At 46.1% G+C, this 72,089-nt stretch overlaps 1 protein-coding gene across 1 annotated transcript; it reads left to right on the top strand.

Moving 5' to 3' along the window:
* Nucleotides 1-23,293: 23,293 nt before the first annotated feature.
* Nucleotides 23,294-45,035, top strand: LOC140217184 (uncharacterized). The gene is made up of 4 exons (XM_072287582.1): nucleotides 23,294-23,435; nucleotides 24,414-24,617; nucleotides 39,853-39,978; nucleotides 44,748-45,035. The coding sequence occupies exons 2-4, from the start codon at nucleotides 24,489-24,491 to the stop codon at nucleotides 44,940-44,942; spliced, it is 450 nt and encodes a 149-aa protein (XP_072143683.1). The 5' UTR covers nucleotides 23,294-23,435; nucleotides 24,414-24,488; the 3' UTR covers nucleotides 44,943-45,035.
* The last annotated feature ends 27,054 nt before the right edge of the window (nucleotides 45,036-72,089 follow it).

Consider the following 72,089-nt stretch of genomic DNA (forward strand, 5'->3'; position numbering starts at 1 on the left):
TTAAGCACCGGGACGGTGCTTCTACTGCCGGGGGTGATGCTACGAAACAGCCACCACAGTGTGGCTGCACTGAAGAGGAGGAAGACGACGTGGACCCGCTTGATATAGCGTCGCCATTGTGGCCTTCCGTTAGCTTCCTCTGAGTAAATGTATATAGCATTGGGCTACAGCTACACGTAACAATATTATACATACTATCTGCATTGTTTCATTGTATTTGCTACGTTGTTTATTGATGTGATCTCTGATGTGATTATTTTGATGCAATTTCTAATAAGGCTGTGTTGCCGTAAACCCTTGTGACGGGGGCAGCGGGCTCGTCAAGCTGCCAAATGGCAGCTTTTATTCTCCGCTCCCATGTCTGTCAAATAGTTGAAATAAATGCATTGATTGATGAATGGAAGGGACTAGGGCTGTGATTATTTAAATGCGTAAAATTGTAAATGCTGCAAGCGCAGCAGCCTGTCATGCTTCGCTAGCGAATGAAAGCATTCAATCAAATCTGACAAAAGGCGTCAAATGATCACGCAACAAGTTGGCCAGCAATGACCTAAACCAGTGTAAGGTTTTCAAATGTTGCCTTTCTTCTCAGTTGTATTGCACCATTGAGAAATGCAAAAACAAAACTAAGGTGAGTCTGCAGGTTGCAATTATAGGAAAGGCACTTTCCAGTCTCACCAAACTGAAAGATGTGATAGCACCTGGGATGGTCAACATTTGAAATGCTTAAAAGGCGCTCTGCGTAGATATCAGCCATGTGCGGCTTTCTGTCGCAGTCCATTTTTTTAGTGTCCTTTATCTGACGATTTAGTTCGCAAAGCTGCTTTCCTGAACTATCCCACACTTCTACTTTGGAAAATCATTCATAGGAAAGTTGCTCATGCTTTCCTGTGTGAAAATGCAAGTCGCCCATTCTACATGTTGATTAAAGCGCCACAACCGTATGTGGAAGTTGTAAATTGTCACCGCTTCCGTGCGGCTGCAGTAATCATTGACGGTAATCGTGAGATGAATTTCGCCATAAGTTTTCTTTATTTCGCATAAAAATGCAGATTGTTTCACTATACAGGAAGCCTTTATCTACAACACGTAGCAAATAAAGAACAGGCATCATTAACAAACAAAAATAAATGAATGCAACATTTGCATGTTCTGTGAGGGGCCTACATAGCCTCTTCTCCTCGAGGTGGCTTGAATGGTACTAAGCTTGTGGGCACGTGGATTTGCACAATCCCAAAAGATTTTCAGGGACCTTGCTTAACTGACTGTTCAGAGATAATAAAAAGGGTTCGTTATTTGATATATTTACGTGTAGTTCTTTGTTAATGTCATCGGGAAGTCTGTCCGTGTCATCTTTCTTGCGTTTATTCTTTGCTGTCTTTTCGAGGGAAGAGGTTGGCAAGTTGTGCGAAAAGGTAGTAGAAACATCCTGGGGAAAAGGGAAAGATGGAAAAGACTGTAAAGAGGAAGAGTGAGATATGAAGCCTGAAAGACGAGTACAGGTAGAAAGTGGATAATTAGTAGTGTTTGTTTGTGTTGTGTTTTTGTCGGTTTGATGTCCTTGTACCATGGGCAGAAGTATTTGCGATGGGCTCTCTGAATATTCACTGAGGATTTCTCGACCAGAATCGTCGTCAAAAAGTTCCAGGTTGGTTGTGGTTCTGCAAAAGAGCACACTTTAAATTTCACTTTGTTTGCAATTTGTGTGTATGGTGAACTGTTTGATACATAAGGCCTTTTCGACATGTGGACTTGTCTTCGCCAAGGCAACAGCTGAACAGATGCCTGCCAATTCTGCTGAACTTGTAAAAATGCAACTAAAGAAATTGTGATGGTACCGGTACTGCCCTTTTATGGCCATGCAAGGCACTGCACAATCAAGGAGTACAGGAGGCGTTCGTGAAATTCCTTGGAAATATCTAAAAATATTATACAGCTACCTTGTTCCTGCGCAAGAAGAGTACAAAATTGCCAATCAAGAAGGTCAGGCAAAGAAATACAATACAATGCCGTTCACTGCATGCTTAGAGTGAGTATTCTCACTCACTCCTTTAAGCTGGGATGGCTGGGATGGCTTATGAGCGAGGATCAACGGCAAATATCTCAACAGCTTTCGGTTTGTAGATGACATTATCCAACAACACTGGGGATGAATGGCAACAAATGATTTGGGACTTTAAACCGAGAAAGTCTGGGTCAACTCACAGGGATCCCTGATCATGAGAAGGAAACTTACAGCATGTAAAGATGGGTTAGAATGCATACGACAGGCATTATGAAATCCTGACTGGAATTGTTCAAAAGTGTACAGTCATTGCATTCTACTGGTGTAAACATATAGGGCAAGAACGTTGAGGTTAACAATGAAGCTCAAGTTAAGAGCTCTGCCAAGAGCGATGGAATGGAAAATGTTAGTAGGCGAAACATAAAAAGATAGGAAGAGAGTAGTGTTAATCAGAAAGCGAACTAGGAAAGCCGATATTCTAGTTTACATTAAGATAAAGAATGCAGCTGGGCAGGCCACGTAATGCGTAGGGCACAGATTTAAGAATGGGTGGCGAGGGAAAGGCGCAGTCAAGGACGGGAGAAAATGAGGTGACGTGATGAAATTACGCAGTTTGCGGCTGGCCTTTGTCCTTTGAGCTGCCGCACCCCTCTTCCTTTTTGCTTCTCTCAGCTTTTTCGTGAAAATGTCTCTCAGATTCCGCCATACCCTGCTCATTTTTAAGATTTTGTCTGCAGAGAGAAGGCACAGTTGATACATTTTCCTTAAATGAAATCACTTAGTAGTGTCATAGTATTATCAGCACATAAATGTTCACATGCTATTCAATAAGTTATCTTTTTAACCCGCTACTGAAGTTTTCCTGAGCACAGAATGAACACAAAATTACAACCGATCCATCTGCCCTGTACTAAACCACCGATGAACATAATTATAGGGTTCGTTGCAAAACTGATAGAGAATGTAACTTGTTTGCGAGTTGCATGCTCTGAATAAGCTTGTGGCCAGCTGTGCACTTGATGTTACTTTGCTATGTGAAGATTCTTTCAGTGGGAGTATGCGACCCTACTTTTGTCGATATTGGGCCGGAATAATTTATCAATTTTAATCCCATGCCGTTCCTTCTAGCGCTTCGCGAGTAGTTGGAGCGTAGCTCCGCCGGAATCATAGGCCGTGAAAAGAGTAGGATACATTCGCGCGGAATAATAATAATAATAATAATAATAATAAACCGGCTCATTAGTAGGCTTATTTGGAACATCAACTAAATGAATGGCGTAAGCGACAAAATGGTCCTTCAAAACGGAAAGACGTGTCACATCGATGCCGCGCTGTCATTGGCTGCGGCGGTCCGACCAATGCGGCAGTCGCACGACAATATTCAGCAAGTTGGTCGCATGTGCGGCGTCCGATTCGGCGCCATGCGTGGGGCGGATTCTTTTGAGAACCTGTTGAGTGCGGTGGCCGATGCGAACGGTCGCGCGACGGATCGCACCCAAAATCGCGCCATGTGTCTCGGGCTTGAGCTGTGAACAATGCCTATCAGGCCACTGAAACGTCTCGTTTTCCCTGACATCAGGCTACACCGAGTACCTGAGTGGTGTTCCATGTAGACAAATTGTTTCCGTCAAATCAGACGCAGTGTAACAGCTTTAGTCAGCGAATATATTTTCCCTTCACCTAGCGATTGGCTAACTTTGGTTTTACGACCTGGAGGGAGATATTACGGCATTGTTTGGCTAGGATTTCTAATCACAGCTCCAATAATTTCTTACACTATCTGCTTACGTTAGGCATCACTAATGATACGTTCCATTATGATTACCTTGACAGCAGTGTCAGTAATCTGATCTATGCGTTACCAGAGACTCGCACGCATATATGTCATGCTCAACACCTATGAAAAAAGACACATGGAATTACTCGGTGCAATCTTCCCGAGGCACGATGAGACGGAAACAGAGACTTCAAGTGGGCAACATAGGCCTAACAAAGGAGGTGGCTTGAGCCAGTGTTTTAATAATTCGGGGCCTTTCATTCGTCATGCGTTGCTAAAAACATGTCCCCTTGTCGAAACGCCGGTCCAAGTGAAATTCCTTGTTATTCGAGCATTGGCGTTCCCATCGTGTAGTCATACGCCACGCATCGGCCAGCCGAAACTAAATGCTTTTTGTGCTGCGTTTATCACGTAAAGGTATCAATTTGTGTGCGGATGCCCCATTTCACACTGACGATGCCGGTGCGGGTGGGGTGCAACTGTGCTGATGATGATTTCTTCCTCGCCGCCTAGCCCCTTTTTTAATGCTCTCGCACCTCGTTTACATACCACATATCCACATTGACTAATGTTTGTTGTGCCCGTCTAGCAATTCATCATATGTTCACGCGTTGCTTCCCATGCACTCACCATGTTGAACCTAGCTAAATGGGCCCGAAGTAGGAGAAATGACGTGCTATCCGGGGTCTGAGCACCGATAGACATGACTGATGCTCCGTCAAAATTTCCGCGATAAGAAAGGGAAACAATGCACAAAGTACCGCATACTTTAATTCAGATAGCAGCTCGTACTGTCACCACTATTGTGGACCCCTCCTTGGTAGGACCCCTATAGCCTAAGATACAGCTTTTTTGCGTAAAAACTTTTCACTACAGTGCAAAGATGGGAGGCACTCTCTTCGGGGACTGAACTCGCGTATTCTTGCTTGCGTCGCCAGGTTTTGCAGAAACCAAACGAAGATGGACACACTGGTGGCGAACCCCACCACCAAGGCGAACTTGGACGCCATGTGGGACCAGAGGATCTATCATTACGCTCAAGTCAACACGCCCGTGAAAGGCCTGCCCGGACGTATCGTTTCCCTCGGGAGGGATTCAGCGAGAGGCCTGCAGGTTCGAGTCGCGACTAGCAACTGCTGCTCCAGCGGGCGCTCCCTGGGCTTTATTGCTCATTTTGTAATCCTCAACATTAGGTTATATTGCATGGAGTGTCGGCAAGCCACGGAAACGAGCGGCGCCCACTAACGTTTTCTGGGGTAGGTTCCTCACGCATGCGCGGTCACAGAGAGAGAGCTGGGCAGTGTTGTAAAACAGATGACGAAGACGGTCGAATCCTGCGCACAGATCATGCTTGCGGAGACTCACATTTTATTAAAGGAGGAAGATCGGGGCAGCCATAGAATCGGACTGTGAGTATACGCCAAGCTCATGCACCATAAACGAAAGAATCGTCTGGCTTCGTTACGTTTGGGGCCACGAAAACCAGGGCTGCGACTGTGGTGGAGAATGTGACCGAGAATAAAAACAGTAAATTCTGGATTTTTACGTTCTAAAAACACGATATGATTACGAGGCATGCCGTAGTGGGAGAACCTGGATTAATTGTGACCATCCGGGTTCCTTAACGTGCACACAATGCACGGACTTTCAAGCATTTCGACCCCGTCGAAATGCGGCCGTCGCGCCCTCCTGCTTTGCAGCGCAGTGTTAAAGCCACTACGGCAGAATGGCAGGTTACCGCAACTACTAGCCCATGTATTCACGCAGCTGAGGTTACCGTCTTAAGGTTGGCGATGCGGGAGCAACTTGCCCTTTTTGATGCTCCGTGCTGACCTTGCCTTTACACCCGGTGACGCGAGCTTCGCAATTAAGACTGGCATGTCCAACGCACATACGCAAAACACATCTTGCCAGCATAGCCCAAAAAGCAACCAACGGTATGTCCACCCATCCAGCAGATTTTAATTCAGGTGGCAGCCTCCATGCTTTTCTGCGGCGACGCTCCCAGAACATTGAATGCGGACGGACGTCGCTACCGGAATGATGATGGTTTCGAAACTCGTAAGGCGGGGATAGCGAGTCTGGGCTCGTATTCACCAAAATGTTTATACGCAAAAGATTTTCATAAACGCAGATGCTAGCGACCCCTAATGCTGGACATATTATTAACGAACGCGGCCGGCCTATGGCGAATAGCACTTACGAACAAAAACCTTTTTTAATTCGACGCCTGACCCGGAAGCCCGATGCTGCAGTCATAGCCCTCGTAGCGACCGGCTATGCGCCAACTGATCTGCTGCACCTTGATCACTACGGCCAATATAAGGTTAGCGAGGCAAGAAAAGTGGAAGCCAGTCTGGGCGATCGTGGACGACTTGTCCGTGGTGTACCCAGCACCGCGTCAGCAGAATCACCGAAGGCCCGACCCACGAGCGATATCGAATATTAAATGTAACGTTTACGCTAGACCCCTGACGCCACCGAAAAGAAAGCGTAGCAAGTGGAAATATGGAAGACAACGGTTGCCTTGCACGAACATTTATTAACGAAAATAATAAGAATTTTAATACCGCGTCAATAAACAATTCCTGTATATAACACCGCCACGTTGCACCAAGCCAAGAGTTTCTCAAAAGATACTATTTGTGAAATATCACTCGAAAAGGTCGCCTCCCAACGCAGATTATGCGGAACTCGCGAGAGAACCTTTTTAGAGCGAATGAGTGATACCAGCATGTTTTACTGTGAAAAAAAAATATTTTCGCGTGGTGTGGCGGCACAAGGCGACTTCTAACTGCCTCATTAACGAAATGTTGTTCATGAGGACGTCATCCGTCTGTGCGACGTTTTTCGACTAGTCAAGCAGTAGGGCTCTTTCTGAGGCTTGGGACGATGAGCAACAGCCTAGCCCTGATATTGTGGCCGGTAATCGCCGGGAACTGCTCTGTGCCTCGACGTCGGTTCGCCACGCTCACGCCAACTGAAAGGCTTACTTTCGCCCATCAAACACGCACGTATGAATCCGTACGCCATTTTCTTTCCCGCAAGAGATTAAGAGGAACGCAAAAACTTTACATGCAGCACAGTCGTCGGGTCCCCGACCATAAAGAGGCACACGAGCTACGCACGGCATCTCGGCGTGCGGCCTGTTAGCTTAGAACCCCTCAATCTCCAAAAGTAGCGCCAACTACTTCCCTCCTCCTCCACTCGGCGCGGCCTTGACGGTGGCGCCGCCCATGGTGGCCCTGCCGTAGCAGACGACGGCTAACACGCTAACGGAGGAAATCCGCGGAATAGTTCGTTCGAGCCCTGCGGAGCAGCTTTTTCATTCGAGATCTTGCTGCTCCAGTCGGTAACTGGTCTTAAGAATGTTGTGTTGGAATTGCGGAAAACATAGAGAAAAGGACCATTACTTAAGGCGTAAAGCACGCGCACGTTGAGAGTTCGTGTTGTTGAAATACGACGCATGTACGCGGTGTGCTCAAACACGCGCGTAATTACCAGAGTTTCAGGTTTTGACTGCGTGAAAGTATATGTACGCGGTTTCGTAGGTTCACATATAGAGTGCATATGACGCATGCGATACCAATTTACTTAATCAGACGCATAAAAATGGTAACGTTAAGTGGTAAAATTGTTAATCCTTATCAGCGGGCCTCCGGTCTTTTGCGGGCTTTCTCGGCCATATTAATCCTGCACACAAAACGTGCGAGTAGCCGCTGCTCATGCCTGCAATATTGAGGACGCGTCCGGCAGCAGCCGGGATAGAGGCGTAATGCAAGAGGCCCGTGGAGAGATTCCTCGTCGGTGTTCCGTAATTCTCCCACGGGCGCGGTATGTTGCAGCAGTCACGGGGCGCTTTTTTGGTTGCGGTGTGCTTTGGTAATCGCGACAATAGATCGTTTTCTTTTTACAAGTAGTGCTCCAGGAGGGCACATGTAACGGCTAACAGAGGCCTCCGGAGAGCACGTGACATTACAAGTGTTCCCGTTGCCCCTTTGGTGTCCTGGAGGCGCCGTCAGTAATACGAAATAATGACACGTTGCTGCAACTAGTAAATAAAATCTAATAAATAAATACAATCACGACGAGGCGCCAACTTCTGGCGCAGCGCTACCCCGCCCGCGCGAGAATTACGAAACTCCAACGAGGAATTTACAGGCTCACGTACAACTACTATCAGAGTGCACGTTAAACATCACCAGGCGACCTAAATAAAGTTATCCAGAGCCATCCACTATGACCTCCTTCATAGCTTTAGTCGCTTCGGGACGTTAAAAACGTTATTCACCACAAACCAAATCGATACATGCGGGCGTACATTCGAAGCTAAGCGACTGCATCCGTAAGTCATAGTGAGCCTTGCAAAAGCGTCGAGAATGTGCGAACTTCTGGTGGAGCTCAACACACCGCATGAATAAAATCGCTTTTATGTCACAGGCCAGCGGCAGATGTGTACACTTTCACCGCAAGACGAAACTGCATGAAACAAAGAGTGCACATTCGAAAAAAAGACTACTTAATTACGCTGAAAGCGTGCGCAGCATGAACACATACACTTTTTCGAAGCAGTAGGCGTGAACTAGGCTCAAGAGAAGAGGTTGGGAGGAACCGTGACACTTCACAAAGCAGTGAGTTTTTTGCCACTTCCTCGAAGTCAGCCAGCCCGATTCTATGTATCCACACTTTTCTTTGTGCGTTGCGCTCGCCGGATGGCCTTTTGCCGTCGCTGTGTCGGTCGCGGCAACCGAAGGCGCAGCAGCACGGCTTCACAATGAAGTTCTCGTCCCTAACACACTCGATTTGTTCCGCTAACACACTCGATCAGTCTGTTTGCGCGTACTTTCGTTGCGCAGGGCCAACAATGGCGGTCGGAGCGCACTGGAAAGAAAAAGAAATAGAAAAGTGTGGTGCCTGCTTACGCGCTGGAAAGAAAGAAATATACGAAAGCGAGGCCCCTGCTTCCACCTGACACAGATTGGCCAATGGGTGAGCGGAGGAGGCTGGGGCGACAGGAGGCGTGGAGGAGGAAATATCGGGGAGAGCGGGGTGGCGGAAAGATCTAAGAAAGGCGCCACTTTTTGAAAATATAGGGGTCTTATGTTAACTGAGGAACTAGCGGCACCTCTCGGCAAGCGGGAGAAGTACGGCAAGTGACTGGCGAGCGAGGCGGGAAAAGGAACATCACGTGACGACAAGCGTTTGGAGCGGGAGGACGTGCTCTGGGATAGCTGATCGCGCAATCTGTAACCAACATTAATAAAGCCAGTTGTTTTTGATCATCGGTCGTGCCATCATGTGCCGGCTGGAACCGCGGTGTGAGGACTAAGCCAAACGAGGTCAACGACGCGGCGCGAAAGCGAATCAGAACGCCCCTCGACTCCACGGTGTCAGTGAACAGTGTCAGCACGGGGTCCGCAATTCGACGGGCGCGAAATGCGAGAAGACCAGTGCACTTCGATTTACGCGCACGTTAAAAATCCGCAGGTGGTCCGAATTTCCGTAGTCCCCCACTACGGCGTGCCTCATAATCAAAGTGGTTTTGGTAGGTAAAACCCAATAATTTAATTTTTTTAGAGAAGTGTCCAAGCTATTAGAGTGGGTATGCTTAGAAGCGAGGATCAACGGCGAATATCTCAGCCACCTTCGCTTTGTAGATGGCGCTGTCTTGTGCAGCAACACTGGGGATGAATTTTAACAAATCATTGAGGACCTTAACCGAGAAAGTGTAACAGTGGGGCTCAAGGTTAACGTGCAGAAGACAAAGCAAACGTTCAATAGCCTGGCAAGGGAACAAGAATTAATGATCGCCAGTGAGCCTGTACAGTACATGCAGGAGCATGTTTATGTAGGTCAATTACTTACACGAGGCCCTGATCATGCGAAGGAAGCTTACAGAAGAATAAAATTGGGTTAAAATGCATGCCGCAAGCAATACTAAATCCTGACTCGGAGCTTACCACTGTCGTCGAAAAGAAAAGTGCACAATCACTGTATTCTTCCGGTGGGGCGGAGAGACATGGAGGTTAACAAAGAAGCTCGGTAACAAGTTAAGGACTGCGCAAAGAGCGATGTAACGGAAAATTTTATGCCTAACATTAAGAGACAGGGAGAGAGCGGTGTGGATCAGATAGCAAACGAGGATAGCCGATATTCTAGTTGACATTAAGAGAAAAAAATGGAGCTGGGCAAGCTAAGTAATGCGTAGGGTTAATATCAATGGACCATTAGAGTTATGAAATGGGTACCAAGGAAAGTAAAGTGCAGTGTAGAAGGGCAGAAAATTAGGTAAGATGACGAAAAAGTTGGAATCAGTAAGCACAAGACAGGGGTAATTGGAGATCGCAGTGAGAGGCGTTCGTCCTGCAGTTGACATAAAGATAGACCGATGATGACGATGAAGATGATCGATATCTTCGAGTACATTCGGCAATTGTGAGTATGTTTCTCGACCCATTGCACCCCTCTGGGACTGTTTTACAGCGCCCTTGGCACTCCGGAAGCGTTAACACACAGTAACATCGGAAGGCAAGGCCCAAGTCCGTTCGTCATCTTAAAGGTCGCCTGCTCTGCATTCGCCTCCCACTTGCGATCACATGTCTTTAACACAACTGTTGGCGCGCTCTCTGACTAGGTTAGCTCATCAGCTGTTACCGATATTTTGGTCGATTGCCATACTACGTGAAAATAGCTACTCAGAGGCGGTCTACGTACCACCAACCATAAAGTTTTATACAATTACTGAATGCCAACAGCACGCTGAACTTTTGGTTCGTCATATTAACGCTGGAAATGATTCGCAAAGCGGGCGTCTTACTGTGCAGCACAGCGCAAGTGAAACATTTGCACGTCTTTCGCAAGCCTGATTTATTTTGAGATTAATATGCGCCGACATGTGATGTACCAGTCTGAACAGTTTCAGCAATCTTTTTCCCAACGGAACTCTGATGACGCTGGTTTACGAGGAAGGTCTAGCTCTCGGCCTGCTCCGACGCCGCCTATTCATCATCATCATCATCAGCCTGGTTACGCCCACTGCAGGGCAAAGGCCTCTCCCATACTTCTCCAATTGCCCCGGTCATGTGCTAATTGTGGCCATGTTGACCCTCCAAACTTCCTAATCTCATCTGCCCACCTAACTTTCTGTCGCCCCCTGCTACGCTTCCCTTCCCGCGGAATCCAGTCCGTAACCCTTAATGACCATCGGTTATCTTCCCTCCTCATTACATGTCCTGCCCATGCCCATTTCTTTTTCTTGATTTCAACTAAGATGTCATTAACGCGCGTTTGTTCCCTCACCCAATCTGCTCTTTTCTTATCCCTTAATGTTACACCTATCATTCTTCTTTCCATAGCCCGTTGCGTCGTCCTCAATTTAAGTAGAACCCTTTTCGTAAGCCTCCAGGTTTCTGCCCCGTACGTGAGTACTGGTAAGACACAGCTGTTATAAACTTTTCTCTTGAGGGATAATGGCAACCTGCTGTTCATGATCTCAGAATGCCTGCCAAACGCACCCCAGCCCATTCTTATTCTTCTGATTATTTCACTCTCATGATCCGGATCAGCAGTCACTACCTGTCCTAAGTACATGTATTCCCTTACCACTTCCAGTGCCTCGTTACCTATCGTAAACTGCTGTTCCCTTCCGAGACTGTTAAACATTACTTTAGTTTTCTGCAGATTAATTTTTAGTCCCACCCTTCTGCTCTGCCTCTCCAGGTCAGTGAGCATGCATTGCAGTTGGTCCCCTGAGTTACTAAGCAAGGCAATATCATCAGCGAAGCGCAAGTTACTAAGGTATTCTCCATTTACTCTTATCCCCAATTCTTCCCAATCCAGGTCTCTGAATACCTCCTGTAAACATGCTGTGAATAGCATTGGAGAGATCGTATCTCCCTGCCTGACGCCTTTCTTTATAGGGATTTTGTTGCTTTCTTTATGGAGGACTACAGTGGCTGTGGAGCCGCTATAGATATCTTTCAGTATTTTTACGTACGGCTCGTCTACACCCTGATTCCGCAATGCCTCCATGACTGCCGAGGTTTCGACTGAATCAAACGCTTTCTCATAATCAATGAAAGCTACATATAGTGGTTGGTTATATTCCGCACATTTCTCTATCACCTGATTGATAGTGTGAATATGATCTATTGTTGAGTAGCCTTTACGGAATCCTGCCTGGTCCTTTGGTTGACGGAAGTCTAAGGTGTTCCTGATTCTATTTGCAATTACCTTAGTAAATACTTTGTAGGCAACGGACAGTAAGCTGATCGGTCTATAATTTTTCAAGTCTTTGGCGTCCCCTTTCTTACGGATTAGGATTATGTTAGCGTTCTTCCAAGATTCCGGTACGCTCGAGGTCATGAGGCATTGTGTATACAGGGTGGCCAGTTTTTCTAGAACAATCTGCCCACCGTCCTTCAACAAATCTGCTGTTACCTGATCCTCCCCAGCTGCCTTCCCCCTTTGCATAGCTCCCAAGGCTTTCCTTACTTCTTCCGGCGTTACTTGTGGGATTTCGAATTCCTCTAGACTATTCTCTCTGCTATTATCATCGTGGGTTCCACTCGTACTGTATAAATCTCTATAGAACTCCTCAGCCACCTGAACTATCTCATCCGCCTATTCGAATCCATATAAAACGCAGAAATGCTTTTCTGAAGTTATCCTTGGACGGGTTTTAATGAAATTTGTTGCACTTAAGAGAGGTGTTTAAGGTATAGTTATTATTTTAAGTTAGGATCCTAGTTTTTTCACAAGAATCGTCGAAAAGTGTTCACTGTGAAAAAAAAAATAGAAGCACTAAGTTTATCAATCCGTAGCATTGCGCCACAAAAAAAATGATATCGCACTTCTACAAGCTGCCTCTACTAAAGCATCCAAAGGGAATAAATTTTATAGTAATATTATTTTATGAGAATGTAGATATATAGTATTTTTTATCGTACGTAGATTTGTTGGAATGTTTACAACAGTTTTGCCCGAGTCCTATTGACAAATCAGCAATGTATTTCACGAGGGTTTAAAAAATTTTCCTTGCTTTATATGTATCATTCAGTGCTGTTTTGAGAACTGTTTTATTTTTTGTTGCTGGGCTAGCCTTGAACATGATTGCTCTTTCTTTAGATTTTGCCATTTTTAGGAATATTATTAGGAGATTGACGGTGCGCATAAAATATTTACTTGCAACAGTCACTACATTTAACATTTTTCTTTTACAAGTACCAAACCTCATCAAATACGGTGCAATGGTTGTCGAGAAAAACGATTTGTCCTTTCCGCTGTATTTAGATAGGAGATCCGAGCTAAAACCCCCTGTTAAGAAGATTCGTTGTCCGCATTATTGTATATGTTTTTATGCGTTCTTAAGCGCGTTTCTTTAATGCGCAAGCATTCTTTGGCGAGCGCCCCAGCAAAATCTGCCCGTGATGCACAGAATGTAATGCCTTGTATCTCCACAAAAATGTGTAATTTGCAAAGGGAGGACACTTAATCATTATAGTAGTGTAAATGTAGATAATTGGTAGCTTTATGAGTGATAAAGAAAAACTGGAACTAAAAATGAAAAGTCGTAGTTTCCCCCGAAAGGCGAAGCATCGATTGCGATAGCAAATTATTAAACAACTATTCGAAGTAAGGATAGTAGCTTTATCGGCTGTGTAAACTTGGAAACACTGGCGTACTCAGTAAATTAACAATCATGATGTGAGTGCGCACAGGCAAACATGAACACATCACACTCGATGACTGCGGACAACGGCTGTCAAAGCGCTGACGTGAGGAAGAAAGGAAGTGCGGCAGCAGCAGTGGGCGAAGTGGCCTTCGTGCTGTCTATCGCTTCAACACATACTGAGCGGCGAGAACACAACACGCACAGAGGTATGAGCCGTCCGCACACATAAACTGTGCGGATTGCTTTCAAGATAGGGCGCGGGCGACCGCGCGCGGTCGTGGAATACGCAGTTGTTGTCAAATCAGCAACTGCTCCCTGCTTTCCCGTGGAGACCATGCGCGCGACGGAAGACAGCACACTGCCTCCCCTCTTTCCTCTATAGCGCAAGCGAGATTGAGCGGTGATCAGCGACGCCCCTCAGGCGCGGCCGTAAAGTACGCAGTTGCTGCCGGAGTTCAACGGTGCCCCCTGCCTCGCATCGCTCCCTCCCAGGCCTTTCGGCCGACGTAAGATGGCGCGTTTCCTCCCCGCTTTCCACCTTTGCGCGTACCAGATTGAGCCGCGATCACCGGCCCCCTCGCACGTTTTCACTCGCGCATACTGCATACAGCGCGTGGCGTTCGTGTTATCGCCCTTGGACTTTATGCGGAACATCACGGCGACGACGACGTCAAATATGCGCCTGGATTGTCCATATAATTGCTATCTTGTGTAGCTATCTACAGTGTAGTCCGATACGGGATTACTGCCTACGATCATTGCGCTCTTCACTGGCAAAATATAATTAACGCATTAATACGCTCCCTTTTTAAAAGTTATAGGTTTTGACCCTTGTCTTGAAGGCAACACCGACATTTTTAAGGTATTATCATAGCCAAATCTTCCTTCAGTTTTACTGCATACAATAGCCGTGATACATCTATGGGACAATCGTTTTAAAATACCTCATGTAACTCCCCATAGCCTTAGACCAAAATGGCGTTATCCAATACCTCGTTGTGCAACGAAAATGCCGCAACAGAATGCGCGAATACTATGTGTCGGCGTTGTTTAATTATTTACCTTGTAACATGCTGCAGTCCACATCAAAATATCAGATCAAGAAAGCACTAAAAGGTGCGGATTTGAGCGGCTATAACACACAAAGAAATAGAGCTCACCTCCTTCTGTATTACGGAGGTAGAGTGGCTTTGGTTAAGAATGTGATGAGAAAGTTTGTTTCCGCAAAGGTTTCATTGAAGTATTTCTAGTTCTTTACCACATTTTGTTATTTATAATCATGTACTCATTTTTATTGTGCCATGCAAACTAATCGTGTGGCACGGTGGTAACTGCACGCTCCAGATGTGCTTTTGAAACATGTATGTGTGCATATATGTACATGTATAATACATGCGTATAATGTGCGTATGGGTGTATACATACAGATTTATTCGCTATTGGTATTTCTTTTATTCTGAGCTTTTTCTTATTTTCCGCTATTGCTATTGTAACAGTTTTTATACTGCCTGTCACGTTAGGCCAGTCAAACCTAATGTCTCTTTGGCAGGCCTGATAAATGTAGTATGTTTTCCAGAAATAATAATATCGTTTATTATTATTATTATTAGTAGTAGTAGTAATAATAATAATCACCGAGAATACCCATATGAACGAATTTATGTATACCCATAGGGGACACAGGGCGCCATAGAAAATCCACGAAAGAGACTGGTACGGGTGCGACAACTGAAATTTGGGGCTGGGCAAACTTGAATTTTTATAGGTATGCCAACGGAAATTTTGGGGCGTACCAAGTTGAAATTCGGGGGTGGGCCAACTGAAATTTTTTGGTGAGTCTACTTAAAATTTAGAGGTCGGCCAACTGAAATTTACGTGTGTTCTAACTTTCAATTGGGGTGTGGGCCTACTGAAATTCGGAGTTGGGCCAACTTCGAATTGGGGGTGCGCCAGCTGGAATTCTTGGGCGTACCAAGTTGAAATTGGGGGTCGGCCAACTGAAATTTAGGTGTGCGCTAAGTTTCGATTGGGGGGTGGGCCTACAGAAATTCAGGGCTGAGCCAACGTCAAATTGGGGGGGGGTGAGCCAACTTTAAATTTTCGGGAGTGCGCCAACTGAAACTTTTGGGTGTACCAACTTGAAATTTGGGGTGGTCCAACTGAAAATTGGGGCTGGGCCTACTTGAAGCACCGCACACAGTCGTGTTCCCGCATCGGCACACAGGGCGAGAAGATCAACCGCGTCGCGTTCCAGCATGAAGCGCTTAAGTGGAACTACTGTTTTTGGTCGTACACCTTCGTATTTTTTATTTGCTGCAAGGGGCGCTCGACGTGACTAAATATTTCATATATAAGTTTACATATACTAACTGACAAGCATAGTTAGCATGTCATATTTTCCAAGTAAGTAGGCCACGGTTTTTTATTCGATTAGTATTTAGTATTAGTATTAGTAAAGTGTGCGCTTTATTGTTTGAATAAAGGTTGAAGACCTCATTGTTAAACTGCAGCGCACACGCAACAAACGAGACACAAGGCCAAGTCAACACGCAAGCGCTGCCTTGTGTCCCGCTTATGGTGTGCACGCTGTGGTTTCGCAATGAATAGCTACCAACTCGCCCAACTTTCAACACTTTTAGGAGCTCACTAAAGTGCGATAAGCAGCAGCCCATCGCTAACCATTGCAGTCCGGGACGTTTATCGGTTCGAATTGTACGGCGGTAATATTTGCGAGCGGGGTGGTCGTTTACTTTGAGCAGCACCACACAGCTTCATTTTAATTCGATAACAAGAATATATCAGCCAGTTTGTGCACCCAACATTCGATAGCCGTCACCAGGCGAGCCTTTTAAAGACGAAGACTTTCATCAGCTGGTGGCGTTTCACAGGCATAACGGCTGCATGACTTCCATCGTTCTATAGCGATCTGTCACGCCTGGTCGCGTGATAACGTGTTGTTTAAAAAACTGTGCTAGCTAGCGCGAAAGTCCTGGAACCGAGAACACTCTGATTGGAGACTACCCACGAAAGCAGATTAACCTTGCTGCCTCTTGGGCGTGTATACGGGTGAGTAAAAAAGGCAGTGCTTCGCATTTTAAATTTTCAATTTTTGTGCTTGTGAGGCAGGTATAACAGATTCCTGTAGACATGTTTTAAAAGTTAAAAAGGAATAATAAAGTTATGGCTTTTCAAAGGCAATTCGAACGAGGCTGTTGTTATCCTGCCCCGTTGCTAAAATTCCTAACATGGAGTACAACATAAATAATAAAACGTTTTGGCTGTTTCTGCATATATGACACACCACGATAAATTCACTGCACTTTAGTCGCATATGTACTTCCGGTGATTCAGTTAGGTTAACCGCATTTGGGACATAGTAAACTGACTGCGCTTCTTACTAGTATCAGGCAGCAACAATTATCATCTACAGAAGAGTACGCATTTGTGCTCGTTGGTTTATGGTTACGAGCAGAAAACAGCGCTAAAGAACAGCACGAAGAGCTGTGATAAGCGCTACAGTCTGTGCCTCTCCCTTCGTCCAGTTGCTTGGCGCTGTTTTCTGCTCGTAATTGTCATCTAGTCGAGGCTCGTTTCCTTACTTTTCTTCCACCAATCTTCCAATCGCCTCTTACTAATCCCTATTGCGGACATGTTTACTTTTGCATTGCTCTCGCTGAAACCAAGGGCTTCAAGAAGGCCAGTGGTGCCTAAATCGACCGCTGGGTAGATGTCTTCACATTCTAATAAAACGTGCTCCATAGTTTCCCTAGCTTTATCGCAGCAAGCACATGCTTCTTCTTCCTTGTTATATCCCGCTTTATAGGTGCGTGTTCTAAGACATCCCGACCTCGCTTCGAAACGTAATGAGCTTTGAGTTATCATAAATTGTTTCTTTCCTGATTTCGTTTGTTCCTCTTAAGTAGTTACTCATGACAGGTTTCTCTTCCGTTGCCGCCACCCATGAGATTATTTCAGCCTCTCTGACTTTCTGCTTGACGTTCTTTGTTGCTGTGTTACCCACCCTACAGGCCGCATACCTGCTGATAAGCTTCCTAGTTCATTTGCTCCACTGTGAATCAATATCTTTCCTGTATAGATACTTCAACACTCTTCCAGCCCATTTACGTTCCTCTATATTCCTCAGTCGTTCTTCATACTCAATTTTACTGCGAGCTTCCCTCATTTCAAAACCAGTCCAGCCCATATCACCGTGCACAGCTTCATTTGTAGTCTTCCCGTGAGCGCCCAATGCGAGGCCACCCACTGACCTTTGGTTCCTGTCGAGCCCTGATTGTACCCCTGATTTAAAGCAAACAACCGCCTTTCCAGAAGTAAGTCCTGGAACCATTACCCCTTTCCACATACCTCGGAGCACCTAGTACCTATTGTATCCCCAAAGCGCTCTGTGCTTCATTATGGCAGCATTTCTCTTCCCCTTGGCATGGATGGATGGATGTTATGAGCGTCCCCTTTGGAACGGGGCGGTGGGTTGCGCCACCGAGCTCTTGCTACTATGCTGCCTAATATCCTACCTAGGTTAACCAATGAAAAAAAGACACTATGAACTACCGCGTCCAAACTTTCTGATCCCCTATTGCGAATTGTGCTTTTGTACGTCTCCGTCTTTTGTCGTTTCCCTACTTTTCTTCCACCAATCCTCCAATCGCCTCTTACTAATGTCTATTGCGGACCTGTTTGCTTTACCACTGCTCCCGCTGAACCCAAGGGCTTCAAGGAGGCCAGTGGTGCCTAAAATGACCGCTGGGTAGACGTCTTCACATTCTAATAAAATATGCTCCGTCGTTTCCCTAGCTTTACCGCAGCAAGCACATGCTTCTTCTTCCTTCTTATATCTCGCTTTATAGGTGCGTGTTCGAAGGCATCCCGATCTCGCTTCGAAAAGTAATGAGATTCCCTTTGAGTTATCATAAATGGTTTCTTTCCTGATTTCGTTTTTTCCTCTTAAGTAGTTACTCATGGCAGGTTTCTTCTCCATTGCCGCCACCCATGAGATTAATTCAGCCTCTCTGACTTTCCGCTTGACCTTCCTTGTTGCTGTGTTGCCCACACCACAGGCCGCATACTTGCTGGTAAGCTTCCTAGTTCTTTTCCTCCACTGTGAATCAATGTTTTGCCTGTACAGATACCTGAACACTCTCCCAGCCCATTCACTTTCTTCCATATTCCTCAGCCGTTCTTCATACTCAATTTTACTGCGAGCTTCCCTCACTTCAAAACTAGTCCAGCCCATATCCCCCTGCACAGCTTCATTTGTAGTCTTCCCGTGAGCGCCCAGTGCGAGGCGACCCACTGACCTTTGGTTCCCGTCGAGTCCTGATTGTACCCCTGATTTAAAGCAAACAACCGCATTTCCAAAAGTAAGTCCTGGAACCATTACCCCTTTCCACATACCTCGGAGGACCTCGTACCTATTGTATCCCCATAGCGCTCTGTGCTTCATTATGGCTGCATTTCTCTTCCCCTTGACTGTTGTGGTTTTTTCCTGTGTTTCCATATATCCATTGCCTTCGTTTATCCATATACCAAGGTATTTATATTCTGTTACCCGAGGTATTTCTTGGCCCTGTATCTCCACTGTCTGTTCACTGTTTTCATTGAATACCATAACACCTGATTTTCTAACACTAAATTTCAAACCTAAATTGTTGCCTTCCTGTCCACAGATATTAGCCAGACGTTGCAAATCGCTTTGCTTGTTAGCGAGCAACACAATGTCGTCCGCATAAAATAAACCTGGGAGTTGCTGCTCTATTACTGTACCTGCCTGTTTGTATGAGAGATTAAACCCGATATTACTTCCTTCCAGCGCCCTCTCCATCCTCACCATGTACATCATAAACAGCAGCGGGGATAAAGGGCACCCTTGCCTCAGTCCCTTGTTGATATGAACTTTCTCCGCGCTCCTCATTCCTCCCCATTCAACGCAAACGGTATTTTCTAGGTAAATCTCTCTCAAAACTGTATACAATCGTTACCTAAGCCTTCCCCTTCCAGAATATCCCACAAAATGTTGCGGTCTACGTTGTCGTAGGCTCCTGTAATGTCTAAAAAGGCCACATACAACGGTCTGCTTTCTGCTTTTGATATTTCAATACACTGAGTAAGAACAAACAAGTTATCGTCCAAACGCCTACCTATTCTGAAGCCATTCTGAAGCTCTCCCAAAATGCCATTATTCTCTGTCCATGCTTGCAGCTTTAATTTAACTGCCTGCATTGCTAGCCTGTATATTACCGATGTAATGGTCAACGGTCTATACGAGTGAATTCTGTATTCTCCCCCTTACCTTTATAAATTAAATTCATTCTACTTTGTCGCCAACTGTCTGGTATCCGTCTATCTTTTAAAGTTTTTTCCACTGCTTTCACCAGAGCTTACTTACTTTTTGGACCTAGTTCATTTATCAGCTTAACGGGAACGTCGTCTAGCCCTGTGGCTGTGCGCTTAGGAATTTTCTCCTCCGCTTTCTTCCAGTTTAAATTTGTCAGAACCAGCTCCTTTTCCTGGGTCTCTTTCATGCTCTTTTTTTCCTCAAATACAACCTCGTCATTGCCTTGGAAAGATTCGGCTGTTATTTTTCGGATGTAATTTATTGCCGCTTCTCCTTCCAGTCTGCTTTCATCTTCGTCTAGGATATGTTGTTGTATTGTTGTTGACTTCCTGCCTAATAGTTTTATGTGGTTCCAAAATATTCTAGGTGCGGCCTTCTTTTTCTCACGTATTTCTGACAACCAACGTTCACTTTCACCTTTTAATTTTGCTTGCACCAGTATTTGAACCATAGACTTTTTCTCCCGGTATATTTCCCATTTACTAGTTACTTCATCCTGTGACAACTGCGCCTACTTTGCCTGCCTGTGCTCTCGAGATGCTTTCTGTCGTTCGGCGATCGCTTCTCGTATCTCCTTGTTCCACCAGCTTTTTGGTTTCTTTTTCCTTTCCAACGAACATGTTGTTTCTCTTTCCGTATTTCTGTCGTTATTACACTTAGAAGCTCACCATATTCCCACTCTTTACTTGGCCATTTGCCAAGTTCTTCCTCAACTCTAGTGATTGTGGCAACGGTGAGCTAACAGCGCCACCACAGAGCTGCGGCGGCAGGGGGCAGCATCCATCATTGCAAAGGCCGTCAGGGAGCGCGGAGGAGCGAGTTAGTTGAGCCCAGCACTGACCTGCGGTGTGGTCTGTGGAATATTTTAGGAACCATATCTGAGCTACCTGAGCGTACGCGCTACTGAGATACCTGAGCTTACGCGCGTACGCGCTACCCGCATGCAGCGGGCGGGACGTTTTTGAATGAAAGCGTAGAGGGCGCTGCAAGCAGTCCTACTCTAAAATTCTACTGTAGTGTTCCTGTATATGCTCACTATCCTACTGCTACGCTCTTCGCTGTCGTTTGCTTGGCGGCCTGCATGCACCCCGGCTGGTTGGTGCGGGTGAGCTTACAACATCTTCTGCGTGTCCAGTCTTTTCACGAAGTCTCTCGGTGATGAAAGGACAGCAAGGAAAGAAAAGCTAGAACACTTCACAATGAGAAGATGAAAACAATTGCATTTCGGCAATTGCGTTACATAGAGAACGCACGCTCAGCGGCCTTGGTAATTGCCTTTTGTTTTTAATAACTTGTCTTCTTATTCCCGAACCTCTTGCCATTTCATCGGATGTTGTGTGCGTAATTTGTTTACATTGTTTTCTAAAGGTTCTTCATTCTTCTCTATATAAGTTTTAAGTTTTGATTTTGCCAGCGCCATCTCTTGGTCGTATACATCACGATGGCACAGTTCCTCTTATTTCCGTTGCATTGTGGAAGGTACAATTTCCCTTCTTTAAGTATTATAGGTGCTCTGTGGATGTGCCACTGGAAATTTGGGAATGCGTGAATTGAACTTTGGGGGTCGGCTAACTTGAAATTTAGGGGTGGCCGAACTGAAATTTGGGCCAACTTCAAATTCGGGGGTGGACTAACTTAATTTTGGCGGTGGGACAACTGAAATTTGTTGGTGGGCCAACTTGAAATTTGGGGGTGGGCCAAGTGAAGTTGGATGGTATGTTTACGCACACTCAGACAACGTCAGTGTAATTTCTGCATAGTTTTTCTTTCTTTTTTTTATTAGGTGGCATGTTTTCTTTTTTTTTGTTTCTATGCTTATTCTGGCACCTTGTGCTTGGCACAATAAAAGAGGAAATGCCTTTCTTGGTTCTGTCTACATTTCGCAGGAAAAAGGGGAAAACATTCAGATCGCCATAGCTTTAGGGCATACGTATGTCTCGCTGCTGCTGCTGTACCGAAATATGACTCAGAGTGCTAAGTGACGGATTTCTTTCATTGCTATACAGATGATTTCTGCACTCATGAGTGACAAGAAGGATCCTGTACACCGACCTAGCTACACCATACTTCACTTCCCTTTGATATTTCCCAGCATGCTCCCCGGGATCACAATCGCAGTAAGGTGAGAAAACATTCCGCACGCAAATATCGGTGAGCAGCAGCTTCACGAGAGACTGCTATAGACGGTGTCGTGTGACTCATGTGTCCGCTACGTGTAGTACGGGCAGCTTTGACAGGTGCACTGTACCCAGCACTTCCCTGAAGGGGCAGTCATTTATCCCCAACGCTATAGAGCGGTCGCCATCGTAGAGTTGCTCACTATATAGCACGCGAAACTGTACGGCGGCCCTATGGCAATGCGTTGGCAGCCCGAAAAAAATTAAGTCGTGGATTAGTCTACAGAGCTTCCTGCAAAAAAAAAAAAAAAACTGTAAAAAGGATCGCGACTTCGTAGAGTTCTCTGTAGCGCTGACCGGTGCCGACAGTCGGTCTCAGCTTGAAACCATTGATGTCGATGTGCCTGCCACGCCGGTGGCGGCGATCTTCATCGCGCCAACCTAGTGACAAGCCTCCTCGTGGCCGGCAGGGCGCTCTTGCCCAATTCTCCCGAGCCGTAGTTGTAGTGCGTGTGTCGCCGCGCCACCGTGTCACGCCGCGTATAGCTAGAACACTGTCCAAGGAATTCCAACGCGACGCTAAACCTTGCCAGCGCGATCAACGATTCACTTATGGAGTGAAACAGCCTCCCCCCCCCCTTTTCTTTTTGTGCCTGGCTCGATCAGAGCTGTGTTCGAGTGCTCCTTTCCCAGCTAAGGCAACTCGAAGCGGAGACAGTCTTAACCTGATCATTTTAGCCACTTCAGAAGATTTTGTCGCCTCCTTTGAGATAAATCTAGAACTGCTGCTTGTGTAATCTGTACTTGTGATATTTTTACGGGGATGTTGGGAGTATAGACAGACTATTTACTAATGGTCCATATAATATAATTGGTCCACATTTTGTAAATTCTCTAACTATTTTGGGGCATTTCAAGTTCTGTGTAATTGGTTTGCGGGAAATGTGTTGCTCACCATGCCACATCACGAAAATGGCTCACGGTATTGTAAAATAAATACATAAATTAACGCGTAAATAAATAAGCTTACACTTAGCATAAAAAGCAGCCAATGTCGCCGATGTTTCCGTTTTCTTTATTTTCACTTTCCTTTGGCTGTTATAAAATGCGATGACTGCAGGCTTGAGCGACCTTGCAGAATCACAAGCAAATGTCTTTGAAAAGTTTCGAGCTGTTGGACTAAGTTCGGTTGCTTGTAAATTTGTCAGACACTTAAAAACACTGCCTGCTCATGAATGGACCGTTGGACCGAATGAGCGTCCACTTTTGGTGAATCTGCAGGAAACAAGCTGCAGGAAACGTCGCCTTTTTCAACGACTAAATGAGCTGTTGTGGCTTCGTGTGTCTGTCTTTCATCTTGCAGAAATTATCAAATAGACGTGCTTGTCGCTATCGGGTACTTTTCGCAAAGCGACTCCAAGTCCGTGCAGTGTCGCATCGTGCCACCGGTCTTGTATTCGGCAGAGTTATTGGAGCCTGCTTTCCTGAACACTACCTACCGCATACGTTTGGTAAGTCTTTTCACCAGCTCCATTCCATACTTGCGCAAGACATCCACGTTACAAGATAAAAAGACAAAAAGTCGCCCTAACGCGACTACCGTCCCTTGGCGAATTGTAAAGGCGTTTGATGTGTTGGTTGATGTCATTGTTTTACTGTTATGCTTCATTGAATACTTCAAATTTGTTCACCTGCCTGCCTGTCAGTTTGAGTGTGACGCAGCGAGTGACCCTTCTGTTCCTTTAACCACGCGAGCGAAAAGAAGAATTGGCCGCTCTCCCCCTCTTCCAGCTCACACGCTTTCTTCTCCTGAAAGGCGCGACTACTCTCGTCTTCTCAAGGCTCAACGTGTTGAACGAACATAACTCCTCCCGTCTGTGACGTTCCCTGCCATAGAGCTGGCCACACGCTGCACTTTCCCTTACTCTTCTCCTTCTACTCTTTCTTCACAAATCCCTTTCCCCAATACTACGGTTCAGGTGATCATGAGTTTGTGAAACAGTTACCGCGGTTTTCACTTTTGTTCAGAGCCATTCCGCCTCTTAGCGGCGCGCACCTCCTCTGGTTATTCCCCGTCAAACGCACAACTCTCCTCCGAACAGGTGCGCGTTCCCGCCCCCTTTGCACTCTCCCGAAGGCGAGGAGAGGCTTGGGCGGACAAATTTAGCTAAGGTCCGGCTACCTTCCTGAACAGTCCTTTCGCCTTAAGGTGAAGTTGCAAATCTTTAAGCAGGCTTTCCTTGGCATTCCTGTGGTCCGTTAAGTTAGGCATCCCGTCATCTAACCTGGAAATTTGAGTACTCCCGCAGCAGGAAGTTTCGTCAATGCAGGGACTCTTGCAAATTTGAATGAATCTAAAAAGTCGCCTGTAATTATATTACCTCGCTACTGGCAGCAGGGTTCGCGATGGCTGACCACATGTTCAAGGTACCCCTACGATCTCTTCTTGCGCTGTAAGGTTAATCTGCAAGAACCTCGCGGCATTGCAGGTCAGGGTGATAGCGAGCCTGCAGGCCGCAAAGAACGACTGGCCAGCTGCAACTGTCTTAGCGGTGTCCGTGGGAATGGGCGGTCGACACTACTTCCCGCTGTATCCGGACAGCCTGGACGGGACACCTGGGAACTTCTCTCTGGGACACCGCTGCACACCGACCAACCTTCCCGAGAGCAAGCAGATAGGAAGCATTGGGGAGGTAGGCAGCCTGTACTTTTACATCTTCGTGGAAAAATGTACCACTCGTAGGTGAGCCTTCGATTTGGGCATTCTTGCAGTCTTTAACGTGACATGTATGTATGAAGGGACTAAGTGACATTTTCTATCTCCGCTTTGGCAAATTCGTCTCAACCTGCCTTAGTGACGTTCGCGTTGCTACGGGGTGTACCACAGAACACCTATATAAACTTAGAGAAGGGAAACTGTACCTTCCACAGTGCAACGGAAATAAGCGTAGCGGTGGCGTCGTAAACTAAAGTATGCGACCACAGGTGGCGCTGTACAACAGGAAACGGAAACGGGGTTTTGCGCAGTATGGCCGCTTTACTGGGTTTCTGACTGCTGCGCCTCGATCGTGCTCCCGCCAGTTTGGTTGCTGCGTGGCAAACGTAACGCCTACATACATAAATATATGTAGCGCTGAGTCATATCGAGTTAAGGCACACTCTGAACTGACTTTTAAGGGCATCCCGAGCGGCTTTTTGTTTATTACGCCGCCGTTACCCCGAGTTGTGCCGCCGCGCTCCAGCTGTTGCATTTCGTGTAGGGCTACTGGCAGAATGCGGTTTCCAGGTGGCACGATGGCCTCGACCTGAATAAACGCACACGACACCAAAGATTGAGTAAGCTTGAAAATATTTTATTTGCATTTTACAAGTACAACAAAAAGCACACGTCTACGCATCCACACAAACAAACGCGGTTACATAGTCAAAAACATAGTCAAGAAATGGCTCATAAGTAGTACAAACGCACAAGAAAGAAGACCTAAGCTGCAAAACGTACGGTCGGCTGTTAAGTATAATAATTTCCCTGTCACCGCGTGTCACTTTTATACAGCATCTTCACAGCACTACCAGGCTGGGCAGTTTGGCGAAAAGAACGCAACTGCTTACGACCGTCAGCTGCCTCTTCTTTACAGGTGTCATACGACGCACTTTTGATGGCGATCGAGCCCGATCCGGATCGAATTTCTCGGCCGTCATTGCAACTGCTATAGTCCGATACTAGTCATTGAGCCGTGCCCCCACTTGGGAGGCAGAAACCAGAGTGCTCTTCCATCAACAATCACTCTAAATAGTCCAATACAAGCCGATTTTTTTTATATATAGTGTGGTAAGCTGCAGCGCGAAGTGCGCCTGTCCAAAGCATTTTTTCTTGCCTTTCTTGCTTTCTTTTTCTGTGGCTGTTGCACCTTGTTACACACTCACACACACACACACACACACAAACACATTATTAGTTTTATACAACGCGGTCATTTAAAACTGTGCTACCATGTGAGTCTGCACTTATAGTTATCCTAATCTCCGTATCAACGTCGTACAAGTCCGCATACAGGTATCTGTATCTGAACCATATGTGCCAGCTTAATACATGTGTAGTGAAATTATGATAACCACTGCGTCTTATCAAACATGTATTGGTTTAGCAAATGCGCATTAGAGCTGACGGAACGACATACTGTAAGTGAAGCACAAGAGAACAAGGAGAAAAGAAGGATACAACACTTGAAGAAGAAATGAAGAATTAGTAGGCGTACAGCAAACAAGCGATGACGGAGAACACACAATGATGCATCGGGTGTTCTGTGACATCGCTTTGCGTACTTACGGTGTTATGGAGAGCAACGGCATAAAAACGTACCTTGAAGCGTACCCCTCAACCTCCGCCGCATTCATTATGATAATCAACGCCTAAACAAAATGAGGCACTATTTTTTGCCAAGAGTAGACCTCTCTATAGCAAGTCTATGTAATGACACGCAGACGAAAGCAGCATGCTTTTCGAAAATGTTTTACCGCGTATAATTCGAACGACAACGGCCAGGAAACACATCAATACCAATAGGCTGTCGGCTATCGGTGGTTAATGAAGTACAAAAACCTTGACGCCATGACTAAAAAGCAGCTTCAACAATCAAATTAAAAAAAAGAACTGCCTATTTGCTTGAGGTCAAAAAACATCCTTAAACACCTCGATTGTTTATGTTAATGGTTTGTGTAAAGCAAAAAATTCAGCATGTTCAGCGCCCCTAGCAGAGAAAGCACAAATTAAAGTATGCGACCAAATTACAGTAGTTCCACTTGCGCGCTTACGCTGAAACGCGCCTCGATTGATTTTTCGCCCTCTGTGGCCATTTGTTGAACTTGAGAGTGTACGGGGCCTGGGTGTACCACTTTGTTTGTAATTTTCTGATTTTACCGAATCAGCGGTCGACAAGCTACATGAATCTAATGGCTGGACAATTTTTAATCACCAAGCGGAAGGCCTAAGCTATACATATGAACTGCCAGCTAGCGTACAGTTCTTAGAGGTCGATTTTTGTTCCGGTCCAGGAGCGCATGTTTGCTGCGCACAAAATGCTCGGTGTCAAAAAAAAAAAAAGCCAATTTTACAATACGGAAGCACCCACTCTAAGATAAGAAAAGGGTCACCATACCTACTTTCATCAAAGCAACCCCTCAGAAAAGTGCACAGATCAACTGCCTTCTAACTTCAGACTCCAACATACCCGTACCCGCCACGCCAGCTATCCTTCCTCGTTTTCCAACATTTGTTAAGGCATATTGAAAGAGACTACACGTACATCGAAAGTTCCCAGTAACGCAGCAAGCAAGGAGCTTACTCCCGTGCAGGCTGTCGCCTACATTCACGCATTGTCTCATAACATTAACAAGATAGCATCTCGTGATTATGTTAGCGTTGTCATGTCTGCACCTTGTAAACTGTCACACGTTTGCGCCATGCCAGTGAAAGAGGGCACGTAATACAACACCCGCGACCAGGCCTAAGGAGTTTGTGTAGTGTATCTCATCTCACTTAGTTGTGGGAAAGGATGCATCAGGCGTACTAATCAGTGCTTTAGCAATCGCGCGCCACTTAATGGCAAGAGTGGTTTCGGTAGCCTAATTGCCCCACATTGTAAGAAATGTGGATATTTTCTGCAGTTTATTTAAATCGCATTTTTAGGCAGAGCTAAAGATAAGTCAGAGAGGGAGGTAATATAGGTTTATTGGAGTATCCAAAGGTGTGACGCCTGTGTCAGCATTCCGTCTTTATCCCTCCTCGATAAGAAACTGCTTTTTCTTAGTAACTATCTGCCCAAGTCTATTAGGTGACCATTGTGCACTCGCATTTTCTTATCGTTACTGTTTTTGTAGCATATCCGCCGTGACAACGTGACTGAAATATGCATAAAAAGCGGATTCTCTGTTCGCACTCGTCCTGTTGTCGTTCGGTCGGCATCTAGTTTGCGGCTTGTATTTCCTTGAGTATGAGATTTCTATGTGGACAGTTGGTTTAGCTGAGGTGTAGGCCTCATCTAAACGAATCAGTTTAAGTTTGTTCTACATTAGGGTTATCAGTCCATCCTCAGTTTTCAATTTTTACAACGCCGGCAACACGTTCATGTTCATAGCGAACCGAATCAAATGGGCTCAATCTTGCAGATGTCTGATACCAAAGCAAAGTAACCGATAATCGGGCTTGAATATTCACGTAGTCTCATTACTGACATGATGAAAGGTAACGAAAAAGTATACCGGGTGTTTTATTGTTTTATTTGCGCTAACCAAATTTTTACAAATCAGCTGGGGGCATATACGACAAAAAACCGCTCATTGAGGCGCACAGTGCTTACATGAGAAATGCATATTGTCTAATTGACAAATTTTCACTAATCAGCCTTTTCGATTTTTTACTTAAGCGCACAAATTGTAAGGCAAAAATTGGTACCAGTGCTTTCCCAAGCTGCATCCATTTGAAAAGAATTTTGAAACTGGCATCAATTTTAAGATAACAGCTGCCAAACTTGCGGTAAAAGGCATTGTTTTTCCACTTGCTTCTTTAATAAAGCGCCTCTTGATGCATTCAAGCTCAAAGATTACTGGAACACTAAGTGGCAAATCACATGCGCACGATTTCCGAGTGGCAGCGAGAAACGACGGTGTCGAGCGACAGGTCTTGCCGTCGCGGAGGGCGATTCGTCGCTGTCGCTTGTCGCAGCGCCGGTTCTTGACCAGCCAGAAAATTTCGCTTGGCACCCGGAAGACTACGCAGCGACTTCAGCCGGGGACCGCGTGATTGCGCAACAACGTGGCAGCAACCAGTCCGCCCTTGTCCCCGCGCGCTTCGATCTGAATTCGCTGCTGCTACTGGCTCGTTCCTGTGACCGCAAAACATAAATAGAGTAATCAGCGATCGCTTCTGATCTCAAGCTGGAGCCAAAGGGTCGGCATTGCCTTGTCGCTATTACTTCTTTAGTTGTAATAATAACGACGCGGTTTTTTATTGGCATGAGTTGTTTGTATTGATATTAGGCCTGAAAAGCCACCAAGAGCCGCAAAACTGTTTTGAGTTTGCTGACCAGATGGCGCCAGGCCATTTAACGCTGGCGGCATTGAATGGATTTCCATTGGTGACGACAGCATAGTAAAGCTAGATGTAATCCACCTTGGTTAAAACATGGGACTCCTGGAACGTTCGCGATTTTTGCGGCGCAGCTCTTAGGCACCCGTTCCTGCGTTGAGCGTCGGCGTTCCTCAGTGTTGTATACAGGATGGAAGACCCAGACGGCCAGACGATGAATCACATAACTACACGTTTAATAGTCCCTCAGATGTGTTCTTTCTAAAGTTGAAGAAGCACGCGCTGCCAGATCGTCGACCACGCGCCGTCACGGGGAACTACCTGGCCCCGCTTTCACCGGATGGCAGCATCTAAAACATCTGCCCAATAGAGCAAGCGAAGTTCGCTGCCAGCAGGTGGCTTCACGCACCTCCCGCTTCTGGTATGCATGTGGGCATTGTCTTCGCAACACGAAAGGGCATCTGCGTCACCTTCACTGATACGCACTGCACTTTCTAAGTTGGTGTTAGCAGGGGGATACTCAACTAGCTGGGTCCTATTCCTGCGTATAGCACTGGTGCCTGTGTTAACCCAGTAGGGCCGAGGCTCGTCGGTTGGAGCTTGTATTGTCATATTGCGCTTGAGGTGTGTCCACCAGACGCCGTCTTTATAGAAAAGCTCTGGCAGGTCGCGGACTCCATGGCGTCTGTCGAAGAAAGCCTTCGATAAACGCCATGGAGTCCGCTTTCCTTTCACTTTCCATGCAGTATCGTTCTTCGTAGTTCCAAAGGCTCTCTTGATGTGGAAGTTGGGGTGTCAGCATGATGGAAATTAGAGGAAGCCTGGTTCTTCGCCAACGACCCATGACTTTTTTTCTGCAGGACCATACGGATTCTTCATCCTGAGGATAGTGAGAGCTAGATGTAATGTGCCTCAAACGGTAGTCTTGAGCGAAGACTGAAAACTCAGTCGACGAAAACTCCGAGCCGTTTTCAGAAACCACTCCCTCAGGAATTCCGTGGAGTGCAAAAATTACTTGGGGTGCTATAACGTAAAACTGGGCGCTACAACGTAAAACTATTCCAAACTTTTCTATTCCAATTCTGCAATCAGCGCTCCGCGATTGGTCAAAAACGTTTTTGGACCACGCCAACTTCACCTGTCTATCACGCGACGTCACGAAAACCGCGACAGCTCCCCGTCTGATATGACGTGAACACACTGATTATGCGTGATTTGACCGAACAAAAGAAAAATAGTTATTTCTGATTCGACACCTTTTCGGCGTTAAGCCTCGGCTATTGGTGAAAAGTTTTCTGGCTGCACCCACTTCACCTGCCTCCCTCGCGACGTCACAAAAGTGCAAAAGCTCACCGCGTCAAAGTGACGTGTGCGCGTTAAAGATGCATTAATATGCCGAACAAAACTGAATTTTCTTCTGAAAAGCAGAAGGCTGCCCAATAAAAGATGGCTGTCGCTGATCGCTCAGGCACTGGCTGCTCGCACCTGCGCGAAAGCATGGGTTTATTTTCGTATAATAAAACTTTTTGCGTGTCCGTGTAACGTTTTCGAGCACTTTCGGCACGTTTACGACCTCATTCTGCCAGCTCTTCTTTCCTGGGGTTCCGTTTTAGTGTCATTCTTAAGCTTACGTTGCATGCCACCGCGATTTTCGACCAGCCACCGCCAGCTAAGTAAGGGAAAGCGGACCAATCGCAGACGCCTGCACCACCCTCTTCATCCGTTTATCGATTTTCGGTGCAGTGGCTCGGCCCCATCGAATTCCTCTCCGCTTGAGCGTGCTCCTCACCTCTTGTCAGCCAATTAGATAAGAAAAGCCGCTCAGTGTAGGCAACGTTATTCGTTTTTAAAACAAACAAATGTGACCTCCTATGAACGAGGATAGCATTTGATTGGTCCGTTCGGACAACACTGCGGATGACCGCCCGGTGGTTCCGTCGGCGGTTCAGGGTATCTTGAATAATAATCGGTAGCTATCAACCCACCACTGGCTCTTAAAGTGAAACACGTCCAGTGCAATAGGTGCGGGGGTCTTTCTGGAAAATCACAGCCTTTGGTGATATTTTTCTGTTAACACTTGTTTCGACGTATTTCGGACATTGCTTCACCCAGGACGTGACGTCAGCCGGGCCACCAGACACGATCTCTAGTTCTCGGCTTTGCCATGCCGAAGTGTCCTTCATCTAAGAGCAATAGGATTTCCGTTTAGGAAGAAGCAGGGACGACAACTCGAGCAGCGTAGAGGAGTAATTCGTTATCTAGAGTGAGCTGGTGTCGATGCTCGTAGAATAGCTTTAGGTCCACTAATAAATTACGCCTGGAGGGCCAATCTTTCTTGCTCAACTGGCGAAGTTCTGCACAAACAAGATCAGATGCCTTTAACGATTGAAGGCAGTGTTCCTTTATGGAAATATATGTTTTCAAAGAGCGTACGAAAGCATTCAAGTTTTCTTCGAGCTCTGTCTTCTGGTGGTCGTAGAGCTGCTCTGGAAAGAGTGCCTGCGGCTAGAAGATTTTTTCCTGGAACATATGCAATCTCCGTACTGGTATCGCATCATTCTCATCTTTATCCTCTTGTTGTAATCTCAGCGCTGACACCCGTTGTTGCAAATGGGTCGCAAGCCCCAAGGGTAGCGTTGGCCTGGCGGCCTGGGGCACAACTGGAAGCATCCGAAGGTCCCGGCAAAGCATGAGTCGACTGGTAACAGAACAACTTGTTTATTCTAGCATCGCAAAAGAGCGGGCGGTCGGGTCGACCGAAGTGGAGAGACGGGAGAGCACGTTACTCAACAGAAGAAATCGGAGCCTCTCTCTTGGCGTCCGGGGCAGCTGCTTTTATACTCTCGCAGTCGCGGGCAAGAAGGAACGTCTCGTCAGAGGCGCACGTGACGGGGCACGGACACGCTGAGAGACAGGTTGAGACGAGTGTAATGACGCATCCGCCGGGCCGGCGCCGGTCAGACCTCCTCGCTTCACACTTGGGGAGCTCCTCTCCCCGGCTGCCGCGCTTTGACAAGCGTGGGCACCAACATGCACACACACACACACGCACACTTGAAGACACGTGGCATTGAAACATGCCTGGACGCGCTTGGCGGGGAGGCGTATCGGCGGCGCTGAACGGGCCAAAATGTCCGCCGCTTTGAACGAAGCCCCGGCGTCCGTTGCATCCGCGCCGGCTATACCGCGCGTCGTAGGCGAAACGTAACACTATCCAGCCTAGGCGTCAGGTCGTCAAGGCTCTTCGAAGGTAAGATGGGAACCGAGGGCTTGTGATCCGTTCAAGCCGTCTCCAGCTTCAACAGCTTGCCAACAACGTAATCGCTAAACTTGTCACATGCCCAGACTACAGCAAAAGCGTCTTTCTCGATTTGAGCACGACGCTTTTCGGTCTCTGAGAGTAATCTTCAGGCATAACCTATGACAGAAAACTTGCCATTCGTTTGGTTCTGCTGGGTTAATGCCCCAAGTCCGAAGGGCAAAGCATCTGCAGTGACGACTATTTCTCTCGATGGATCGTAAACTCCAAAGACAAGGCGAGACGAGAGCACCGACTTCCTTCTGCTGAACGCCTGCTGTTGTGCAGCACACCAAGCGAACTCTTACTTCTTTGACAGCAAAAGAATAAGCGGTTGCAGGACTTCACAGAGATTAGGAACGAATCTGGCAAGGTATCTTGCCTTGCGGAGAATGCTCTGCAGCTCGGTCCTGCTTCTTGGGCTCTCTGTTTTTTAATATGACTTCAAACTCCTTTTCGTCGGGTCATATTCCGTTGCTTAAATGATATTGCGCGACGACAAAAAAAACGACACGGACGTGAGAGAAGACGACACACCAAGCGCAATTAATGAGAGCAGCATTCCGGGCAAGTTGGTAATCCATTCCTTAAATGATATTGCGCGACAAAAAAACGACACGGTCTTCTCTCACGTCCTTGTGTGTGTGTTTTTTTTTTGTCACGCAATATAATTTAAGCAATGGATTACCGACTTGCCTGGAATGCTGCTCTCACTGCTTTCATATTCCGTCTTGGTCTAGCCACTGTGCAAAGGACGTAAGCAGCTGAACATTAAACAAGTATTTGCTTTCGTTCAATGTCACTCCAGCCTTGACGAGTAGCTGAAGCACATTTCTGGGTGTCTCTGCGCTCATGCTTGTTCGAATCCCCGATAAGGATGTCGTCCATGTGACAGATAACACTGTTCATGCCTTTTAATATGCATGACATCTGTTTCTGGAAGTGTTGAGGAGCAGACGCAATTCCAAACGGTAACCGGTTGAAATAGAAGCGCTCGAAAGGTGAGATGAACGTGGTGAGCGTTTCAGAATCTTCACAAAGCGGGATTTTCTAAAATCCAGAGTTAGCGTCCAGCTTGGAGAACACTTTGGCCCCGTGAAGTACTTCGAGAGTGGGCTCAACGGAAGGGATAGAATGCCATTCTTTCATAACGTGGCGGTTCACTTCTGTAAAGTCCACACAGATTCTCACCTCTCCGGAGGGCTTTGGAACGATTACCATTGCTGAACACCACTTAGTCGGCCCATGAACAGGTGATATGACGCTGATTTTCTGCATTCTTTGTAGTTCCAACTATGTCGTTTCGTATAAAGGGATCGAGATGCACTTCAGAGAGCTAAGCTTCAAAAGTTGTGCACCTGCTTGCAGCTGAATCCAGTGTTCTCTGTGCAGCTTTCCGAGTCCCTAGAACAACTGTAAAAATTGTTCTTTCGGGTTCACTTTCTCAGCAATAGTGTTTACAAATGTCAACACCTGGAGTTCTTTGATTGCTGGTTTGCCTAGCAAGGGAGTGCGGACCTTATCTAGGACGTAGACATCTTTATTAGTCGTACGGTCGCGGTAGATGAGCTTGAGTTGTGCTACCCCTGCGGCTCGAAGAAGCTTTCTAGCGAGGAGGAGTTGAGAGAAAGGTCTCTTGAGAGTCAAGAGTATTTGCTTTGGGACGACGGTTTCGTCGGCGCCAGTGTAAATTTTGAAGTCTACTGGCGAGCCTTGAACCACGGCTGCTGCCTCCCACGCTCCAGCATCCGACATCTTGAATTCCCCAAAGATACAGGCTTCTAAGGTTACTTGTTGGGTTTCAACACAATCGAGGCTTCGCGACATGCATACGGAGGCGTAATGAACCTTTTTTCAACAATTCTGCAGGCTTCTGAGCGTGCTATGCAGAGAGCGTGAGGGTGACCCTTTTGACCACACCAAGGTATATTTTCTGTACCCTGTTTTTACGGGAGGGTGAAGATCGCTGGTTTCCGCCGCGTGAATAGCGGCCGATTTTCACCTATTTCAAACAACTGGTTTGGGGACCGGATGCAACTTTGTTCACAGATAGCACTTCCATGTGCAGCTCGGCTTGTTGCTGACGGACGCTCTAGATCTGGCGGACGGACTCAAGAGCCTTCTGATGAGAGGTCTGCGTCGAGCTGTAGCCTGGCGGTTAGCTGTTTATCTTTTATTCCCACTACCAGGCGGTCGTGCACGAACTCTGCTCGAAGAGAGCTGAACTAACAAGCTTTCGAAAGTGTGTGAAGCGCAGTAACGAGATCTTCGGCCGACTCACCCTCTTGTTGCACCCTGCTGTTGAATCTGGCTCGTTCAAAGATAACGTTGCGCGGCGGGATAAAGTATTTATTGAACTGCTCCACGACTGCGTCGAATTTCTTGGAGTTCTCTTCAGAGAGAGCAAAAGTTGCGTAGATAGGCGCCTCTATAGGCGGCCGGAGTTTCCTTGCTGGCGTCATCCTTCGCACGGAGGATGACTAGGAGTAGATGTCCGCTGATAGCACCTGTTCTTCTGGCACGAGATTGTAGCTAGGAGGGAAGAGCGAGATCGCCAGACAAGGAGTGACATAACCACACGTTTAATAGCCTCCCAAACGTGTTCTATCTAAAGAAGGAGCACGCGCTGCCAGATCGCCGACCACGGGCTGTCACGGGGAACTATCTCGCCCCGCTTTCACCAGATGGCAGCATCTACAACACTCGGCGGTATAACGGACTGAACGAACGCACCGAAAAATTACAGAGTGAACGCGGAGCACAGCGAGAGAGAAAATACAGCGAGAGCGAAGGGCGCACGAGGAGGAAAGCGGAGGAAGCCACCTTGAAGCAGCACCAGATGGCGCTCAAGTCCCTGTATCCGCCGACATGAGCTAAGAACTAAGAATAGGTCTGGAAGAAATGGAGGTGGAGTCGGAATGCTCATCTATCAGGGAGCCCAATGGAAAAGAGTAAATTCAAAACGTCAAGAGAATCTTTGGTTATCAGGGACAATGAACGGGAAAAAACTTGGTAGGGCGTAACGTATTTGTGGACCGGAAATAACAGCACAGAGAAGAATCAAGAGTTAGTGGAATGCATAAGTGTTGATATTAAGGGTTTCAGGAATGATGCCGATATTATCCTATTAGGTGTCATGAATGCCCACATACAGGATCTAGATAGCTATACTGACAACAGCGGGAAATCAGTGCTAGATGTTTGTGAGCAACATAACCTAGTTATCGTGAATACAGGGCCCAAGTGTGAAGGGCAGATCACGTGGGAAGTGGGAAAACGTCACTCAACCATTGATTACTCTCTGATGACAGAAGGAATTCATAATAAGTTGAGCGAAACGGTCATTGACGAGGAGGGGTATGGCAGCATAGGGAGTGACCATAAACGCATAATTTTGAACATGGGATATGTAGTTGGGAAAGAGAGCAAGGAGTGCGAAATTGCCAATCCGAATTTGAACGCTGAACAAATAACAAATATAGCCAAAAGAGTCGAGGGAGAACTTTGGAAATGGCCAAGTAAAGAATGGCCAAGTAAAGCTTCTAAGTGCAATAACGACGGAGATACGAAAAGAGAAACAACATATTCGTTGGAAAGGAAAATAGAAATCGATAAGCTGGTGGAACAAGGAGTTACGAGAAGCGATCACCCAACGACACAAATCATACCGAGATCACAGGCAGGCAAAGAAGGCGCAGTTGCCGCAGGATGAAGGGGCCAGTAAATGGGAAATATACCGGGAGAAAAAGTCTCTGCTTCAAAAAGCATGAAAGAGAACCAGATGGAAAAGGAGCTGGTGCTGACAAATTTCAACCTGAAGAAAGCTGAAGAGAAAATTCCTAAGCGTACAGCGACAGGGCTAGATGAGGTTCCCGTTAGGCTGATCAATGAACTAGGACCAAGAAGTAAGGAAGCTCTGGTGAAAGCAGTCGAAAAAACTATAAAGATAGAAGGATACCAGACGGCGACAAAGTAAAAAGAATTTAAATTATAAAGGTAAGGAGGAGAAATCTAGAATTCACTCGTATAGACCGTTGACCATTAAAACGGTAATATGCAGGTTAGCAATGCAAGCAATAAGTTAAAGCTGCAAGCATGGGCAGAGAATAATAGCATTTTGGGAGAACTTCAGGATGGCTTCAGAATAGGTAGGCGTTTGGATGATAACTTATTTGTTGTTACTCAGTGTACTGAAATATCAAGAGTAGAAAGCAGATTGTTATATGTGGCCTTTTTATACAACGTAGACCGCAAAATTTGTGGGATATTCTGGAAAGGGAGGGCTTATTTAGGCGACGATTAGCTTCAGTTTGACAGAGCTTTACCTAGAGAATACCGTTTGCGTTGAATGGGAAGGTATGAGGAGCGAGGAGAAAGTTCACATCAACAAGGCACTGAGGCAGGGGTGCCCTTTATCCCCACTGCTGTTTATGATGTACATGGTGAGGATGGAGAGGGCGCTAGAAGGAAGTAATATCGGGTTTAATCTCTCATACAAACAGTCGGATACAGTAGTAAAGCAGCAGGTTCCAGGCTTATTTTATGTGGACGATACTGTGTTGCTAGCTAACAAAGTGATTTGCAACGTCTGGCTAATATCTGTGGACAGGAAGGCGCCAATTTGGGTTTCAAATTTAGCGTTAGAAAATCAGGTGTTATGGTATTGAATTTAAAACAGTGAGCAGACAGGGGCAACACAAGAAGGCCAGGAAATACCTCGGGTAAAAGAATACAAATATCTTGTTATATGGATAAACGAAGGCTATATATATATATATATATATATATATATATATATATATATATATATATATATATATATATAAACACAGTAAAAAGCATTAACAGTAAAGGGGAAGCGAAATGCAACCACAATGAAGCACAGAGCGCTATGGATGTGGAAAGGTGTAATGGTTCCAGGACTTACTTTTGGAAATGTGGCTGTTTGCTTTACATCACGGGTACAATCAGGGCTCGGTGGCAACCAGAGGTCAGTCGGACGCTTCGCATTGGGCGCTCACGGGGAGACGTACAAAAACAAAGTTCACAATAGGTGATCAGAAAATTTGCTTATGGGAATTAATTGTGGTTTTCTATTTCTTCTTTTTTTCTTTTTGCCTAGGTAGGACATTAGGCAGTATAATGACGAGAGCTTGGCGGCACAACCTACCTCCCCGTTCAAAAGGGGACGCTCATAACATCCATTCATCCGCGTTTCTCTCGTGGATGGCAGCAATGGAAAAGAAACTCGCTTTGAGTAACTACCTAAGAGGAAAAAACGGATTCACTAAAGAAACCAGTTATGATAACTCAGAGGGAAGCTCTTTACTTTTTGAAGCGAGATCACGATTCCTTAGAACGTAGAGTTATAAAGCGAGGTACAACAAGGAAGAAGAAGCGCGTGCGTGCTTGCTGCGGTAAAGCTATTGAAAAGATAGATCAAGTTTTATTAGTATGTGAAGGTGTCTACCCAGCGGTCGGTCTTCTGGCCTCCTTTAAGCCCTTGCACTCAGCGATAGCGGGGGAAAAGTAAACACGTACGCTATAGAAATTAGTGAGAGGTGATTGGAAGTTTGGTGGCAGAAAAGTAGGGAGACGACAGGCAACGGAGGCGTACAAAACAAGTTCCCAATGGTGGTCAAGAAAGGTTGGTGCTGTGAAATTTGTTGTTTTTTTTTGTCTGTTTTGTTATTGTTCTTTTTTTTGTTTAAATATAGGTAGGACATTAGGCAAAATAACAAGAGCCTGGTGATGCGATCCACCGCCCCATTTCAAAGGGGACACTCATAGCATCCATCCATCCATCCATCCGTGGCAGCGGCGGCACCTGCAGTGTGGAGTGAAGAAGAAAAAGAACCAGAAAGCTCAGCTTTGCGCACAGCGTCCACCGCAAGCGTTTCCCGGTAAAGATTGCGGTTGCATAAACTGCAGTGGCCAGGAAGCGGTAACTGTATGGCCGGTCTATGGCCGGTCGTAGCTCTCCCAGTCGGTGCGGTGATCGGTGCGATGGCTCAGTATACCGCCAAATGAAAACACGGATACAGCTGCATGCGCTCAAATTTCGCATTAGGGCGCATCGTAATCATCGGTGATATTTCCACGGGCACACGGTTGTACTCATTCGGACAACAGTGTAAATTTGAGGCCACTGTACTTTCGCGATGCCGCCTCCATATGGCTGCTCCATGCTGCGACAGGACAGCGTAAGAGGGTGTGCCTGTCGCGTCGCTTGTCGCTGTCGCATGAACATGGCGTGCAAGTGGTTGCCGCTCAGCGCATTTCATCGCAAACAATGGGAGCTCATGTCTCGAAACTGGTACCGTTCTCTGAATGTGCTCTCTGTGGATAAGACCTTCGGATAATTCATCGGCTACAATTTCTAATATGCAATACGCGCTGTAAGGTAATTCTAAAATTTAATCTTGGGAATGTTCGATTCTATATTTACTCAATTATTCATCTTAATTTTTCGTAAATCTAGTGTTCGCCTCTGAGAATAATCTAGCTGAGGGAAGAGAATTGTTCTGCATGTCACGGGGTTTTCTTTTTTAACTGCTAACGATAAAATATGGAGGGAGGTAATCGCTGTTTATGTGCACCGTGGCAATTTGGAACACTGGACGCCATGTCGTCCTCAGCAAAATAAATCCGGTATCTTACATTTCTTTCTTTTTTCGCCCTTCTTGAAGTATACTACCCATGATTTCAACGCACCAACTATCCCAGTAAAGCGCCTTGCTCATTATTGAACCTTATTCGAATCTTATGAAGTCACTTCAGTGACTGACTTCTCAATTCCGTCAAGTTGTTAGCCCTCGGCACAGGACCACGCAGAAACAACTCAAGTTTACGTTGTCGCTCCAATGCCAGCTATATCAAAAGACGGCAGCGTTGTTTTGTTAGAATTTGTCAGCACTGCATAAACATGAGTATCGAGAGAAGCAAGTCCTGTAAGGCATTGAAGTAATCTTAACCATAGTTAACTCTTTTCTTTAGAGTCTTCGTCAAAAGTGAGCGCAAGACAGACATACGAAGAACCGTACACAAAACCGGTCAGAAACTCGGAAATGCCGTTCTTAAAATGTCTTTTTCCATCCTTTCTTTGTTGCTTTCTTTCCTTTTTTTTTTAAGCAGCGCTATTGCTATACAATATTTATTTGTCGCACCACTCGCCTCGACTTAGCTTGCAGGGAACCAAATTTATTTCGTTAAATGTACTGTTCCATTCCCCAGCACACTTACGCATATACCAACGTGTTCTGCATGCAAGACTCGAATTTTAGATGCGTAGAGTGTTGCACCTAACAGCGAAACATTCGAAAAAAAAAAAGAACTCGTTTTCATCAAGCACAGTTGGTTCGTTGCTGTAGTAGATGGCGCTCGTGCGTGTGTTATTTTAAGTTTTATGTGTGCCTTCTGTCCTCGTCTTTGTTGTGCGCCGTTCACATATCTATTAGTGCACTTCCAACTTATGACTCTGAGTTATGAGGAGGCCTGTAGCGCCTAAACACCGGAACGTATGCTAAAGCTTGTTTCCTTTTAACAGGTCTGCAAAGACCCGGTCTACAACAGCACGTTCTACCTGGACACAACTTTTCAAGCTCTCGTCGCGTATGACAAGGCGAAAGCACGACTATTCACTTATGACAGCGCCTCCAGTCTTCGCTATAAGGTGAGGGCACCGACTGTCCAGGGTGATGTGGCTCAGCACGGCCTCCTGACTACTAGCCACTAGCCTATATTGATACATATCCTAATACATATCTTAATACATATCTTACTTTGCGCGTTCAGATCGGGGAGTGGTGGCATACACACAAGTGTTCATCTCTCTTTATAAGTGTGTCTGTATGCGTGTATTGATGCTCTCCCTATTTGTACAAAGGAAAAGACGGCCCTTGTGTGTCCTCCTCGCTAGAGCGATTTCTGCAAAATGCATGTCCTGCCTAGAAACAAAATTTTAATTATATGTTTGCTTTCTTATAGAATAATTTGTTTACTTCCTAGCTCACTCGTTTCTGTATAAGCGCAAGGTCACGGTTGTTTGCGTATTTACTCACCTGTATGCCTACGTAATGACCGCCATGTACCTAACGGAGTACGCGCAGGAAAAGAAATGCTGCCACAGATCCCTCACTGCCCTGAGACTTGCACGAATTGAACCTTCGTAAACGGCCAACTATTTTTTATGGGATTCCGTCTTCTCGTTCGAAGGCATTTTTACAGCGAAGCTGTATGTAGCTAGCCGATTCGTCCGCCCATCTCTTGTACGCCGAAAACTCCTCTGGCGCAACTCCCTGCGCATGCGCGAAAAACAAGAGGAAGGGAGGTGCGTGATCGGCTGCGTCAGTAATGACGTCGTTGCTCTCCGTCGCAGCCGAGCGCGCGCGCAGCAGTTTCTCTCCGGCTCCGAAATGGGTAGGCCGCGCGTCATACGTACTCCTTAGGAGCAGGCAGCGTTCGGTCAGCAACGCGGCGAGTTGAACCGGGAGCGAGCTCGTCTACGCCGTGCCGATGCAGCAGCCCGGGCACGAGAGCAGGCTCGTACAACCGAACGCAAGCAGTAACGGCATACCGTGGATCCCGCAGCCTACCATGCCGTCGTTTATTGAACCGTCGGCCTTGAATTAGGGATAAACATCGAGGCCACACTTTCGAGCCTCTCTGGTTAACAATCTGTACGGAGTGCTTGGGGTGATATTTTTCCTTGGGTACACTTTCTAATCACCTTATCGACGAAACTTATGTTTCATTTAGTGTATACATTACAATGCGCGCCCATTTTAGCTTCTTTTTCTTATCCTCAACAACGTAATCAGCCACCCACGATTTATTTCTCTTTCATTTAGCTAGATTTCTTTAACGCACCGAGTTTGTTCGCTCTATCCCTCCCTCCTTCATTCACCAAGTGATTCGTATATTATTTATTCAATCAATCAATCAATTATTTTATTTCAACATGAATGACACTTGATGATAGGTACAGACAGGAAGTGATCTGTCAGGCTTCATAGGACCTGCATCCCAAACATTGGCATGCAGGACGCATGACAATACATGAGGAAAATAAACTGAACAGGGTGTGGAATTCTGGTGCCCAAATAGAGAAGCTCTCAAATGAATTATTATTTCTTGGAATACGAGTCGAAATGGTTTTGAGCGGTAGTTTTTCTTGTCTTGCCCGAGACTAAGTAAAAACAACATAGGTCCATGAAAACATGGATCTTTAAATTAACAACTTCATCTTCTGAGCAGAATATAACGTAATTTGCAAAGAACCTCTACAGTTTTCGAAAGTATGTTTCATGTTAAATGTACTTGAAGTGTCCTCGTCATGTCTTCTTTGAAGACGGAGGTAAGAGGTGAGCTAGTTTTATAGTTGATGACGTTAATTGAAAATTGGTGGTTTTAATGAGTGCTTTCTGCTTAGGGCGAAATAATACTCCTTTCGCCTTGGAAGCATTTCATTTGAATGTGTCTTATGTTGAATGAGTTGACGGTGCTCTAAGAATGGGTATGACTTAGCCATACGTTCCATTTTTTATGAGGTTAGAATCTTCACGTCTTGTTATGAAAATACTTGTATCACCTGCGTATACAATAAATTCAGTGTTGGCGCAAATATTTAATGTAGTGTTTACGTATATGTTCAAGAGTAATGGGCCCAAGGTACTGTCCTGGGGCACACCAGTATGAATTGATTTGACTTCAGAGACAAAGTGATTAACGGTGACTTGCTGTCGACGATGATTGAAATAAGTCACAAGTAGCCTCGGTAAAATACCCCGAAAGCCGTAGTGTTCCAGTTTCTAAAATAAGGAGTGGTGATTGAGTCAAACACCGTAGAGTAATGAACTTACATGCACAGTGCAGACATCTGATTTTCAAAAGACTGCAATATATGCACTTTTTGGATCACAAGGGCTGTTCAGGTTTTATCATTGAAAAGATGGGGGGGGGGGAGGGACATGCGTGGATATATCAACTTTTCAATACCCTTTGATAACATTGAGATAAATGAAATGGTCCTGTAATTTGACAAAACATTTATATCTCCGCCTTTGCATATCAGTGACCTTTGGTATCCGGTATCCGGTGCAGAATATAAGGTTAATGAAATGTTCTAGAACTGGCGCGAATGTATTTGTGACATATTTTACGGGTTGCATCTGTAGGGTTCTCAGCATCGGTACACATACTGTTCCGAAGTGACATGATCGAAGTTGTCATTTCGCGCACGACAGCGGGAAACAAACAAGTGCCCTTTCTGCTCTTGGTGTTGCCAAATGCTTGATGCAGTTGTGATCGTGCTTGCTCTTCACTAATGATGCGAAGCAATCGTTAAAGAAACCCGCTAGACGTTTAACTCGTAATGTCTAGCCTCTGTCGGTCTATTTCATGGCTCGTTGTTCCGGTGCTTGCTTAAGTGTCTCTGTTTTCCTGTGGAAACCCGTGGAAGAGTGTTGGCAGAATACAGCTACTAGGTGTTATTCAAGGAAATCGGTAGGCTGCTGTTAATGGCCGAGACATACCGAGTTCACACAATCAACCGCGACGCGTTTTAGAGCGAAGCTTTCTTTGCGGACCCTTCAGATTTTCCTGGCCATGGCTGCGGTCTTTTGGCGCATATTTGTGGATAGAAATACACAGGTTACGTTAAAGGGCCTACGAAGTAGCTTGTATGAAACGTGTATGTTGTCAAAGCATGTCCAGCTTTGCTCTGCGCAACAAAAAAGAGCTCAAGAAACCTGCACGTATTAGCTTGGCTCACAGGCACGGCGATATGCTAATGGAATGCTGAATTATATTAAACACATTCTTTGATTTACTCTATTTTCTTTTATTCGAAAGCTCAGTGTTTATTTAAACGCTCGATAAGACACAGGGTTCTTCGCCACATCTCCGACATGGGCGAGTACCACTACGTACGGTTCCTAAATAAAATATTAAGCTTTATTCTCGACTCACGGATATCTCTAAAGCACGCCGATCTGTTAATCGTGTGCTTAAATATATTTCAGGAACTTTTTTTATTCACTTTCTTTGATTTAGCCATTCAGTATGTGCCACTGGGCGTATGCCCGTTCTTTGTCGATCTTCCAGAGTGGGTACGTCCCACCGTGACACAGAGGCACAGAATCCCTCAGTGTTGCTTGGTACGTGGCGTACTATTCTGTGCTTACACAATGTCATCACCAAGGTCTAAGGGTTGCCGTATTTAATTTAATTAGGAAGCGTTTAATTGCCTTAAACCACTAAGCCCTTTAAAAAAGCATTTCACTAACTGGTTTACGTAAGCTACACTTCGCATACATACCCTCACGCGCGCATAATCTGCATGAGTGCTTTGTTATATTTCCCAGTATATTTCCTTCGTCGGATAGTTTTCCCCTGTTGCTGAAGGTTGTGTCAGCTTCTCGCGTCGCTTAAGCAGCTCGTTCACAGTGTGAAATTTGAGTGGTATTGCCAATCGGCTTGTGCAGGTGCTTGCTATATTTTAATGAAGTGCTGAACGGGAAGAGGCCATGTAAAGGCCCACCCCAATGTACACTAGCTCTCTTTTGAAGTCCCTTGGATAAGTGGTGATTCGTGTTACCATTACATTATAAGGATATTGATAATGTGTAGCACGACAGCAACTCGGAGCTGTTTCTCTTTTTTTTTTTTTTCACGCTTGTTCAAAGCAGGGGGAGCTGCACTCCATGTAGAAGAAGGACTAGAGGAGGAGGGGCCCGGGAAAGAAAGAAGAGCGCTACCTTTACACTTATCTCGGGATCTTAGTTATCACCGGCATCGGCCCGCTGTGACCTGTGGGTGATAAGAAGGGAATGCAATACACCGAAAGAAATCCTTACACGAAACCAGCCCCGAACACGATCAATGAGCCGCAATGTGCTTGCTTAAAAAAGACGCGCAAGCTCGTTGAAAAAGCTGCGTTAATACTGGCGACATCCGCGGGGGTCGAACAATTATTTCACAGGTGTGTCGATGACAGCGTCAGAGTAAAACTGTGGAGAACGGACAAGTGTAGACAGGAGCGCAGACGTGTTTCCCTCGCAATCACGTCGGATGAAGAATGCTCACTATCCTTTAGACACGACGTAATCTGTCCGCTTTTCGTGCCCATCAGTAAGTTACAGTGTGTGTATCAATTACGGCCTTTAGAGAAAATTGCTTACCGAAGTGCTCAAAAGCGATATACACGCGCTGCACACACGTGTACATAGCGCACCGTAGGAGAACCAAATATGGCGTCGAGTTGAAATTTACAGACTATTGGGCGTACTTGTTTCGGATGATGCGCGGTAAATTCTTTATGGTTCTGTGCGCTGGTTACGGGCTTTCTAAATATAAACTAGCGCGTGCGCTCAGCGTAACGGCTCTGCTGCAGACCTGACGGTGATTGTGCGTGGTCGCGCGTGCCGGCTTCTTTCTCCGCAGTTGTGCGAGACGAAGAGGAACGCGACGGACATCAGTTACACCATCGTCGCCGAGAACATCCAGTTCGAGGATGCCACCAACGAGTGCGGATACGGACCGTTCAGCCGGCTGAGGACGCTGAAGGCCCTGGCGCACTTCTTTTTTGACGACTACAGCGATGCAACCTTTCGTGACGCATGCGTGTCGGTAGCGTAGCACGACTGGAGATCTATAAGCCCTTGATTTCTTGTAGCTTTGCATACGCCATTTCTCTTAGTTCAATTTTAAGCAATAAAGAAAATTCATTCGACCAAATCAGCTATTTAGTCAAAACAATTTTCAGAAATGATACTGAATTCTATGGGGAGCTACAGCAGCGAGCCTTACATTAGTGTCGGTTGAACGTAGCTGGAGCGTAGCAAGACGGCCGTGGTAGCAAATTGACTTCCGAAAGCTCATCGCTTCTTATTCTCCTTTAATTTATTTTCTCAAGACGCATATAAAAAAACGGCCGTGGCTTAGCTTGGTTAAGCCTGGTGATTGCGAAGCAATAGTGTCCGTAGCGCCCCTGGTGAGAGGAGCGGGAGTTAGGCCGCCGTTGGTGGCTACCGCCTCGCCTCGCGACGGCGTGAGATGGGGCCCCGTTTTTACACAGCTGGTGTGACGTCACACTGACCGTAGCGCCCCTGGTGAGAGGAGCGGGAGTTAGGCCGCCGTTGGTGGCTACTCCTCGCCTCGCGACGGCGTGAGATGGGGCCCCGTTTTTACACAGCTGGTGTGACGTCACTCTAGGTCACGTGGTTTGACGTCACGCAGCGAGGTCACGCTAAAGGTCAATGGTGCCTACCACCGCCTCGCCACGGAACGGGCTGAAGTGCGACCTAAAGTAGTATTGCTTCGCAATAAAATAGTGAAACACGTTACAATTCATTCGAAGCTGCATCGTTCCACCAATTTTTGCTCTGTGCTCGTAGGATAAACATTATTTTGTTTAAATCGTACAATTTTAGGTGTATTTCCGATAATTAGAGTGCAAATTTCTCAACAGCTTTCATTAGAAAGCTAGATTTCCTCTAGATCGTAATTTTTTGGACCCAGTTGGGGGACCGTGCTTTTGCTGTTGATATTATAGGTTTTATTTTCCATGGTCGTATAAACAGGAAGTGTCGCAGCTAGTCTCTTGAATAGAGGACCTCTTTCTACATCTGGGTCTTTTTTTGATATAGTATACTTCATGTTTATGAGATTGAAAATTCGTGTTGAAATGACTAACTTGTATAACTGGAAAGGTGAATGAAGCGCCACACATGGCAACGAGCAAAACGAAGACGAGACGGTCCGGGTGAGCGGTGCTGGGAAACGTGAATATTTATATTTATTCGCAAATTTCTCTGCACCGACTCATACGTCGCATTTGCGCTCAATGTTCTAGGAATCTAGAAAAAAAAAAAGAACATGCAGACAGGTCATTTGCTTCTTATTATTCATCTCTCCACCCTTTGTAATAATAGTCATAACCATATTAATACAAAGTCACAGCTTTATCTGTATGGTTTTTAGGTGTACTTAATAGTGAAGTGAACGCCCTAGATGTGGCGTCACCAGCGGTGGATGCGACACTGCCTGTCTACAGCATCGCAAACTTTTACGCAAAAAAGAAGTACCTAAGTGCTTGCTAAATTGTGCTGTAAATCCGCTAGCATTGTCTTGCATACGTTGAATAATCTGAATGTTCTGGAAAACAAAAATGCAGATTAACACGGCGTACCGCATTTTCCTAAGTGCTTCATGCTTGTGCAGTGCCACTTGCAGGCGAGGAGTAAACACCGAATTCACAAGCACGTAGGTCTTCACTTTGCCAATATATTTACAGAACAACGGATGACAGCACTCGAAACTTTGCGCTTACTTTCAATTTTCATTTCTATTTCAACACGCGGCGACTTAATCTTCCTCACTCGACAACGCCCTGGGTTTGCAATATGATTGCAAATTGTGTCATTCTCGGCTGTCGTGAACGCGGAATTAAAACCTACTACATGAGCTCCGTCATGTTAATATGGCGATGACAGTGACATGAACTGTATGCAGGTTAAACACTAGGTTGCCACCCCTCGATCCACCTGAAACCTCCGAGCGGTGTTGATAAGTCTGAATGCCGTGCAAAAATGCGGAAGCCACGCGTTGAGATTTTCGTGAACGACCTCAGCTGCTGCGACACGTGTGACTCTTGCAGCTGTTCAAACCCTGTAGCTGTTCCAAACTGTTTGCGTACCATTTCAGCAATCAGGCCTTCAGGATTCATCGAAAATTCGGCAGCATGTTGCAGTGCTGCAACACGTGAAGGCGAGAGCCTGCTGCACACTTGCATTAATTGCATTAGGTTACACCATCGGAGGGGTCAGACTTCTTGCAAGACATGACGAGCCGCAGTGTGACGCGCAGAGCGTTTGATTCGGCTGTTCAAGCCGCGCTGCGTGTGACCGCCCGATGCTTGCGTCGGCGGTTACGCACATATGACGTTAGAAGATTCTAACGAAGACCGACTGGAATAGTTTTACGTTAGAGGACCCCTGTCTTATTGTTCACCATGCAGGGTTGTAAACTTTGCCATCCAATTTATTTAAAAAGAATTAAATTATGGGGTTTTACGTGCCAAAAACACTTTCTGATTATGAGGGGCGCCGTAGTGGGGGACTCTGGAAGTTTTTATCCCCTGGGGTTCTTTAACGTGCACCTAAATCTAAGTACACGGGTGTTTTCGCATTTCACCCCCATCGAAATGCGGCCGCCGTGGCCGCGATTCGATCCCGCGACCTCGTGCTTAGCATCCCAACACCATAAACCCTAAGCAACTACGGCGGGTACAATTTATTTTAATAAGCATTGTAATTTAATTTACTGGTGGGCTCGCGAACGTCCACCAGTTCAGCGTATTTATTGAAAATCACGCGTAGCGTTAAGATTGATTGAAAGTGGTTTTAAATACAACAAGAAAAACATGCATTTTGTAACTACAGTGTGCGAGCACATGGCCTCCGTGAGCGATGAACAGTCTTGCTGAGTCATAATCACAGATACCACGCGCCGTATTGCGACTTTTTAATACAAAAGGTGTTCTAGCAGGTCATTATCCAAGCAAACTGTCAAAACTTCGAAGTCGTTAAAATATCTACGGTTGTTCTGTAAGTTGGTTTAAATAGGCGGCGGATGCTAAACTGAAAAACCTATCGCTAAACCGACAAAGAAATTGCTAAATATAGCGACGAAACTTGATATCGCAACGCTGCCTATTGTGCTTCCTGAATCTGCACCTAGCCCCCTCGGAGCTGCTTTGTTTAGACGACGCCTGGCCATGAACAGGTTGCGCGTACATATAAGTGTCAAGCTATTGTCCCGTTATTGTGACGGTGGAAAACAGGACTTTCAAGTCAGCTAGCTAAGGATTGAACTCTTTATTGGGTTAACCTGTGCGCAGCAAAACCAATGATGCAAAGCGAGAACAAATTTAGCGGCGAGTACAATCGTCGAACATCTGATTCATGGTTCAAAGACATGCAATATTTGCATGTGACTCACGTATGTTTCCGCGTAATCACTGCTGCTCGCGTAGGTTCCAGAATGTGCACCACCGTTCGCTTCACGAACGCAGCCTGATTACACAAAATATATTGCAGAATATTGTCCATCATCCTTTCGAATGTCGCGGGCGCATTGCATAGGCCGAATGGCATTACCCTAAACTCATACAGACCGTAAGGCGTAATGAAAGCTGTCTTCGAGCAGTCGGACTCATCTATCGGGACTTCCCAATAGCACGATCGCAAGTCCAAAGAAGAAAAGAATTCGGCACCACGTAGACAATACAGGGCGTCATCTATGCGCGGTAGGGGGTACACATCCTTTCGTGTAATCTTGTTGAGGCGACGATAGTCCACACAGAAATGAATCCAGCCATCTTTTTTTAAACTAGTACTACAGGGGAAGGCCAAGGACTGCAGGATGGCTTTCTAACACCGCGTTAAAGCATGTCTTCAAATGTCTCGGTGATTACGCGACGCTCGGTGGATGACACGCGGTACGGACGCCGGCGTAAGGGTGCGTGATGACTCGTATCAATATGGTGAAAGACGGTACTTGTGCGGACTAACGAAGCTTGGTTTAAGTCAAAGAGACGTGAAAAGCATTTAAAAGAGTAAGTACACTGTGGTATAAAGTTTGTAAACAGGGATAAGGTGCCTCAGAAAGGCTGGCCAACGTTTCGATGGGAAGAGTCGGACTTTTTGAAGCAGCAACCCAAGGAGTTTTGAGGCGGGAATACGCGACACTTTAGTAAGTGGGACAAATGTCCCAATGCTCATCAGACTACTTTTAAATAAGCACCATGTTTGTCATATATTCCCATTGGCTCACTTTCATTTGACGCGCCCTCGTATATCTTCAAGAACTCCTGCTTTTTATATGTGCTCTCTGTTGCGACTATAATTTCGGTGCAATTACTCACAATACACGACTGGTGACTGCTGCTCCTGCGCAATACATTGTAACAAAGGACAGCGTCATAGAGATTTTCCCTAGCCATTGCATGTCTACAAATATGTAAACAAAGTTCTTGAATGACAAAGTTTCATTAAAATATTTGTCCTGAGCTTGTTCATTCCATGGCCTTTACATTTTTCATATCAGCAGCATGCACTGCATTGCTGATTTCAAACTGGTATAGTTCTAAAGTTCGTGTGATATTTTCTTTACTTATTAAACAGAGAGAAAACATGGAAGCATTGATATCAGTTATTTCGGGCGCAATTTTTGAGACATGAGTATATTCCTTTATGAAAAAATACACATTTTATTTGTCTTGACAGTCCCTAGCGTTGAAGAATTCGTTCGCAGCGTCTTTGGCAATGGCAATGCAGTTATTGTTCATGTATTTGATCCTTCGACAAATTCTACAAGGAGGAGGCCGAGCTGCAACGTGAGTGCCCCCCCCCCCCCTCCCCTAACGAAATTTCTGGCTATGCCACTGGTAAGGAGGCACTTATGCAGGGTAATGTGCCTCGGTTCACTACAACGCGTGTACAGATGCTCTGGTAAAGGTTGTGGTTCCAGGTTGCTAGACGAACGGTTACGTGTACCCACAGGTGGCGAGGCTTCTTTCGCAGCTCAGCGCCGATCGGATCAGCTTCGCCGGTCATCCACCTTCACACAGTGGGATGGCTCATGATTTTTTTTTTTTATAGAATTGGCGACCACAATCTAGAAATATCTGAACCACGAGGGCACGCCTTGCGTCTAGCGATAACATTATAGCAGGGGCCAGCCGGTGAAAAACAGTAACCAGAAAAACAAGCAACGTACACATGTGAGCATGAATACACAGACTATAACTATGGACATCTATGTGAGTGCTGGGTAGCTGCGGCTTTCCAGCTGTGGGTAAGATGTGTTGGCCCGCGAAATTCCCTTCTGAGGCAACAGCTGTGATTTTTTCGTGTCCGCCAGCTACCAGGCAGTTAAAGCGGCAGACGAACAGAACGTGCAGAATGGCGGAGCGCAACCAAGTGCAACGACAAGGAGTGCATGGGGTAGCCTGGGAGCTGCACGCATACAAAGCACGTGTGCAAGCGAAATAAGCCTGTTCGATACGTTGCACGCCTTAAGTGGGGCGGACATTATGAGCGCTTAACGCTGGCTTTAATGCTGATTACGTGACAGTACAGCTGCAACAGTAACTCTACGTGGCAGCAATAACTACGACATCTGGCAAAGAAAAAAAGCAAGAAGCACTGCCGCTCGACGAGCGCTCCAATCAACGAACGTTGCTCTAGGAATGTCCTATGGCTGCTGCGCGTGCATACCGTGGAACGGATGTAAGTAGTCACGTGATATTTTTGGCAAATCTCGCGCACTTTCTTTGCAGCCCACACGAGCTACCATCGCCGAAAAAAACTCGGAAGATGACACTCACGACTGTTTACGTGTGGGAATGTGAAAGCATTACACCGTTTGTAGGCCTGGAAATGTCATTGAAATGTCATCACCACAGCAACGACCACAACTTACAAGATATCGGAAGTGTTGTCACAAATAGTACGCGTCCGCAGGTTACACATTTTGAAGGCGATAGCCATGCACGATTGGACAGGCTGTATGTGTCGGTTGAACTTGTGCCACTACGCACATCGTACGAGGTTAAGACGGTGTCTTTCAGGGACCGCTGTCTAGTTATTGCAACCTTTGGTAAAAAAGAAAACAAAAAGTACTTCAAGTGGGAACTTTGGAAACCTAATGCGAAATTGATGGAGGATCAGGGTTTCGTTAAGGATGTAGATGAGAAGCTAAAGAAGCTACTCGCAGTGCAATCTTTAAGTATTGGTGTAGAGTGGGAGGAGTTTAAGCAATTAGTAAAAATGGAAGCCATCGAAAGAAGTAGCACGTTGCGTTATGAAGACACACGAAACGAAACACCGCTTCGTGAGCAACTTGAATTTCTTGCGGGTGTAGAATTCTCCCAACCAGGTACTTACACCAACGAATTAAGAAACATAAAAATTCAGTTGGAGAGAATTTATGCAGAAAAGTACAGAGCGGCGGTTATTCGTGCACGGGCCGAGAAGCTGTGGGCCGGTGAAACGCCCACAAAACGTGCGTTATCGGACGAAAAACAATACGCTTGAAAGAAGGAAATACGGCAAATAAGAAGCGGGAATGACGTTTCGGAGGACCGCAATGTAATCAAACGCGTCGTCGCTGATCATTTCAAAGAATTGTTCGGTCAACCGAGCACCATTATAGGGGGCTTTAAAGCGGAATTTCTGTCGTTAGTGCCAAAGCTGGATGAAGAAGAGAGCGCGTCTGGAACAGCCGATTTCCATGAAAGAAATAGAGGATGCAATAGATGCACTACCTGTTGGCAAGGCGCCCGGCCCTGACGGCCTAGGAGTAGCATTTTATAAAACATTCAAAACATTTATAGCCCAGATTCTACACAAAATTATCGCCGAATCGTATCAGCAAAAACATACCACTGTCCTTCACAACTTCGCACATCGTTCTCATCCCAAAAACTGAGACACCTGAAAAACCTCAGTTGGTGGGGTCTTATCTCCCGATAAGCCTTACCAACGTCGATTATAAGATATTTATGAAGGTGTTGGCCAAACGATTGCAGGGTGTGATAACGAGGCTGGTTGGCACGCATCAGACCTGTGGTATAAAGGGTAGAAACATCGCCACGAAACATACACGTAGCTCGAAGTGTGCTAGAATGTTGTGATGTATTTGGCGATCGAGTAGCTATGATGCAACTAGATCTCGCTAAAGCTTTCGACCGTGTTTCCCACGATGTTCTCTTCGCCATATTAGAGCGTTCCAACGTAGGAAGCGTAATAACATACGATGTCAGGATGGCGTATGCTTACTGCTCAACTCGGGTCATTGTAAACAGGGACCTGACAGACAGCGTGCAAGTGCTGTCTTCTGTGAGGCAGGGATGTCCGCTGTCGCCCCTGCTATTCGCGGCTTACCTTGAGCCTTTGTGCAAGGCCATCCGAAACAATGAACGGATAACTGGCTTCAGGTTACAGTCAACACAGGTGAAAATACTGGCGTATGCCGATGACATCGCCATATTCTGTTCAAATAGAAATAGTATTTGTGAGGCCGTGGCGGTAGTTGAATTCTTCTGCAAGTGCACTGGGGCGCAAAGAAACTGGGAGAAGAGTTATGGGTTTTGGCATGGTGAATGGGAAGAAACGCCAGACTACTTCGCTCGACTTCGGTGGTCAACCACTGCAACAGCCTACCTAGGCGTGCCTCTCGACTCACATCGCGACCCTGAGCCATACTGGAATTAACAAGTGGCGAGAGCAAAGGAAAAAGGCTAACGCGTGACAGGGGCGAGAGCTGTCAATGTTCTCGCGCGCCACGGTCTGTAACCTATTTCTTACGTCCCAGATATGGTACGTCATGAATGTGCTGTGTACTTCGCGGATCAACATCAAAAAAATCCACCGTATCTTCGCCGTTTTCATATTGGCATCGACTTGGGAAAGGACCAGCCGCACAAACTTGTTCTTGCCAGGTAAGAAAGGGGGCCTTGGATTGGCACGTTTATTTGTGCGACAAGTTGTGTCGCGCTTTATGTACCTTCGCGATCAGAATGATGTGTTCCTTCGCACAGTCATGCAAATGCTTTTATGTCGTCACCTTCCGAGATTTGTTCTATGCTCGTGTGAAGCAATGCGTGGTTCCGTTTAAGGTTACCTGCGAGACGTCGTGCATGCGTACAGAATGTTGCATGTGCGGTTTTCAGTGGACTATCTCGCCAATATCATTAGAAAAAAAACTGTATAAGGACTTCATTGACACTATGCTCCCTGCACCAATTTACCTTATGTCAAACCGTGGAGGCCTAGGAGATATCCTCAAAAGGGTTAAAAGAATGCTAGTACACCCTTAGGTAAAAACTTGTTCTTTAAACTACACACTAACACATTATCAGTTAGAACATGGATGCATAACAGGGGTATTTTTGTCCCGTGGTCCATTAACTGCTTCTTATGCAAGAAACCTGAAACGATAGAGCACGCGTTCCTAGATTGCTGGGATCCCATCTTTTTCTAGGATGTGCTGCAAAGGACTTTAAAGAATGAGCTACCTTTAGATCCACATGGAATAATATTCTTACCGGTAGAAACGGAGGCTTTTCCGTATGACGCTATAATGCTCCTGGGCCTCCACAGTTTGTGGAACGCTAGAACGCAGTTTAACAATGCTGATGTCAATTCACGACCTACACGTGATCACTTCATTGAATCTGTAGTACGGTTCAGGGATGTCCATCGGGCACTCCCTGAACAGCCAGCATGGATAGACATGCTAGATAAACTTACAGCACTGAATAAATTTTAATATGTCGTGCCAGCAAAATCCTTGTTGACATGTTTTCTTTTTTGTGTATTGTTTGTGTATGTCAAATCCGGCAATAAAAGGAAAAGAAAGCCAGCGTGGCGTCGGGGAAGTGTGCTCGCTCGGACCTCGCTCGGCGCTCGAACGCTCCTGCTGCTGCGTTCGATCTCCGCCCCGGTGTGCCCAAGCTGGAACTTACTTGGTGGTTTGGCTGAGTTTGGGTGGATTTGACCTAGTTATCTTACTTATCTTATTTTTGTAGGACGTATCCGTGATTGAAACATCGCTGATGTCTAAAAACTCTCCTGGGCAAGGGCCCAGCCCTTGGTCAGCCTCCCTTTCCCCTGATGATTTGCCTTTGCAATCTTTCTTCCGCAGCGGTGTTAGCAGCATCCCTGTCGCGCTGGTGCCCTCGAACGGTGGATTCATTCGGCTGAACAACCCACAAGCTGTTCAGGCCGAGCTCCAGGCCATGACGCGTCATTTCCAGATGATGAGCGATGTCCGACAATTTGGAAGAGGTGGGATAGTCTGTAGGTCATCAGATTCGACCTGTGTCGCAGACCTCCTAGCGTGTAAGACTTTCGCATCTGTCCCGGTGAGTGCGTTTATTCCTCCTCATCTAGCATGCACTAAAGGCATTGTCCGGGGCGTAGACTCTCGATTGAGCCCAACTGAGACTCTGGAGAAACTGTCTGATGCTGGCGTCATAGCTGTATACCGGTGTAACCGACTGGTAAATGGAGAAAAAGTTGCCACAGAATCAGTTATTGCTACGTTTGCTGGCATGTCCTGCCCTTCTGAACTGAAAGTGTGGCCACTTATTTTTAGAGTGGAACCTCTCGCTTCCCGTCCGCTTCAGTGTCGGAACTGTTGGCGTTTTGGCCATAGTGCAGGAGGCTGCAAATCAAATGGACGCTGTCCCGCCTGTGGTGCCGATCATTCTCCCAATGAGTGCACAGCTGAAGCCGAAACTTGCTGCCTATGTGGAGGAAACCATGCGGCTGACTATGCAAACTGCTCGGCTAGAGCTAACGAAATACAGGTACTCGAAGTAATTGACAGGCGACGATGTTCGCGGCGAGAAGCTATTGCAGTCGTCAAGGAAAGAGCCTTTGGATACGCTGGCGTCACTTCGAGGCAATCTACTTTACAGGAAGACAACTTGTCGAAACTCATTGAATCGGCCGTAGAAAAAGCAATGACAAAGGCTATGCAACATATTGTCACAAGTGTTACCGACTGTCTTTCCCAAGTGTTTACTGCGCAGATGACACAGCTATTGCAAACAGCTGCAACACCAATCACCAAATCGATTGCTTGTGCTGCAGAACAGGTAGCCAGTTCAGTCCTAGCGCCGAGTACCACATCGGACTCAACATTTGTAGGATCCGATCCTTGTTCTTCGCGTCAGTCAGACTCGCAGGTCGACATGGAAACAGGTCATGATACCAGACCGCAAAAACGAACTGGGTCTCCAGTAACTGCTGCTTGTCCATATACCAAAAACAAAAAGGGTAATCCAGTTTCTCATTCTGGCGTCCAAGAAAGTTCATTGCGACGGTAGTCGCTGAAGAAACTATATCAATTAGATCATCACCATAGCTTCTTTAAAAGTGCTACAGTGTAACTGTCGTTCCCTGTTTTCTGCTTCAACAGACTTACATTGCTTAACAACTCAGCTTAATCCTGACGTCATAATCTTACAAGAAACCTGGCTTACTCCTGAGAAAAATTTTCTATTTAAAGATTTTCGATCTTTTAGAGTAGATCGCCTTTCACAAGGAGGTGGCTTAATGATTTTGTTGTCATCTAAATTCTGTCATAAATCGAAAATAGCATTCAAGTTAATGTCTCCGGAATGTGAAATTTTGGCAGTGCATCTTAGCATCCCAGGCTACCGTACATTTTCAATTATAAATGCTTATTTCCCTACGGGCGTACACAGTATATACCAATTGGATAGTGCGCTTGCCAGCTGCAAAAATGAAGTCATTCTTACTGGTGACTTCAACTCGCATCACGTGTCTTGGGGTTACAAAACAGGTTCAGGCGGGACACGTCTGTGGAACTGGACCATAGATAAAAACCTTACATGCCTTAATACCAGTGGACCTACATTTGTCCGCGGACAATCTCGCTCAGTGTTAGATTTGACGTTTTCTAGCACAAGTGTCACTGTGACATCTTGGACAACGATTGATTTCTGTACAAACAGTGATCATCTCCCGGTATACTTTGAAATTGCATGCCCTTTAACATCAGTTGAACGACAAGGCAGAATATTTGTGAATTGTAAAAAATTTAAAGACTGCTTGCGGTCCACCATTGCGTCACTAAGTAATAGTAATGACGAAGACATTGGCTTGAATATTTGTTCAGCATTACAGACGTCCCGACAAAAGTCTGAATTTGTAATTCAGACAGCTAAGCGTTTCTCATCTAGTCCCTGGTGGAACAGCGAGTGCACACGAGTTTATAGAAGAAGGAAAGCTGCTCGGAAAAAACTTCTACATAATCAGAGCCCACAAAATTGGAAAGATTATCAATTTATTTCGGCAACCTTCAAACGTACTATTAAACATGCAAAAGATGAGTATGATAAAAACCATTTTGTTTATCTATCTAAATCCAAAAACAAACGTGCTTTATTTAATTACCTTCGTTTTAGAAACAAACTCTCAATGAGCATTAATGTAGACTCAATCGTCTATACCTCACAGGAAATGCAGGAGTCCTTAGAACTACTGGCTAAAGGACTGGAGAGTCGGTTCGCAACGCGCCTCCGAACTCCTGCTTTTTCTCCTGCATTCTCGGGCTACAAGGAGATATCCTATTCGGAAGTAGCAAAGGTCATGTTACAGTTGCCAACTACAGCGCCTGGCCCGGACGGCATAACAAATGCAATGTTAAAGATTTTCTTTCAAGAAGCTCCACGTGAGCTTCTGAAGTTGCTAAACTACTCTGTTGGTAACGCATGGATTCCACAAGATTGGAAGATCGCCAAAATTATTCCGTTACTTAAAAAACAAGGGGCAGGCTATACTATCGACAACGTCAGACCAATTGCTTTGACATCAAACATAGTGAAACTTATTGAAAGAGTGCTTCTCGGACATATATTAAAGTTTATTGACGACAATCGATTGTTGAGTCCGTGTCAAATTGGATTTCGATCTGGCTATTCAATATGGCACGCGCATGTAGACCTTGAAAGTCGCATTAACATCGCCAGACAGAAAAAACAATATGCGGCTCTAGTTACCTTAGATATATGTAAAGCCTATGACAGCATTGAACATACAATTTTAACGAATCGGTTACAGAGCCATTGCTTTCCAGGCTATATTGTAGCATGGGTGCATGAATTTTTAAAAGACAGGGAGTTCTATTGTTTTCGAAGCGGCTATTATTCCAGTAAATATAAGCAAACAAGAGGTGTGCCTCAGGGATCGGTACTTTCACCAGTATTATTTAATATTTTACTGAGCAGAATCCCCGTTCACCCAGCTGTCAGTAAATACGTTTATGCTGATGACATTGCCTTTTTTGGTATGGCTAGCGACATATACTCTCTTTACGAAATACTGCAGTCGTATCCCAGGGACCTGGAAAGTTGGCTGGATAGCTTACACTTAAACCTGAATGCTAATAAGTGTGCTATTCTTGTGTTTCCCGTTAAAAACCCAGTATACATATCGCTTAACTATCATCTCGAAGATATCCCACAAGTAGAGTCACTAAAATACCTTGGAGTTATTTACAACGGAATTCTTAACTGGCGGCCGCATATTGAATATATTGCGACAAAAGGAGCTCGTTCAATGGGCATTTTGCGCAAGTTGAGCAACCGGAGAACAGGTATGCGAAGAAAATCCCTCTTGATGGTATATAAGATGTATGTTCGTCCGGTGTTAGAATATGGATGCGTTTTATTCTCCGGTGATCCAGCATACAAGCTTCGGCCGCTAGTTTTGTTGGAACGAGAGGCGCTACGTCTTTGCTTAGGCCTCCCAAGATACGTTTCGAATGCCGTATTATACCTGGAGGCAAGAATCCCACCCATAATATGCCGATTTCGCCTTCTGACAGTTCAGACTTTCCTAAGGCTATATGAATCCCCATTAAACCGCCTTCAAATTATTTTCCTCTCTGATCCAGAATTATTTTTTCCTATTCATTGGCCCAGGTTTCATAGACCACAGATTATATTTGTGCAAACATTACTTGAACCACTAAATGTGCAAATTCGCGAGGTGCTTCATGATAATACGCATTCAAATTACCCAGAGATCAGGTTCGACGACATTTTCCCAAACCACGCGAAACTACTCCCTTACGGCATCTTAAACGCCATGTTGCAAGACCACCTAAGCAGCCTAGAAACAAACGTTATCATTGCAACAGATGCCTCACAGTGCGAGGAAAAAGCTGGCATTGGAATATTTTGTCCTGCACTCGACTGGTCTTTTTCTTTAAGGTTGCCTGATTTTGTGCCTATTTTTCTGGCCGAGTTGTTAGCAGTAATCCTAGCTTTACGTAAATTAGACCCAATTATTACAACGGCTGCCATTCTGACTGATTCCCTTTCAGTATGCTCTTGCCTTACCGCTACTAATGAGTCACCCATGCTAAAACTATTCCACTTACTAGTTCCAGCCCATGTGCAATGTGTTCATTTGATTAGGGTGCCAGGGCATAAAGGTTTGTGTTTTAATGAAACTGCTGATTCACTGGCAAATGCATCACTATCCGGCCCTGTTCTTCCTATTCTACCAGTGACAGCACAGATCACGGCGGCAAGATTTCGGATGCGATCAATAAGATTAGCTTTATCAAACCCACATTTGACTGCTTCTCCAGAGTATAAGCACCTGGCATTTCCCTGGCGTAGTGAATCCTGTGACACAAAGATGCTTGAGGTCTGCCTCACCAAATTACGCTGCCGCGTACCCTCGCTGAATTTCTATTTACACAGGTCGGGTTTGGTTCCCTCCCCCCTCTGCTCTTTTTGTAATGAGGAAGAGTCGATACACCACTTTCTTCTATCTTGTCGCCGCTTTACTGCGGTTAGAAAAAGATGGTTGGAAATACCTTTTCGAAGAATTGGCCTGGACTTGACAGAACCTTCAATTCTTTCGTTCGGAGCGTCCACTTTGGGATTCAGCCACAGGGATGCATGCTTCGCTGTCCGATCATTTCTTACGGAATCTAAACGAATGCCCTGCTAAATTCCTTTCTTTTTGTTTTTACTTTTAAATTAATTATTACTCATGCAATATGACCTTCCTGATTTTATTTAGCAGGTAATTAAGCGCTATTCAATGCTATTTCAATAGCTATTAGGAAATTTATGCTCCATAATAATTTCGAATAATCCACCCATTTCTTGGCCAATCCTCCAACGTGGGTAGGAGCCACACGCATCCCAGGCTACAACAACAACAACAACAAGTGTGCTCGTCTCCCACCGCAGAGATCCGGGTTCGATTTACACCCAAACCAAAATGTGCTGTTTTATTTAATATCCAAATTTGGGTACTTCGCGTACTTTTCAAGGGCAGTCTGTCTGTCGACGTCTATAAACGTTCACCTCCAAACTGGGTCACTAGGTAGTCCACGATCTATAGCGGTTAGGGCGTCGCGCTGCTGTGATTAGGAAACCGGGCTCGAAACCAATCGTCGGGCCGACTTGTTATGTGACGTTGCTTACATGCCGCTCATAAGTTAACCTGTTTCATGCCAAATTTTGGTATTGGGTGTGTGACACTACTTATGTGCCGTTCTTCTGCGAACCTCGTTCACTTCGACTTGGGCCACTGGGCGTGTGAAACTAAGCATACGTATCACTGGGCATGCGCCACCCTTCAGTCGACCTCGTTACTCCAGACTAGGGTCATTGGGTATGTGCCACAAGGTATGTGCTGCAACGTATGTCCCGCTTTTGCAGTGGAGCGGTTAGAAGCTTGCTGGGTTTCTCTTGACGTTCGCAGCTAGCTGGAGGAAGGAGAGCTGGGAGAGAGTGAAAGCAGAGTATAAGAATAGCATCACGCAGTATAGCGACGCAGCTAGGGTGGTTGGCGCCAAGCGGGGGAGAAGGAGCGGCGCGGCGGGGAGACAGGTGGTGTGACGTCATCGCTCTCCGATAAAAACCCGCGCGCTCGCTTCGGCGAATTTCAAGAAGCTGCCAGGTACACGGCGTCGGAGCTAGCATGCATCAGATCGAAGACGCGGCAGTTGCTGCCGCGTCGCGTCGGTGCAGCGTTGGTGCAGCGTCTGGTAAGGGGCTTCAGCGTCTGGCACACCACACCGACGCATATGGCGTCTCAACAAATCGCTTCTGTTGCGGCAGGCGCCTCAAATGGCGTGCCATCCCAACGGAAAGCCCCAACAGAGAAAGACGGCGTGGATTTTTCTGAAGCCTAACTTCCCCCAGCTCCGCTGGTCTCTGGCGCTTGCGATAGCCAAGCCACGCAAGTTTTTTTTTTTTCCTAACCTTCCGTGCTCTCTTCCTTGTTGTGAAAAAAAAAAATAAAAGAAAGAAGAAACATCAAAATGCGATATGGAGAGTAAGAAATCACATTACGCTTAGAATTTAGTCGGTTGAAGTGGCAAATGGAGTTTGCGAAACCACTGCGTAACTTCCTGTGCGTGAAAATGATGCTCCGAGATTGAACCATCTAATGTGCTTTGGGAACCAAACAGTGTTTTTATGTGGTTGTTCATCGTACTAAGGGAACAGCGCAGATCTGAAGAAAAACGCAAAGAGGCACAAGAAATGCGCGCGTGGCACTGCAATTTCAGCAAAACTACTTCGTTAAGGGAGATATGCAGTGGCGTAGTGAACTATATTTGTAAATTCTACTGCCTAAATCGTTAACATAATGTCCTTTTATTTGTTTCTGCCTCTCCATCATATGTTGAAGTTTTTTTTTCCTCTTTTATTAACACACACTATTTATATTTTCCACCCGGCCGTTCTAAAACCTTTGCGATAATGAATCGGTTTCAAGTCACTCAGGCCAACTCCACCATACACAAAGTGAAGATCCAAGGAATCAACACCAACATTTCTTACCACTTCAACGTTACGCTTGGTGGAGACGAAGAAGACGAAGCTCCGCTCACCCAACCATAGAGTTTCTAAATAAATACCCTAGAGGGAAATGTGGCGCTAGTGGCTATGGCGGCTTTCAAGAGCGTTACCTCAACCTAAATGGGAATGAGGGGAAGTACAGGCTTCGGATTGACTTCAATCTTTAGACTAGTGGCATTTCCTTGCGGCGCAGAAAACGAAACTATACTCAAATATTATCGCGTAAAACCTAATTTTATTTCAGCAGTATCCTATATAATGTACAACACGTTGCATAAACTTTGTATGACTTTGAGATTGAAGTTCGATTTACTATGGTTTATCAGCAGGGCACACCAGGGTATGCATTCTTGTGCGATTTAACGCCAGAGAATAATCCTTTATTTGTTTTTACAACAGCAATAACAACCGTGCATGTACTTATATAAAAATACTCATCCAGTATTTATGGAAATAAAATGTTGCATTGCGAGAAAGTGCTGCGCCCTTGAGCGGAATGCTACAAGTGTCGTCTGCTACGCGCCTGCTCGCTGCAAACGCGAGACTTTTCTCGCAGACGACAGGCACTTGCGAACTCTCTCGCTATTTCGAAAGGCTGTGTCGGCTGTCACGATTGCTGAATGTCTTCAAGTACTTTTAAGCACATCTGGTGCAGTGCTAGTTAGGATGCTGGTGGCCTGCAACGAGTATGCTTCATTATATATTATATTGACGTGCCGCTTCCGAAGCGTTATGGCGGGGCTTTGCACTTACCCATTTTGCGACACTATATTACAGCCAGGAAGCAGCGACGTTTCCTACGACAAGTAAGTTTGTGGTCTCGAAGTCCTAAAACACGCATTTCAATGAGCACATAAATGAGCAATGCAAAATGAAGTTCTCAAAAAAAGTTGATTGTCAAGCCACTAGAAGTACAACTGTCTATGTCTCGTATCATTAGTGCCTTCTTTTTCCTATCCTGAAGTTTCATAAAGCACGTAACGCTACAGCGCCAACCTAACGCACTTAACAAACCAAGGTCCAAACGGTCAAAACATGTTCCTTCAACGTTTACGATGCCGTCACTTTCTCGCCAGGGCTTCGACACCACACCGAGGCACAAGCATCGTCGCAGCCGCTGGCCCAGCGGGTTATCGCCACTTCTAGCAACAGAACACTGTCCCACTGCAGGGTATACCAATTGCGCTTGGAACGAAAGCAAAGCTCCCAAAAATACTTGTAGACTAGTTTGCCAGTCAACAGAACGCCATTCCGTGGCCTGTTCTTCCCATCATTCCCATGATGGTTGAACTATTGCAGCGCCAGCTTTCCCTCTAGTTATACAAATATGAAATTCTATGCACCCAACCGAACGCGCGCGTTTCGTGTGGAGCAACCAAACCTCGGGTTCACAGTCCGAGGTCGCGTTTATGGAAGATGGACGCGAAACGCGACCGCAGACGCAGCAGCGCAGAAGCCGCTCGCAGCCCTTGGTGCAGCGAGGGACGCCTGCTGTTCTCGATCCTCCTGAGGCGGCCGAGAAACTCGCGAGCCACCGCGGCCAAATTCCAGCACTGGCCCACGTTCTGGTTCGCGCAGACGAGAGCAGTCGTCGTCAAGTTCGTCGCGGCAGCTCTGGTCGCACCGACGTACGTGCTGCGAGATGCCCAGCCTGCTGCAAAGGAGGCACGCGATGACCGCGCCCTGCACATCGACGACATCGGCAACGGCACGAACATCCCCGCTGCGCTGCCCGGGAATGGCTCCGATGTTGCATACTTGGCCAACAAGCGGGAGGCGTGTGCGGCTGGGCTGCGCGGCTCTGGCTCCACTTGCGGCAGCAGAGGCGAGCCCATCCACGTAGGACGTGGATGGGCTTCAAAGAAAGCTGGCGAACAGCAAAGTCCGAAGCACCTCTCAGAGTTGGTGCCTGGGCCAAAGGAAAAGCGACGCCTCCCCAGCTGTTTGCTGCGGCCCCGAAGATAAAGGGAACTGACAACACTGGGAAGGCAATGCATCACTACCCTTGAAAAAGCGGCGAAGTCCTACGAATGAGTCTCGACAACTTCAGAGCCACTTATTGAATGTCAGTACTTAACACCACCGCCTTCTCACAGAGAAGTTGACTTCAACTAGCAACGACGAAGACTGGTTGCCGCTGGTTGAGCCTGGTCAAAGAAATTAAAGAAATAGAAAGCAATTAAGTGGTAGGAAGAAAGAAATGGTGCGCATTGCTATTTTAGAAGAATGTTAACAAATAGGAGAAATAATCTACGAGCAGAACGGGACAGGCTCACCAGATACAACGACATAACCAGTGCATATTTGAACGCCAGAAGGATATACCCACCGCCGAGTCCCTAATTGAACAGGAAGCAGGCCGTCGCCTGGAGGCAACTCCAGACGAACACGTTTCCTAATCCATTCCGCCTGAAACGTATCTTCTCAGATAAGCATCAGGACGACACGTGCAAATTGCGCCAGGAAGGAAAGCAACACTCAAACACATGCTGTGAGAGTGCAATGTAGTTATAGGAGGTATGACAGTTACTCCGGAGACCCTGTCGTCGAGGTGGGCCGCCGCTCTGCGCAGCTCAGACCTCGGAATCCAGACGTGGGCAGTCCAGCAAGTCCGTGAGGCGGCGTTGAGGCAGGGCCTTGACCTTCCCCCGTGGGAGACCTGAGCCCGAGTCGCGTTAAACCTTGCCGGACGTACAAGAAAGTTGTATCCATCCATCCATCCATTCATTTTTAATAAGCCTGCTCCTCGCCAACTTGGAACCCTGAGTATATGTCACTCGATACGTGCCGTTCTTGAATTGACACCTTTTGGTGACGACTTGTCTCGCTAGCTGTGTGTAACTAGGCACGTGCCACTCTTCAATGAACCTCTTTGGTGCCAGTTTGGGTCAATCCGCCTTCCTATTCACGGCGCCACGGCCCATGCGCCCACCGCTAGCGGATTAGTCGCGAAACGTTTTGGAAGGGGCGCGCGCCCGGCACGATATCGGGGTAAAGTCCCCTCAAAAAAAGAAAAGCACATGGACGCGAACTGAAGCAAACACTCGTGCCGCGTACCGCTTTGGAACTCCACTAGTATATAGCTATACGTCGCAGCTCGGTGCCGAAAACGTGCGTATAGCGTAAACTCCACCCGAAAAGAGAAGGCGACCAGGGCTTCGTCCGGACTGACCATGAAGTTGCCGCCTTGCATTGATGGCTAGTAAATTTATCGATAAACTGCTGCGTTATACTTGGGCGACATTTCGAAAACGTCACGTTGCTGACGGAGTCTTCTTGTAGCGTCGGCCATCTCTTACTGGTGGTGGCAGCAACACGTGCCTGATTTCACGCACTCTTATATTGCCCGCTAACACTGGGCCGGTACGAGACCCACGAGACGCTGACGCGAACCGTTCTGCACAGTGTGTCGCCGAGACCGTTTTATCATAATAGGGTGACGACGACACAACCGATGGGCGCGAGTTGTAGCGCGATGGGCTTTCTTGCCGACGACGGCACCGACAATATCAGCGTGCCGACCGTGATCGCTGGACCGAAGCCCACGCGACCGGCCGTCGAAATGACAACGCGATTTCTGCAGCGCATTCGCTTGCATAAATAATTAATCGCGCTCAAAATAAGTCGAAACATGCCTTCGAAGTTTAAATGCACAAGCTTCAGTCCTCTCAAGCCGTGTACATGAAGTGTGAGCCAATGTTGATCCTGTTCAGCTAATTCGTAATGGTAACAGCGCAAACAAGACGACGACGGAGTGAAAGGACACACTCTGTGGTCATCTTGTTCGCGCATTTACCATCATGAACGTATGCCAAGTCGCCCAATTTTCCACTTTAATACTGTTCAGCTAAGGTTAGGTCTGGTCCCGTCGAGATCCGTCGAGACCGATGGACCTGAACTTCAAGACAAGCAGTTACGACAACGGAAGCTGATCTTATAGCTTGGTTCTGGCAATATAGCGATTTGACATAAACTACTGCTCACTTCACGCAGCGCGTACAAAATCAGCGGCAAGCGGAGACACAGCGCCGTGCTGACATCTGTATGTGCGTCACCGTTCCCGAAGGCTGCCCGTCCCATTCGCTTACGTAGATAGAACTAAATGACCTGAAAACCACTCAATTAGCATAGGAGAAAATTCTCACAGAAATTAGCAACCGGCTAGCCGCACTGGAAGTCACACACCCGAAAACCAATCCCGATTCAGCTGCCCTCGAGGCAATTCAAATCAAGCGTGACATCGTGGTCCGGAAAGCGGCTAGCAATGCCACTAACAACCGAACGCACAGGAACAATCTCCTGTTTCTTGGTTTTGATGACACAGAAAAAGAAACTTGGCAAGAGTCTGAAAAAAAAAATCGTAAAACTTTGCGCTGACACTTTGAAACTGCCATTGGACGGAAACGCCATCGAACTTGCGCACCGCTTAGGCAAATATGGTACCGAAAAAAAAAGAGACCAATTATTGTAAACAGAAATCACTTCAAGACTAAATAAAACATTATTGCTTGCGGCCGCGAACTGAAAGAAACTGACTACGCTATCAGGGAAGATTTCGCCCCCTCTACTCGCCACGCGCGCTCCACATTAATCCAGTTCATGCATTCTCAAAAATGTGCCTTTAAACCTTCCGTTGACAAACTTCACGTAGGCAATCAGGCAGATTTTCATGATACTACACCGATGCTGTTCTAGAATGCGTGATCCCCCCTGCATTAGTGCCTACCACTCATCAGTCACGTGACAGTGCCGAGGCATGCACTGAATGACGCAGACTAAGGTCGTTCAAGCAACCGTTATCTTCGTCAGTAGATGTCAACATTGCTTTCGCGAACATGAGAAGTGTAATTCCGAGACGTGAGCAGCTACACGGTTTTATCACCGACATCGACGCAGACTTAATTCTTCTCACCGAGGCATGGCTGACTGACAACATCAAAGATTGTCAAGTTTTCACCTTGAACCAGAATTCCACGCTGTACTGTCATGACCGAAACGATAGGAGAGGAGGCGGCGTCCTTGCAGCAGTCAATAATAACCTATCGTCCCCACTCATCTGCCATGATTCCAACTTACAACAAACATGGGTTTGTGTACATAATTACTCGGTGGAATCAGTATACGGCATTTCCTATAGACCACCAGACAGTCAAGCGCTTTTTTGTGACCACCTTCGCAGTTCCCTTACAAACAAAGGGTAAATTCCCCGATGCGCATATTTTTCTTTTCGGTGATTTCGACAACCCTAACATCAATTGGGCCCTCCTTTCAGTAAGCGATCAATCGCCATTGAATGAATGCAAACAATTCCTTGACTTGGCGCTAGATTTCAACCTCCATCAAACAATGATCAGCCCCACTAGAGGCGATAACACAATTGAGTTTACTCACCAGTTGCTCTGATGACACATCAAATGTGGCAATACTGCCCAGAATTAGTGACCACAACCTTCTTCATGTATCGCTCTCTATACCACTAAAAAGAAGATCACCGACGAAGATATTAAGCACGGACTATAACAGAGGAAACTTTTAACTAATCAATGATGAACTCACTCGCTTTTGTGAACACTTTGAAAAGTCCTACGAAACCCGTTCTATGAATGCCAATTGGGAACTCTATAAGAACATGTTGCTGAGCCTAAAAACAAATATATCCCTACAATCATTGCCAAGTCCGACTCAAATAAGCCATGGTTTAACAAACACTTAAAATCACTGCTTAACCGGAAAGAACGCCTCTACATAACCGCCAAAAGTAAAAATAGTCAAGAAGCATGGGAACAACACTGCCTCTGTAAGACTGAATATATTAAATCATTAAACGAGGCCAAGGAGAAATTGACCTGATTACAATGCTTTGCTCAAACTCAAACAAATTCTGGCGTGTCATCTCCACGAAATAACAAACTAACCAAATAAATCTCGTTGACTCAGATGATGAATTAATAAGCCCTAATAATTCCGCAGCAGCCCTAAACGAATTCTTCACGTCGGTATTTCACGTGCCTAATCCCTGCACTGTGGAACGTTTGCCTAGCTTCTCGGCAAGAAAAATGCCTAATGTGCAAATAAACCTGAATGGCATATCTAATCTAATTCGCTCTCTTAAAATATCATCCTCGGCTGGCTCTGACGACATAAATACCAAATTACTTAAAAGCACTATAACTCTCTCTATTAACTTTTCGTACCTTGCATTTAATGAATCCTTAAACACAGTAAACGTGCCTGACGATTGAAAAAAAAGCGAAGGTAGTTCCCATTTTTGAAGGAAGAAGGCGCGGTAACCCTACCAATTACCGTCCGATCTCTCTAACCAGTGTCCCATCTAAGCTCGTTGAGCACATTGTACCAACTAACCTAATGGATTACCTAGAATCAATTTTTTTTACCCTTTACAACATGGTTTTCGTAAATTTCTGTCTTGTAAAACTCAACTAGCCGAATTTACGCATGACCTACTACTGCACATGGACGATCACCTTCAAATAGATGCAATATTCCTACATATGTCAAAGGCCTTTGATCACATGTCTCACAACCATCTCCTTGCAAAATTATCCTCCCTTGGTATCCGCCCCGAGATTGTCAAATGGATTGAAAGTTTTTTAACAGGACGCGTTCAGTCTACCTATGCTAACAATTTTAAGTCAACCCTTACCAGTGTAACTTCTAGTGTTCCCAGGGCGCAGGTTTATCTCCTCCAATGTTTTTTCATTTACATAAACGACCTTCCCATTAACGTATCAACGAAGCCGCGGCTTTTTGCAGACGATTGCGTTCTTTATAACCCCCTTCATACATCTAACGACACAATCGCCCTGCAACACAACCTGGACACTATCGCTTATTGGTGCGAAATATGGTACATGTCTCTAAACCTCACTAAATACAAAGTAATATCCTTCACGCGCAAACACACCACCACACTTATCGCGTTAACTCTGTTGCTATTGACCGCACCCGTACTTACAGATATCTAGGAGTTCGTATGAGGCCATCACTTTCGTGGGCGAAACATATAGGAAAAATTCTTCACGCATACTACGGTATTTGCGACGTAACTTAAACACCGCATATTACGAAATAAAAAAAAAACTTGCATATTTAACCTGGTGCCACCCAAAATTGAGTACGCATCATCCATCTGGCATCCCTCGCAAGCTTGTCTCATCGATGACTTAGAAGCCGTACAAAATCGCGCTGCCCGCTTCATTACGTCCCAATGTTCAAGGCATATCAGCGTAACTACCTTAAAACAAACTTTGTCTCTTCTATTGCTTGCTTGACGGCGCGTAACTTCTGGTCTTTGCCTTCTTCCCACTTTCTTTTACTTCATTCAGTCAGGACACGCCCTCTTAGAACGCCCGTTCAGAACATCATCCCGTTTACCTCGTACTCGCCCCTCGGCGACGATAAAGTGCCGGACGACGGGTATGAGCAGCTCGTTCTTCCCCCATGCCGTAACACCTTGGAGCGCACTCCCGGATAATATAGTTTCGTGCAGCGACAGTAAAACATTTCGCGAAAAGCTAAACGATTTTGATAATGCTTACGTGACCACCTAAATACCACGCTTGTCTTATTAATGTGTATTTACCGCCTCGTTGGTACTGTTTTTATGTTCCTTTTCCTTCTTTTGTAATTTTCTCTTTTTTGTACCTATTACAATCAATGTGCATTTTCTTATGATACTTTCTTATGAATCTATGCAACTTTGATGTACGCCTCCCCCCCCCCCCCCTTTTGTAATGCCTTCAGGCCCTTAAGGCTGAATAAATTAAATGAAATAGGAAGGTCTGTACGCGTTTCTACGCTGACGCATATGTCAACTCCATAGAAGTACTGTTAACTCGGCGTCACACGGGTAACAAGAGACGGTGCATTCGGTAAACAACCACCTTGCTATGTTACCAACGGTGTCAGCGACTGCATGCGCGGCCTATAAGTGAGCGCCCGTGGCAAGCACACTTTGACATCATTTCACATCAGTGCCGTTTCCACAATACCTGAAGCTAACAACGATCTGCGGCTGCAGACGTCGATTTAAACAAATGCGCCGCTTTCGCAAATACGACGCGGCAGGCTGCGTTCTAAGACTTCTTGAACATGCGGAATGTCCAATCACCGCGTAAAAGGAATACGAAAAGCGACGCGCAAGAACAGACGTTGGCGACAACAAACTCCATGACAGCCGCGTCGGCACATCGAACTCAGCGTGCCTTTATTGCCCGCACTGTTATAACACAACAGCGCACTCAGGCGTGCTCACCCTGTAGTGGGTGAGAGCTACATGACTTACAGGAACGACATGCTGCCTCGGAGAAGCCATCAATAATTAATCGCGATCCACAAAACGCAAAACCGACGGAACTGAACGTGGGCGCAGGTACACCAATGAACTGGCGGAAACACCGCCACCATTCCTAAACGTTTCCAGTGGCGCGTGCGGTAGAGGGCAGCAGTAAATTGGAATATGCTGTCTTTGATAAGCAGATTTTTTTTAACCTTTAAATAATAATTGGGTCGTTTTCCTATTTTTTTATTGTCTCTCTCTTTCTTTTTTTCTTGTCTGCGGGTCTGTTTCGTGTACATTTGGTTTTACAGGATAGTCAGCGCTCCCTTTCACGCCACGTGCTTCAGCACGTGCAACCGGGGGCGACGTTGAGACTTCATATAGCCTTTAAATTGTAGCTTGAAGTGGCAAGACTAACAGCTATTGGTGGTTTACTGTGTGTGTTGGTAGGAAAGTGAGAGCGTTGCTGCGTGGTTGAACATGTGCGAAAAGGTGTCATACCTTAAGTCTGTGCGGCATTGATTGCTTTTAAATCGTTCGTGAGAATTACTTTGCCGCATTTTGAGGATTTAGATACTGTGCGTATCGGTTTTTGCTAGAAGACACGTGCTCTGCATTACTATAGTGATATAGTATTATAGCATTTGCAGAAGAAAAAGCCGAGCAATACATGGGAAGAAAGCCGTGAAGGCGTGAAGTGTGCGCGGGGTCCCTCAAGGCAGACGTGGGGACGGATGAGAATGGAGAGGGAATCGAGTCAATCGGCACGCACTGTGATGTCGAGGCGAGGCTGAAGAAAATGGAGGCTTTCCAGCAAGAGCTTGTCAAACAAGTTAGAAGAGCTCAAAAATGAGCTAAGCCGGGAGCGTGATGCACGGAAGGTAGTTGAAGAAAGACTTTAAGTAGCCGAGGAAAAGCTGAACAGGGCCGCCATTGTGAAAGAGAATGGTCGCGACAATGGAGCGCAATCCTCTGTCGTGACAGGAAAGGGAGTGCCAGCAAAGTACGCGGAATGCGGGCAACGTGGTGAGGATGGATGGATGGGATGGATGGCTGATATGAGCGTCCCCTTTGGAACGGGGTGGTGGGTTGCGCCACCAAGCTCTTGCTATTATAATGCCTACTGGCCTACCTAGAAAGCTGGAAAGAGCGGTACCTAGCTTGAGGCTGCCACTCGGAAAAAGCAGGAGCGCAGGGGTCAATGCCCGTTGTCGAGTCCGAATCACGCGGAAAAGGACAAAGAGAAGTAGGGAGAGGTAAGAGAGAGTGAAATGATGATTATCGCCGGCAACTCAAACCTGGCTATGTGCTCAGAAGCAATTGCGGAGAGGGTGAAAGGCGATAAAAGAGTGGAGGGAGAGACATTTCCGGGGTGGACGCTGGGTTCTTTCATAGAGCGAGCAAAATCAAAGCTCGCGCAAAATGCCCACGTGCGCAACCTTGTCACACTAGCAGGTGGGCTAAATGACATTAAAAACAGGAAAGGGACAGGACTAGCCGAGTGCTTGGGGAAGGGGGTGGACGATTTGCACGACCTGTCCCCTCAGGTGCCTATCGAGGTGTGCACGGTGCCGGCGGTGCCTGTACGTGACAGTCACGTACAAAGAGCCGTAGTGGCTGCTAATGAGGCCATATGGAAAATGAGCCGAGAGAAAGGCTTCGAGATTGTCGAAGTCAACAGGGAAGTGAGAAGGTGGGGGGATTTGAGACGAGACGGGATCCACTTCAATTACAGGCTGGCACGACAAATGGGCTGGCGACTTGGTGGCCGCACTGTTACTTTTTTAGGGGGCCCACGGGCGCTCAGGAGGCCAGAGTAAGTAGTAATGAAGAAGGTCCCCTAAGAGAACCTCAGTATAGCATCGCCGTCAATAACAGAGAAAGCAGGACAGGAAGAAAGAAAGCTAGAGATGCAATAGGCTACATAAACATGCAGGGCGGCAGAAGAAAGGAAAAGTGGGCGGAAATTGAGGAGCAGTTAAATAGAGAACAAATAGGGGTGTATAGGGTTACAGAAACGCACCTTAGAGACTCGGAAGGGCCGCCAGTGATTCAGAATTATGCTTTGGAAGGGTGCAACAGAACTAAGTCGGAAAGAAAGGGAGGGGGAGTCGGAATGCTCATCCATCGGGAAGCCAAATGCAAAAGACTAAATTCAACATGTCAAGAGCATCTTTCGGCATGAGGTACAACGAGCGGGGGAAAAACTTGCATGGCGTTACATATTTGTGGACCCGAAATAATTTCACAGAGAAGAAAAAAGGGTTAGTGGAATGCATAAGTGCCGATATTAAGGGTTTCAGAATGATGCTGAAATTATCCTGTTAGGTGACATGAATGCCCACATGCAGGATTTCGATGGCTATACAGACAAAAACGGGAAGTGAATACTAGACATTTGTTAGCAACATAACCTCGTTATCGTGAATACAGGGCCTAAGTGTGAAGGACAGATCATGTGGGAAGTGGGAAACCGGCAATGCATCATTGATTACTGTCTGATGACAGAAGGAATTCATGATAAGCTGAGAGAAATGGTCATTGATGAGGAAGGGTATAGCAGCATAGAAAGTGACCATAAACGCATTATTTTGAAAATGGGATATGTAGTTGAGAAAGAGAGGAAGGAGTGCAAAATGGCCAGTCCTAATTTGAACGCTGAACAAATAACAAATGTAGTCACTAGAGTGGAGGAAGAATTTGACAAATGGCCAAAAGTGGGAATCTAGTGAGCTTCTAAGTGTAATAAGACAGAAATACGGAAGGAGAAACACCTTCGTTGGAAAGGAAAAAAAGGAGCCGAAAGCTCGTGGAACAGGGAGATACGAGAAGCGATCGCCGAACGACAGAAAGCATCCCGAGAGCACAGCCAGGCAAAGAAGGCGCAGTTGCCGCAGGATCAAGTAGCCAGTAAATGGAAATTTACCGGGAGAAAAAGTGTGTGGTTGAAATACTGGTGCAAGCAAAGATAAAAGGTGAAAGTGAACGTTGGTGGCCACAAATGTATGAGAAAAAGAAGGCCGCACCTAGAATATTTTGGAACCACATAAAATTATTA

Source organism: Dermacentor andersoni, chromosome 4, assembly GCF_023375885.2.
Source record: "Dermacentor andersoni chromosome 4, qqDerAnde1_hic_scaffold, whole genome shotgun sequence".
Lineage (NCBI taxonomy): Eukaryota > Metazoa > Arthropoda > Arachnida > Ixodida > Ixodidae > Dermacentor > Dermacentor andersoni.

Excerpts from the sequence above, each read along its gene's own strand:
- LOC140217184 (XM_072287582.1), top strand. The coding sequence starts at position 24,489 with ATGGGCGGTCGACACTACTTCCCGCTGTATCCGGACAGCCTGGACGGG. Across the intron at positions 24,618-39,852 it reads AGATAGGAAGCATTGGGGAG|GTCTGCAAAGACCCGGTCTA; the intron begins GTAGGCAGCCTG and ends TCCTTTTAACAG. Across the intron at positions 39,979-44,747 it reads CCTCCAGTCTTCGCTATAAG|TTGTGCGAGACGAAGAGGAA; the intron begins GTGAGGGCACCG and ends CTTTCTCCGCAG.